General features: G+C 40.5%; 2 protein-coding genes across 3 annotated transcripts; one reads left to right on the forward strand and one right to left on the reverse strand.

The window, feature by feature from the left end:
* Window positions 1–20,989: 20,989 nt before the first annotated feature.
* LOC147891957 (peroxidase P7-like) lies at window positions 20,990–23,587 on the reverse strand. The gene is made up of 5 exons (XM_087388957.1): window positions 23,501–23,587; window positions 22,714–23,209; window positions 22,282–22,476; window positions 21,990–22,155; window positions 20,990–21,898 (listed from the first exon to the last, which is right to left on the reverse strand). The coding sequence occupies exons 2-5, from the start codon at window positions 23,062–23,064 to the stop codon at window positions 21,483–21,485; spliced, it is 1,128 nt and encodes a 375-aa protein (XP_087245083.1). The 5' UTR covers window positions 23,065–23,209; window positions 23,501–23,587; the 3' UTR covers window positions 20,990–21,482.
* Window positions 23,588–45,075: 21,488 nt separating this feature from the next.
* Window positions 45,076–57,563, forward strand: LOC147891958 (calcium-dependent protein kinase 13-like). Of its 2 annotated transcripts, XM_087388973.1 has the most exons (8): window positions 45,076–45,751; window positions 45,882–46,005; window positions 46,141–46,284; window positions 46,426–46,578; window positions 46,863–46,978; window positions 47,090–47,257; window positions 56,066–56,296; window positions 56,471–57,563. In XM_087388973.1, exons 1-8 carry the CDS (start codon window positions 45,242–45,244, stop codon window positions 56,630–56,632), a joined length of 1,608 nt encoding a protein of 535 aa, XP_087245099.1. In that variant the 5' UTR covers window positions 45,076–45,241; the 3' UTR covers window positions 56,633–57,563. The 2 variants fall into 2 exon arrangements, with proteins under 2 accessions (XP_087245099.1, XP_087245098.1); XM_087388972.1 differs by having other exon boundaries at window positions 46,141–46,578.
* The last annotated feature ends 14,526 nt before the right edge of the window (window positions 57,564–72,089 follow it).

Consider the following 72,089-nt stretch of genomic DNA (forward strand, 5'->3'; position numbering starts at 1 on the left):
CCCTATTAACTCCCTCACTCATTTCACTCCCTTATTATCCTACTCCCCTATTATCTTCCCCTCTCCCATTCCATTCTTCCCTCCCCACTCTCACTTCAACTTCCCATTACTCACTTGCCATTTGAAAACTATTAATATATTATTATACTATTTTTTATACTTATTATCATACACCCTTATTACTTCCCTCTCCCATTCCACTCCTCCCTCCTCATTCCCACTTCCACTTCCCATTACTCACTTGCTATACACATTTGCAAACTATTAATATATTATTATATGATTTTTTATACTATTTGCAAACTTACATATGGGCAAAATCACAGGTGTCAAAGCGATCCTATTGTGGTCATACAACAACTGTGCTTTTATTCAAGGGCGATCCTATTGTGGTCATACAACAACTGTGCTTTTATTCAAGGGCATATTTATCCTCATCAACAAGCTTATTTACTCAAGGTATGAAGTGCATAATTTGTGCACTAGGTGTTTACTTTGTATGAAAATTGTTTGCCACACACACACACATATACACATACAGAGAATTTTCTAATATTATCGCATCTACATTTCTCCGATGGGCACAAAACTTTGTACACGCCTCAACCTAGGTCTTATTGACTTGCATACAAAGTGGTGCACCCATCTCATAAGTACTTGTTCGGATAACACACCTCCAAACGTATTTTATGATGATTGTGCATAACACTAGGAACAAAATGGTGTATCATGTGAGATCGACTATGCAAAGCATATCCAATGGACACAAGACTTTACACGTTCCTCAACCTAGGCAGTATTGACTTGTGTGCAAAGTGGCATCCCCATCCGATAAGTACTTGTTTGAAAAATACACCTATGATCGTGTTTTTTTAATGTTGTACATGACACCAAGGCCAAAAACGGTATTTAATACTCAATCTACCATGTAAAGCATATTCGATGGGCACAATACTTTGCACGTGCCTCAAAAGCGGTGGTATGGTATTCCATGCAAAGTGGAATGCCCATTCAATAAGTACTTTTTAGAATATCACACCTAGGACCATGTTTTTATTGGTTGTTCTTCATGATACTAAGGCAAAAACGCTGATTTATGCTTAATCGACAATGCAACGCATATGCGATCATCACACTAGTTTGTACACATCTCAACCTAGGTATTATTGACTTACATGCAAAGTGGCGTGCCCATCCCATAAGTACATAGTTGAATAACACATCTAGGACTGCATTTTTTGACGATTGTGCATGACACTAAGGCAAAAACGGTGTTTTATGCTTGATCGACAATGCAAAGCATATCCGATGGGCACAATACTTTGCACACACCTTCAACTAGGTAGAATCGACTTACATGCAAAGTGGCACGCCCATCCCATAAGTGCATGCTCGGATAGCATACCTAACAGCTTGTTTTTTGACGGATGTGCATGACACTAGAGCAAAAATAGTATTTAATGCTCGATCGACCATGCAAAGGATATCCGATGGGCACAAAACTTTTCGTACGCCTCAACCTAGGTAGTATTGAAATGTTCTCAATGAGGCACACCCATCCGATAAGTACTTGGTCAGAGCGTGTTTTTTTGCGGATGTGCGTATCATTAGGGTAAAAATGGTGTATAATGCGTGATCGACCATGCAAATCATATCCGATGGTGACAATACTTTGCACGCACCTCAACGTAGTTTAAACGGACTTGCGTGCAAAGTGGTGCTCCCGTCTGATAAGTACTTATTTGAATAACACACCTATGGCCGTGTTTTTATATGGTTGTGCATGACACTAAGGCAAACACGGTGTGTTATGCTTGATCGACAATGCAAAGCATATCCGATGGGCACAATACTTTGCACACACCTTCAACTAGGTGGAATTGACTTACATGCAAAGTGGCACGCCCATCGCATAAGTGCTTGATCAGATAACACACCTAGCAGCGTGTTTTTTTACGGATGTGCATGGTAGTAAGGCAAAAATGGTATTTAATGCTCGATCGACCATGCAAAGCATATCCGATGGGCACGATACTTTGCACACACCTTCAACTAGGTGGAAATGACTTACATGCAAAGTGGCATTCCCATCGCATAAGTGCTTGATCGGATAACACACCTAGCAGCGTGTTTTTTTACGGATGTGCATGGCACTAAGGCAAAAATGGTATTTAATGCTCGATCGACCATGCAAAACATATCCGATGGGCATAATACTTTTTATATACCTCACCCTAGGTGGTATTAAAATGTTGTCAAAGAGGCACGCCCATCCGATAAGTACTTAGTTAGATAACATACCTAAGGGCGTGTTTTTTTGCGGATGTGCATACCACTAGGGAAAAAATGGTGTATAATGTGTGATCGACCATGCAAATCATATCCGATGGTGACAATACTTTCCACACACCTCAAGCTAGTTGAAATGGACTTGTGTGCAAACTGGAGCCCCCATCCGATAAGTACTAGTTTGAATAACACACCTAGGACCGTGTTTTTTCATGGTTGTGCATGACACTAAGGCAAAAACGGTGTTTTATGCTTGATCGACAATGCAAAGCATATCCAATGGGCACAATACTTTGCACACACCTTCAACTAGGTGGAATCAACTTACGTGCAAAGTGGCACGCCCATCCCATAAGTGCTTGATCGGATTACATACCTAGCAGCGTGTTTTTGTACGGATGTGCATGACACTAGAGCAAAAATAGTATTTAATGCTCGATCGACCATGCAAAGGATATCCGATGGGCACAAAACTTTTCATACGCCTCAACCTAGGTGGTATTAAAATGTTCGCAATGAGGCACGCCCATCCAATAAGTACTTGGTCAGATAACACACCTAATGGCGAGTTTTTTTGTGGATGTGCATATCATTAGGGAAAAAATGGTGTATAATGCGTGATCAACCATGCAAATCATATCCGATGGTGACAATACTTTGCATGCACCTCAACTTAGTTGAAACAGAATTGCATACAAAGTGGAGCCCCCATCTGATAAGTACTTATTTGAATAACACACCTATGGCCGTGTTTTTATATCGTTGTGCATGACACTAAGGCAAAAACGATTGTTATGCTTGATCGACAATGCAAAGCATATCCGATGGGCACAATACTTTGCACACACCCTCAAATAGGTGGAATTGAATTACATGAAAAGTGGCACGGCCATCGCATAAGTGCTTGATCAGATAACACATCTAGGAGCGTGTTTTCTTACGAATGTGCATGGCACTAAGGCAAAAATTGTATTTAATGCTCGATCGACCATGCAAAGCATATCCGATTGGCATAATACTTTTCGTATACCTCAACCTAGGTGGTATTAAAATGTTGTCAAAGAGGCACACCCATCCGATAAGTACTTGGTCAGATAACATACCTAAGGGTGTGTTTTTTTGCGGATGTGCATACCACTAGGGAAAAAACGGTGTATAATGCGTGATCGACCATGCAAATCATATCCGATGGTGACAATACTTTGCACACACCTCAACCTAGTTGAAATGGACTTGCGTGCAAACTGGAGCCCCCATTCGATAAGTACTAGTTTGAATAACACACCTAGGACCATGTTTTTTCATGGTTGTGCATGACACCAAGGCAAAAACGGTGTTTTATGCTTGATCGACAATGCAAAGCATATCCGATGGGCACAATACTTTGCATACACCTTCAACTAGGTGGAATTGACTTACATGCAAAGTGGCATGCCCATCCGATAAGTGCTTGATCAGATAAGATACCTAGCAGCGTGTTTTTTTACGGATGTGCATGACACTGGAGCAAAAATAGTATTTAATGCTCGATCGACCATGCAAAGGATATCTGATGGGCACAAAAGTTTTCGTATGCCTCAACCTAGGTGGTATTGAAATGTTCTCAATGAGGCACACCCATCCGATAAGTACTTGATCAGATAACACACCTAATGGCGTGTTTTTTTGCGGATGTGGATATCATTAGGGATAAAATGGTGTATAATGTGTGATCGACCATGCAAATCATATCCGATGGTGACAATACTTTGCACACACCTCAACCTAGTTGAAACAGACTTGTGTGCAAAGTGGAGCCCCCATCTGATAAGTACTTATTTGAATAACACACCTATGGCCGTGTTTTTATATGGTTGTGCATGACACTAAGGCAAAAACGGTGTGTTATGCTTGATCGACAATGCAAAGCATATCCGATGGGCACAACACTTTGCACACACCTTCAACTAGGTGGAATTGACTTACATGCAAAGTGGCATGCCCATCTCATAAGTGCTTGATCAGATAACACATCTAGCAACATGTTTTTTAACGGATGTGCATGACACTAAAGTAAAAATAGTATTTAATGCTCGATCGACCATGCAAAGCATATCCGATGGGCACAATACTTTTCGTACACCTCAACCTAGGTGTTATTGAAATGTTCTCAAAGAGGCACACCCATCTGATAAGCACTTGGTCAGATAACATACCTAAGGGCGTGTTTTTTTGCTCATGTGCATACCACTAGGGAAAAAACGGTGTATAATGTGTGATTGACCATGCAAAGCATATCCAATGGGCACAACACTTTTTGTACGTGTCAACCTAGGTTGTATTGAGATGTTCTCAATGAGGCACACCCATCCAATAATTACTTGGTCAGATAACACACCTAATGGCGTGTTTTCTTCGGATGTCCATATCACGAGGGAAAAATGGTGTATAATGCGTGATCGACCATGCAAAGCATATCCGATGATGATAATACTTTGCACGCACCTCAACGTAGTTGAAACGGACTTGCGTGCAAAGTGGATCCCCCATCCGATAAGTACTTATTTGAATAACACAGCTACGGCCGTGTTTTTATATGCTTGTGCATGACACAAACGCAAAAACGGTGTTCTATGCTTGATTGACAATGCAAAGCATATCCGATGGGCACAATACTTTGCACACATCTTCAACTAGGTGGAATTGACTTACATGCAAAGTGCCATTCCCATCGTATAAGTACTTGATTGGATGTGCATGCCACTAGGGAAAAAAGGGTGTATAATGCGTGATCGACCATGCAAATCATATCCGATGGTGACAATACTTTGCACACACCTCAACCTAGTTGAAACGGACTTGCTTGCAAACTGGAGCCCCCATCCGATAAGTACTAGTTTGAATAACACACCTAGGACCGTGTTTTTTCATGGTTGTGCATGACACTAAGGCAAAAATAGTATTTTATGCTTGATCGACAATGCAAAGCATATCCGATGGGCACGATACTTTGCACACACCTTCAAATAAGTTGAATTGACTTACATGCAAAGTGGCATTCCCATCGCATAAGTGCTTGATCGGATAACACACCTAGCAGCGTGTTTTTTTACGGATGTGCATGACACTAAGGCAAAAATGGTATTTAATGCTCGATCGACCATGCAAAGCTATCCGATGGGCACAACACTTTTTGTACACCTCAACCTAGGTGGTATTGAAATGTTCTCAAAGAGGCACACCCATCCGATAAGTACTTGGTCAGATAACATACCTAAGGGCGTGTTTTTTTGCAGATGTGCATACCACTAGGGAAAAAACGGTGTATAATGCGTGATCGACCATGCAAATCATATCCGATGGTGACAATACTTTTCACACACCTCAACCTAGTTGAAATGGACTTGCGTGCAAACTGGAGCCCCCATCCGATAAGTACTAGTTTAAATAACACACCTGGAACCGTGTTTTTTCCTGGTTGTGCATGACACTAAGGCAAAAACGGTGTTTTATGCTTGATCGACAATGCAAAGCATATCCGATGGGCACAATACTTTGCACACACTTTCAACCAGGTGGAATTGACTTACATGCAAAGTGGCATTCCCATCGCATAAGTACTTGATCGGATAACACACCTAGCAGCGTGTTTTTTTTACGAATGTGCATGACACGAGCAAAAATAGTATTTAATGCTTGATCGACCATGCAAAGCATATCTGATGGGCACAACACTTTTTGTACACCTCAACCTAGGTGGTATTGAAATGTTCTCAAAGAGGCACACCCATCCGATAAGTACTTGGTCAGATAACACACCTAAGGGCGTGTTTTTTTGCGGATGTGCATATCACTAGGGAAAAAATGGTGTATAATGGGTGATCGACCATGCAAAGCATATCTGATGGTGACAATACTTTGCACGCATCTCAACCTAGTTGAAACGAACTTGCGTGAAAAGTGGAGCCCCCATCCAATAAGTACTTGTTTGATTAACACACTTAGGACCGTGTTTTTTCATGGTTGTGCATGACACTAAGGTAGTCTCGGTGTTTTATGCTTGATCGACAATGCAAAGCATATCTGATGGGCACAATACTTTGCACACACCCTCAACTAGGTGGAATTGACTTACATGCAAAGTGGCACACGCATCCCATTAGTGCTTGATTGGATAACAGACCTAGCAGGCTCATGTTTTTTTACGGATGTGCATGACACTAGAGCTAAAATAGTATTTAATGCTCGATCGACCATGCAAAGGATAACTTGGCATGTCCATCTGATGAGAACTTGATCAGATAACTTCTCCCACCAATAAATTAAGTACTAATTAAAAATTATAATAAATGAGTAGATTATTAAAAAGAGACTAATATTTATGTAATTGTTGCTACTGCACCTTGCTTGTGAAGGACTCTCACAAAGGAGATGGCTATAGATTTTGTTCTAGGGATGGATGTGATTTTATGTAGCAAAAGAGAAGTAGTTGCATTTGCTACAATCCATGATAGTGATCCCAATTCAGTTTGCCATTTTCGAAGACTTGGCGAAGATAAGGTGGCAGTTACTGTATCAAAGATTCTTAGCGCACATGTTGAGCTAAAGTATAAATGTGGAGATATGGAAACACTTGGAGATGTTATGCCCTACGATACATCCACCAAATCATTTATAGCATGGGACAAAGATGAGACTTATGCAATAGACATTATCAAGAATACAAAGTGCACCACCTTGGATTTTACTATAGGGGACATTTTACAAATGAGATCATTTGCAAATAAGACTGTAGCAGAAGGTGAAGTCTTGGGATTTGAACAAGTGGAGCAATGGTCATTTGCACAGATGAGGATTCTAAAAGTCACTGATTATGGTATGGTTGATAACATAACATCCTTATGTGATCCCTACTATGAGGTAGGCAAGAATATGAGATGGAGCATGCAATTTTTAAACATGAGAAAGAGGCACGTGGTTTTCAATGATAAAGACAACGTATACTACAATATCAAAGGACCTAAAAAGCGTGCCCATGTGCCAGGCTCTATCACTTCAAATGTGGATGATTTCAATATACTCAATTATAGAAGTGACATCTTATCTGGAGTGGATGAGTTCATTGGTTCCGAGAAACAAAATGATTTTAGAAGCGAAGCCTTATCTGGAGTGGATGAATTCTTGCACAGTGAGAAGGGCAAAGGTTTCAATAGCGATGTCTTGTCAAGTGTGGATGAGTTCATGCATATTAACAAACCTGGTGTCAATCAAGCTTGTGGATTTGTGAAAGCCATGCAAGATGTCCCAATGAGTGATGTTCTCTCAGGAGTGGAAGAGTTTCAAGGTTCTCAATACTCTCATAGAATATTGAATTCATTGAATGGTCCTAAGAGTATGTTAAAAACGAGGATGAGATCAATAGAGGATTATTCAATATTTAACTTTGATTGTGATATGGACAAGGATGCAATGACCAATCATGGATGCTTGGTTACAAACCAATATGAGGAGAAGAAGTGCATAAATACAGATAACAACGTGCACGAGGAACGAAAACAGTCATACATATGCATGAAGAGAAAGCGAATCCAGGCAGATCCACAAAAGCAACCAAAGAGGAAGAGAGTAATGAAGGAGGAGAACATGTTAAATGCATTAGGATATCTATGTTGCAAGCGAAGATGTATGCGCTTCATTGATCTTGCAAACATCAGGGAATGTAGAGGACACGTGTGGCAAAGAAGAGGAAGCGAAAGAAATGAATACCTTCTCACAAGTCTCTCTTGCTTTCTTCAGAATGGTAATAAAAGGCTAAGTTCAAGACAAAAGGTAAAACCTCTCGTAAATGGAAAAAGGATTTGCAATAAGGCATATCGCAATATTACTGGATTATCCCATGGTACATATTGGGATTTAGTCACCAAGGCAAAGGGCGGCAACAAATTTAGCATTCACGGTAACAGAGGAAGGTCCAAATCAAGAATCTCAACTGTCAGGGCAGCAGCAATTTTGCAACACTTCATACATGAAAATGCTTTACCTCAACCCCATATATCTACCAAACTCCCTAACGGTGACGCGATCACTGAAATGCACCTTCCAATGGGCTTGACAAAGCTCGAAGTATTTGACTCTATTGCAAAAAAGCAAAGGCAAAGAGGGGATGCCGTAGCTTCTTCTCATACTTTGTATACTCTTTGGAAGAAGAACTTTGGATATGTTAAAATCCCAAGGAGGCAAAAAATGTCAAAGTGCAATGTTTGTGATGATTTAAAGCGAGCGATTGAGAGTGCAACATGTCCAAATCAAAGGGAATTATACAAAAAAAACCAAAAATCTCATCATGACCTTATTCGACATTCCAAACAAAAATATGCATTTTGGAAGGAGCAAGCTATTTCGCATCCTGATGACTACATGTGCCTTATTGTAGATGGCATGGATCACAATACAACAACATTGCCTCGTTTTGTTGCCACTCCACCTAAATTACAAGGAAAGCACTTTCTAAAGGCACATCTATGTGGAGTGTTAGTGCATGGAATTAAGTTCTTTGCAGATATATGGATTGATTCCTTGCATCTACATGATAGCAATCAAGTTGTAACATCTATTATGAAGGCAATTCGCAATGTACATGCAGAAAAAGGTCGCTTGCCACCGACTTTGAGAATACAAGCTGATAATTGCTGGCGAGAAAATAAGAATGTACTCATGTTTGCATTCTGCTCCATGCTAGTTGCTCATCGAATCTTCAATGAGGTCGAATGTGGATTTTTGTATGTTGGGCATACACATGAGGATATCGATCATGTTTTTAGCACAGTCTCAAGGGAGCTTAAATGCAAGGATGTGGAGACAATAGATGACTTGGTAAGAAGATGTGGCAGGCAAGTTGGTGGTCGTAAGGAAAGTACAGTATGTGAGAGGCTCGAAAGAATGTATGATTGGAAGAGCTTCATTCTACCTTTCATACAAACGGGTGGTGATGCATTGACAGGTCATACCAATCCACACTACTTTCGTTTTTTTTTTAAAGATGAAAAACCCGTAATGCAATGGCAACAGTATTCTCATGATACAAAATGGGAACCTGAAGAACCTTACAGTCTCTTAACTTCAATTCCCAGCAAGGAAAGGTATCCAACATGACCTCCTATACAAGAATTTAATGAGAGGTCTAATTGTGAATTAGAAGGATTAAAAGCATTTATTACATACAAAGAGGAAATGCTCCGGAGATATCCTAATTCGAAGCCTACTTGGAGAGAACACACTACCACTGTAATTAACAAGACACGAAATTTAATAAAGGACCTTGAGAGAATGCGAGGCTCAAAGGATGTCAAGGAAGAATGCAATATGTTTTGGCCAAATGTTCATAACGATTTGCGCCCAGCTCCAGTCTTTGAAAATGAATTTGTATCATTACTCCCACATCCATATTGTGGACCAAAGAAGAGAGAGTTTATGCCACAAGTAGATATAGAGGTCGATTGTTTTGTTGTGGTTCGGCCATCGGATGATGAATATGAGAATGTGAAGTTTTGGGTTGCAAAAGTAGTTGATGTGCAAAGAGATGACCAAGGGAGAGCTACAACATTTACAGTGGTATGGTATGAGCCAAAGGGCAGGAAGGAGAATATGGATAACAAAACATTATATACGAATTGTATAATGAAGGAGTGGGTCCCAAATGATGAAGCGGTCTCTCAAGTTTCGACGGAGACAATCATAGTGTCTTGGCATTCAAGGGCAAAGAAATCAAAGAAGCACATGGGATATGAGGTAGAAGGAAAAATAAAAATACCACAACAAACTATTTTGCATATACACGAATTTTTAAGGATGCTCGCCGTGGAGGAATTAGAAGGAGACAACGCAAATGAAGAATGTCCATGATTAAAGCTTTGTATTGAAGTCCATTGAGGGATTTTATTTGGGTACTAGGCAAGGAGCCAATCCAAGACAATTATAATCAGAGTCATCACCTCCTATGTTAAATGAGAGTCAAAATATGCACTGGATGTCACCCAAGGGTCAAGGCTTGCCAAGATAATAGGGAGTTAATGCAGATGACACCTGGCAAGGGACTATCACATTGAGCAATAAGACAATGGGGAGTCAATGCACCCAAGGGGCAAGGCTTGGCAAGATAACTTGTGGGAATTAATGCAGATGGCACGTGTATTTTGCACTGGATGTCACCCAAGGGTCAAGGCTTGGCAAGACAATAGGGAGTTAATGCAGATGGCACCTGGCAAGGGACTATCGCATTGAGCAATAAGACAATGGGGAGTCAATGCACCCAAGGGGCAAGGCTTGGCAAGACAAGTGGGAGTCAAATTATGCAGATGGCACCTGGCAAGAGACTGTCTTGACATTGAGCAATAAGACAATGGGGAGTCAAATTATGCAGATGGCACGAATTGAGGCTCTTTAAGAGCAACAATTTAAATTGTAAACATATGTTCAATCTATATCATTTTGGATATAAAGACTCTAGCTGAGAGCAACGTCTCTCAATGTAATCATATAGTAATAGCTATAATTGCTATTATACCTCTTTGGTTCAATACAAAACTTGGGTCTTATGGCATCATGTCTTCTTTCTATTTATTAAAAGTTTTGCTAAATTTTGTGCATATTCCCGAGTGACAATGTTATTTTCATGAAATATTTAAGTCTCCTTTCATGGATGTATAAATTTATCACGTCAACAAAAAATGTCAAGGAAAAATATTAAAAATAATTAAATTAACAAATAACTTAGATATAGCTAGAATTTCTAATATAGGATTATTTCAAATTCTTACATGTTGGTGCAAAAGTATAGATTGAAAAAACAATATTTTTATGTGAATATGATAGTGCCACAAAGTGAACTTTTGATTTGGGAAGGAAAAATGTCAAGGAAAAATATTAAAAATAATTAAATTAACAAATAACTTAGATATAGCTAGAATTTCTAATATAGGATTATTTCAAATTCTTGCATGTTGGTGCAAAAGTATAGATTGAAAAAACAATATTTTTATGTGAATATGATAGTGCCACAAAGTGAACTTTTGATTTGGGAAGAATATTTGGGAAGGATATTTTCACAAAGTAAAGTTTTCATTTGGGAAGGATTTTTGGGCTTCGTCCAAAAACAACACAAAAAGTCCAAAATTAATGAAATAGGTGTTTATGGCCCTTGCCCCTAAAGGGATCCCTCAAGGGCCATATCATCAATTGCATTTTCCTTGGTTACACAAGGAAATACATTTTTCTTAGTACACAAATATATAACTCCAAGAACCAGCGCGGTGGTTGTCATAGATTTCCTTCTGTTCGCCAACATGGTGGTCATCATAGATCTCCTCATGTAATACATAAAAATATGTAAAGGAGCCATAACTCCAAGAACCAGTGTGGTGGTTACTCCAAGCCAACCTTGAATTATGGGCGATGACAGATGGTCAAGCTAGAGACTGCGTGTCATGACACGATTTTGTAGTCCAGAATGTATTAGGCTAGCATGATCAAATGTAATAATTAGAAGGTAGGCTAGGTAGGTTTAAATGGCTAAATGCCATATGGATAATGTATTGGATATGTTAATTGATTAATATAAATGGTGCACTAACACATGTAGGTCCTAGGATAGGAATGGGTAGGAATGCATGGGTGCATTAATAAATGGTAGGCATAAAGTGTCATACGCTAAGGATAGAATAATGGGGTATGCCCAAGAGATGGATCCCAAGAGGCATGAGAGGTTGTGACCTCTCATATGCATGGAATGTGTGCATGAGGCATTATGCATTCATATGTGGTTTGTGGATTGCATGAGCATTGTAGAGTTGTCAATAGCAAAAGTACACTCACATGGGCACTCCTTCCATCCCGTTTGGAGGGCCAATGCTTCTCAATTTCTGCATCATTCTCCCACACATGTGCATCCTCCAACCGGTATGTGACAAGTGGTACCAGCGCAGTGATTCTCTGACTGTGTGGACCTGCTATGTGGAAGCTATCACAAATGTTGACATCAGCGTGACATCGTCAAGGACACAAAAAGACAACAAGATTACCAGGGGGCTCCTTGTTATTTTATTGTCTTTAAATTCATTTTAGATTTTAATAAGAGAGGGACGAACCATACAGAAGAGATAAAAGGAGAGAGAAAAGACAGGACAATCAAAATTCGAATAAGAGGGGGCGGCTAGATCCTTTTCATTTTTATTTTTCCCACCCTTGAATTTGTGCAATCAGTCAGTCTATCCTCCCCTCTTAAATTAGGGGAGGCCTTTAAAACATGCAGCTTTCTTCCCCCATCACCCTGTTCCCGAATCCCCACCGTACACTACCACGTGGTGCATCGAGATACGCATCGGAGTGTCCAATTGCCAATTTGTCTCCCCTCTTTAATTTGGGGGGGGGGGGGCAAGGACTTTTGAGTATGTAATAAAGGGGGAGCCTTGTAATGTGGCCCCCAAACTCCCTATAGGCCGCTGCCTCTGTGACGGGGTGTGCGTTTGCAAGTCGCATCGAAAAATGCATCGCTGCAACCTCAGCCACTGTCTGCCAGCCTGCCACTCCCTTGTAGCTTTGCCACATGTCAGCGTAGTCGCCCTATGCCATGTAGAGAGTCTGGCCACCGCCTGCAAACCTGCCAGTGCCAGTCTCTGGCCCCTCTGCCCTGTTCAGCCGCCGTCGGCATTTAAGTCCATTTTTTTCCCTCCCCTTCACCCAAAATTCATGTGCAATGCTTTACCCTCCCCTAAGTCCCCTTCACTGAAGAGTCGTGTAGAGCTTTATTATCTCCCCCTCGTATCTCAAAAATCACCCTCCTTCCTCTCCTTAGTTCCCTCTCCCTACTTCCTCTCTTTAGTTCCCTCTCCCTAGTTCATCTCCATAGTTCTCTCACCTCCCCTCTCCTTAGTTAGTCCCCTCTCCTCTAAGTCCCTCTAGTTCCTCAATTTTCCCCTTTCTTTCCCCTTAGTTCCCTCTAATTCCCTTACTTTGCAATTTTATTTATTTTTTAAAAAAAAGAGATAAAGATAAAAGATTTTAAAAAACGGAGAAATAAGAGAAAAAAAAGAAGAAATAAAAAGAAGTTTTAAAAAATATAGCTTCAAAGAAAAAGGAAAAAATTAAAAGAATATAAAGAATAGAAGCTAAGCTATACAGGAAATAATTTAGAATAGAGATTAGATAATACTTAAAGAAAAGGTTAGAAAAAAAAAGGAGGGGTCAGAAAATAAAATAAAAGACAACGTTTTTTAAAAAAAGAAAAAAGGAGATTATTAAGAAAATAAAGGGATTGTGAAAAAAAAAAAAGGGAAGATAATAGAGAGAAGGGCATGGTAGTTAAAAATTTAGAAATTGAAGCATTTTGAATAAAGCATAATTGCTTCACAAATAGCAAGGAGGGGAATACTACAAATCAAAACTTTTGGTGATAGCATAGTTAGGAGGACAATTATGGTCGAAGACAAAGTTTGAATGGTGACAAGGATCAAAGGATTAATCTACTTAAACTCAAGATGAGCATTTAGGACAAAGAGTGAATTAATAATGCATTTGCATGTAGGATAATGAAGTAGTAAATGCATTTGCATGTAGGATAATGAAGTAGTAGATGCAACTGCATGTAGGATCATATATTAGAAATGGGAAAAACTCAAGAATTGAGCATGTGCACAATTATTACCTTGGAAATGTACATAATGGTATTGTACAGAGACGTTGGGCAACTTGGGCTTTGGAAGGCACCCATGGTGCCCAGAGTCTTGAAGTTGGAGTTCTAGGGATGGCTAAGTCATTCTCTTAGGTTGGGTTGATGAGATAAGGTAGTACTTGGGTTCTTCCCAAGCATTAGGGTGCTATACATGGCCATAGGTGTTGGACTAGGTGGTGGATATGTAGGCACTTAGTAAGGTCTGGTGACCTTAGAGAGATCTCAAGTAATTGGTAAGTCATGGATGCATGGCTATGGGTGGATCCACAATTAGACCCGGTGGTCTAGAATGAGTACTCAAGCAAGATCTGGTGATCTTGATCTTGTAAGTTTTGGATCTGATCAACCTAAAACTAATGGTTCCAAACTGGTCATTTGGAACTTGGACCAATGCATGCATATGAGAGAGATAGATTAGGAAATGGTATCTTATTAGAAAGGAAAAGTAGAACAAATCTAGATTACTACTAACCTAAATGGATAGAATCAAATTAGTCTTTGTAGGAATGTCCAAAGCAAAGAAGTACATGGACAACACAAAATGAAAGATAAGTACTACATCTTTCTTATTGATTTTTGAAATTTAAATTAAAGGAACATACTAATGCTGGACTTGTTTGGCAGGAGTACTAGACATGAAGATGAAACATTGAAGATGTTGTATGGAAGTTTATTCAAGAACCTAATGAGTGCTAAAGATGATGAAGACAAAGAGGAATACCTAGTAGATGAGGACATCTATGTCCCAAGCAAGAGGGCATGTCACGACATGATTTTGTAGTCTAGAATGTATTAGGCTAGCATGATCAAATGTAATAATTAGAAGGTAGGCTAGGTAGGTTTAAATGGCTAAATGCCATATGGATAATGTATTGGATATGTTGATTGATTAATATAAATGGTGCACTCACACATGTAGGTCCTAGGATAGGAATGGGTAGGAATGCATGGGTGCATTAATAAATGGTAGGCATAAAGTGTCATAGGCTAAGGGTAGAATAATGGGGTATGCCCAAGGGATGGATCCCAAGAGGCATGAGAGGTTGTGACCTCTCATATGCATGGAATGTGTGCATGAGGCATTATGCATTCATATGTGGTTTGTGGATTGCATGAGCATTGTAGAGTTGTCAATAGCAAAAGTACACTCACGTGGGCACTCCTTCCATCCCATTTGGAGGGCCAATGCTTCTCAATTTATGCATCATTCTCCCACACATGTGCATCCTCCAACCGGTATAAGACAAGTGGTACCAAAGCAGTGATTCTCTGAGTGTGTGGACCTGTTATGTGGAAGCTGTCACAAATGTTGACATCAGCGTGACATCGTCGAGGACACAAAAAGACAACAAGATTACCAGGGGGCTCCTTGTTATTTCATTGTTTTTAAATTCATTTTAGACTTTAATAAGAGAGGGACGAACCATAGAGAAGAGATAAAAGGAGAGAGAAAAGACAGGACAATCAAAATTCGAATAAGAGGGGGCGGCTAGATCCTTTTTATTTTTATTTTTCCCACCCTTGAATTTGCACGATCAGTCAGTCTATCCTCCCCTCTTAAATTAGAAGAGGCCTCTAAAAGCATGGAGTTTTCTTCCCCCATCACCCAGTTCCCGAATCCCCACTGTACACTGCCACGTGGCACATCGAGATACGCATCGGAGTGTCCAATCGCTAATTTGTCTCCCCTCTTTAATTTGGGGGGGGGGGGAAGGACTTTTGAGTATGTAATAAAGGGGGAGCCTTGTAATGTGGCCCCCAAACTCCCTGCAGGCCGCTGCCTTTGTGACAGGTCACACATTACAAGTCGCATTGAAAAATGCACCGCTGTAGCCTCATCCACTGTCCGCCAGCCTGCCACTCCCTTGCAGCTTTGCCACATGTGAGTGCAGTCGCCCTATGCCATGTAGAGTCTAGCCACCACCTGCAAACCCACCAGCGCCAGTCTCTGGCCCCTTTGCCCCGTTCAACCGTTGTTGGCATTTAAGTCCATTGTTTTCCCTCCCCTTCACCCAAAATTTGTGTGCAATGCTTTACCCTCCCCTAAGTCCCCTTCATCGAAGAGTCATGTAGAGCTTTATTATCTCCCCCTCGTATCTTAAAAATCATCCTCCTTCTTCTCCTTAGTTCCCTCTCCCTACTTTCTCTCTTTAGTTCCCTCTCCCTAGTTCGTCTCCTTAGTTCCCTCACCTCCCCTCTCCTTAGTTAGTCCCCTCTCCTCTAAGTCCCTCTAGTTCCTCAATTTTCCCCTTTCTTTTCCCTTAGTTCCCTCTAATTCCCTTACTTTGCAATTTTATTTATTTAAAAAAAAAAAGAGATAAGTCCAAAGCAAAGAAGTACATGGACAACACAATGTGAAAGATAAGTACTACATCTTTCTTATTGATTTTTGAAATTTAAATTAAAGGAACATACTAAGGCTAGACTTGTTTGGCAGGAGTTCTAGACATGAAGATGAAACATTGAAGATGTTGTATGGAAGTTTATTCAGGATTCTAATGAGTGCTAAAGATCATGAAGACAAAGAGGAATACCTAGTAGATGAGGACATCTATGTCCCAAGCAAGAGGGCATCTCACGACACGATTTTGTAGTCTAGAATGTATTAGGCTAGCATGATCAAATGTAATAATTAGAAGGTAGGCTAGGTAGGTTTAAATGGCTAAATGCCATATGGATAATGTATTGGATATGTTAATTGATTAATATAAATGGTGCACTCACACATGTAGGTCCTAGGATAGGAATGGGTAGGAATGCATGGGTGCATTAATAAATGGTAGGCATAAAGTGTCATAGGCTAAGGGTAGAATAATGGGGTATACCCAAGGAATGGATCCCAAGAGGCATGAGAGGTTGTGACCTCTCATATGCATGGAATGTGTGCATGAGGCATTATGCATTCATATGTGGTTTGTGGATTGGATGAGCATTGTAGAGTTGTCAATAGCAAAAGTACACTCATGTGGGCACTCCTTCCATCCCATTTGGAGAGCCAATGCTTCTCAATTTATGCATCATTCTCCCACACATGTGCATTCTTCAATCGGTACATGACACTGCGTTGCGTCGATGTTCAAAATGATAGATTGCGTCTCATTATTACACCAAGAACTAGCACGGTGGTCTCTAATCCAGCTTGAATTTTTGTGATCAGCATGGGTGTGCTGCCCAGTAATAGGTGGCAAAAGGTTGCGTGATGACAGGTGATCAAGCCAAAGATTGCAGTGTGATGGTGTTCAGAATGATGGATTGCATCTCATTATTATGCCAAGAATCAACACGGTGGTCTATCCAAGGCAACCTTGAATTTTCATGATCTGCATGGGAGCACTGCCCAACATCACGTGGCAAAGTTGCAGCAAAAGGCTGTGTGATGATAGGTGGTTTGGCTAGAGACTGCACTATGTGAAGCAGAGATGCATGATATAGCACTGAACTATTGTGTGTTGAGCTTTGCAGTGTTCAGAATAAATAGATTGTGTCTCATTATTATGCCAGTGCAGCATCATGACATTGGGAAAATTTTCGACGAGAGCGCGAGTCCACGCAAAATTCAAGATCTCACCCAAGAGCACGTTGTAGGCCCCGAAAATAGTTCCACGATTGGCTACACTCAAGCAAACATTGACCCAAAGACATAAAGTGGCTTATAGCATTTGAGACTCCGAAAGAGTGCCATGAGACATTGAAGTGGATTCTAGATAAAACCTCGATAAAACAAGAATCCCATCAACTATTCAAAGACAAGAGGAAGGCTCGCAAACATTGACAATAGATGGCCATGGAACATTTTAAGTTGAATGGCATCTTGCTGGTGATTTAATAACCCTCAAGTGCTTGCATGGTTGTGATATAGGGGAAAATGCATTGTTCACATGCCTTTATTGCATGTGTTCTCAATGGAAGCAAAAGGATGGATTACAATGGGACAATGGCATTCTCTCTAAAAGCCAAACGTAAGTCCCCAATCACAATAGGGAGGTCGATCCAAAGTGGGATCCCATCTTGCCCATCCCACTAGAGAGAGTACACGTATGTATTTTACATGTAGAACTGCACATGTTCTATTTGCATCTTGTTTATGCTTGGAATTTGATTCCACAAGAAGTATCCGCATGGTGCATTGCAGAAGCTAAGAAGTTGTTGTCAGAGATGGGATTCCCATGGAGGACATGTTAAGCTTAGGAGGACAAGAAAATGTTTGGGGCAACACTGAATCTTCCTGTCAAAGTGTCCATGGGTGGAGCGAAGGCAAGGAGATTCTTATCCAACAATAATCTTGGCAAAGACAAACATGCATTGTCTCAAAGTACCTTGGGTTAGGAATACTGGAAAGCATTATGTGAATGCACGACCAATAAGGCTTCACATCCTCAAGTAGCGACTTTGAGAGCTAAAGTATGGACAAAGATAAATGCATTGATAAAATTGCTTCGCAAGGGTTAAATCGATGAGATGTATTATTAAAGGTTCAGGATGGCTGTGAAAGAGTTTATGTAATTAATGGTGAAAAATGGGGGGAGACATACATTACGCATACATGGTAATCTTATTACCATCATAATATTTAGCACTTGCTTTATTAAATTGTTTGTTGGCTAAATGATGTTTAATCATGTTTGCAGCATATTCTCTATGCGCATGGACCATGGTTTGTAAAAAATTGGGGCCCTTTGTCCATTTGGAATACACAAGGTGACATGAAGAAGTCACACTATAGAGCCACTTGAGACAGCCTACTTCAAGAACGCAAGGCATGGCTGTGGTGTCACTCGTAGCAATGCATTGCATGTGATGTTCGACTATTTTTTTAGATGTCTACTAGGTAGGACTTTGAGGTCGAAAAAGGCAAAGGCATCAGAACTAGCAAAAGCTATTCAAATTGTATCAAAGAATAGAAGGCATAGTGCTTGGAAATCATCCATAGGGAGTCAAGGAGTTGCATGTTGGTTGCAAGGTAGAGTTATACAAAGGAGAAAATGGATCCAACGAGAAACAAAAGCTATGGTGTAGTTGTATATAGTTATGAAATGAATAAAATGCATGTTTTGACCACAATATGTGTACTTACTCTTGGAGTCCGGGGTCTATGTGAGGGGTGGTGGGGTAGCCTTGGGATCGGGGTGGGGAGGTGGTGTGGGGGGTAGGGAGGTTGTGGGGGGGGGGGGGGTAGGGAGGTTGGGGAAAGGGGGACTAGAACCCTAAACATAATACAATGAGCCCTCCCCTAATCACCATGATAAAGCTCAGCTCTCTCAACCCCATGACTAGCAGCAGTTATAACTTTGCCACAAAATAAGTCACGCAAATGTTTTTAAAAGATTTAGCACATATAAGAAGTTTAATTACAACAATGGTGAGTTATAAGGTGTCATATTGGCAAGTTATAAAGTGTCACAACAAAAGTACCAACTTTAATTAATCTTCTTTCACTCAAGGAAGAGTGGATAATGGACCTCTTTACAGGTATGGGCGGAGTGTAGCCAACTACAAGTCAAGTTCATTGAGCAAAGAGGGATACCCTAAAGGAATTGCCAAATGAAATAGGTTGGGATTAGAAGCCTACAGTCTATGCCGCCTCAATTTCTTAATGCATTAGGAGAGCCCTAACCTTCCATTGGTAACCAAGATGTTGGAGACATTGTTGATCTTGTGGACTATGATCCTAATGCTAGAGAGACTGAATAAAGAGTCGTAAGCACTCCTCCCATGGAAAGTCAATGAGGAAAATTATGAAGAGGAGGAGATTGAGCCAGAATATGACCCTTTCATTCCATAGAGTTCTAGATAATTATTTTGTTGTGCATAGAAAATATAAAAATGGTTGAAAATAGACTATAGTACATGTAGGTTTTGCTTCCCTTTTTTTAATATTTTTTGTTACAATGAGTAATTTTTTCACAACATGTGAAACTTGTACATATTGAATTTTGGCTTGCTATGGTTGATACATTAAGGTCTATGGTTCTAAGAAGATTGCATGTTTTTAAGTTGTGTACAAATTTCATTTACAGATTAACACCTTGATTGGTTTTCTTGTGTACTTAAAAAGTAATTGTCTTTATGTTTCTCTATATTGCCACACGTACTATTAAATATTGCCTTTTTCTTGATTTTATTTACATAGAAACTTGTGAAATTTCCTATGTTTTCAAAATGTACACTTAAACTAAAAATATAGAGAGTTGATTGTACTTCTATGTGTACACGTTCCAAAAACTAGCCACTTCTCAAAACCTTAAGCAAATAAGGATGACCTTTTGCAAATATGCACTCATGACTCCTGCACATTTTTTATGACTTGCTGTTAGAGGGGGTTCAAATATGTGTGATGCGAAATAGAGATAGAGTATTGAGTCCTCTTACGTAGTATTCTAAGATGATAATATTCAACTATTCTTAGTGAAATTAATCTCTTAAATCAAAGGAGTGGATATCTTCCATTTAAGCCACAGTTAATTGGCTACATTAGAAATTTGGTTGTTTCTTTGAAAGCCTGGTTGATTGCATCCAACATATGAGCACATATGAGGCTAAAGATTCAACTAGCTCTTAGGCCATTACATGAATGTGAGATTTATACCCTAAGACATCCAAAATACTCACAAGGATACACTCTAGACTTGAGACCTTTGGTCCAACTTGGAATATAAGTGAGGGGAATAGATTTCCTTTGCGTCGTGACTCGTGACCTCCACTTATCCAACTTTTGTGATGGAAGTTGGTAACGTAGTGTAAAACTCAAACTAGTTAGAGGTAATCCCCTCTCATTCGTGATGGAAAAATATATAGCTAATAAAACCTCATTAATAAGTTTAGAGACTTGCCATTTGTGATGGGAAAATGTCTAAACACTAATTAGCAGGTTTACAACTAGATGAGGAAGCTGAAACCCCCTTTTCATACGTAATGGGCGATGTAAGACAATGTAAAAGTGCAAAAGGGATGAAAACACCTAAAGTTGCCCACTTCTGTTTTGAATGGCCTCTGTTACATTGATATCTTTGTCGCCATCTTTTGATCCGTGGGAGGCAACGCTTTTGATTTACATGCATGATTCTGGCTAGAAGTGAAAATTCCATACTACAGTACATTTGGCTATGTACTGATGATCAGCATAATAGAAACACTCACTCGTTTAGACCATGTCCTCAGTGGACTGCAGCGCACAATCATGAGAGCCTTAGCTTTCATGATGTTTCAAGTATAAGTAGTAGCTTGGGGATTCAGTAATTAGGAGCATGGCACAGCGAGCCGGAATGGAGCTGCAAAATCAGACAGACTGCTGGAAAGGGCAATGCGAGTTTGAATTCCTGGATTGCCAAAATAAAAGTCTCTGCTACATTGATCTTGCACAGATACACTGATGAATTCTTCTGAATGGTTCGAACTCAACTTTCTTCTCTATCGGCTTAAAAATTTGTATTGCCTACAAATGAAGGTGCCTTACTGCAATTATCCCGCGCTGGGCATCTGTTAATTTCGCTTATTTATGGTTGGCGATTGAACAGTTCTTGCGAACCTCACCTTCAGTTCCAGTAAGTACCGCAAGATTGCTCAGTTTCACCATGGCACGCGCGAAATCTTGGAAGAATTGTTGTTCATTAGCAGCATAATTACGCACTAAGGAGGCAGTAAAAGGGTCGTCCATGAGCGCTTGATCAACGGCTAGCAATCCCCTGCTCGTCAAGAGATTCTTGTAGTAGCTGTTATCGAAAACTTGACTGCTATTAGGATCCAATGGAAGGCGAGGGTAGTTTACGGCGGGAACCGAGCGGGGGCAAGCTTTAGCGAGATCGAAGAAGAGACTAATATTGAGACGAGAATCAGGCATTCCCTCCTTAAAATTGTAAATCCTCTTCGTCAGGAAGGAGCAATTGGCTAGACCAAGCGTGTGAGACCCTGCAGGAGAGGTGCCAGGAAGATGGGGAGTCAATTCGTTAGCGTTTGAACAGAGTGGCTTCGCAGCGTAGATGCGAACGTTAATCCTTACCCAACAGACTGACAAGATCAGTGTCGTTGAGGCTTCTGTTCCGGAAGGACGTCATCATTTGGGAGATGCTGAAGACCGGGTTTGGAAGTTGCTCTTTGGCTGCAGTCATGTTAGAATTACGACTATCTCTTCTGCCTGTGGCCAGACTATAGAAAGGTCCGCCAACCTGATATCGCAGGATCTTCATCAGAAAGATTGACACGAAACGCAGAGGTTTCGAAAAGAAAAACTTAACACGGAGTCGCAAAGGTCGCTGCTGCGCTGCAGTTTCATCGCAGCTGGTTTCCTTTACCTGAGACACGGCTTCTCTGGCGGCCAGAACCACAATGTCTGCGCATGAAACCGTGTTTGGACACGATGCCTCGAGCTTGGACTTGATGTCATCGATCACCTCGAAACCTCTGAGAGAATTAATATTCGGCACCGCATCCCGTTCGGGAGGACCGCCATCAATGTCCGAAAGCAGAAGCACCGAGCCATCACAACCCTGCAAAGCTTCCGAGGTTTGCGCATCGTTCAGTGAAGGTTGCATTGTTGAAATCTGACATTTACCAATTAACGGAACAAATCCCTCTCCCTCAGACTAAACAAAGCGGTTCGCAGAGCGCATCGTAAACAGTTTTGGCACCACCCGCACAATCGAATTAATAAACTTTGTTCCTCCTCAGATGTTTTTCAAGCTCCCACGCTTTCCCACAAGAAAGTGAAACCAGAAGCGACATACCTGAACGAAACAGTCATGAAAAGCCATTCGCAGGAGTCCAGCTGACAAAGTGCGGTCTCGCAAGAGATTCGCGCTCACCGTTGTGAAAATAATGGCCTCTACTTGAGGGCACGAGAAGGCGTAGAAGTTGTCCCGCAGGCCTTTAGAAGAGTCCGATAGGACGGAAGCTTTCAGGGCCACCGATGAGACTGCATCCGATTCAGACGCAGTCGAAGTGCTGCCATAGCTCTTTATTGCCGTCGAAAGCTCAGGACTACCGGCCCAAAAGGACATGACCAGTGAAAATAAGAGCAATCCAGCGCTGCTTAAGACATAACTGCGGGAAAAGTTGAAGCGCAATCCTGGAGCCATGGCGAAGAATTCCGCAGCTCGTTTTCTGATCAAAGCAAGTTCCCGAGGGAATATCGGGTCGCAGATTGTCGAAGCAAGGATGCCTGCATGGTTGAACGGAAGGAAGGCCGGAATATCGGGTGGCAGATTGTCGAAGCAAGGATGCCTGCATGGCTGAATGGAATGAGATTTGTGCAACAAAATCGTTGCAGGATTGAATGCAGATGCAAAAGGCGGGATGAAATGCATCGATTACTGCAGGATTGGAGCAAAAAACGAAGAACGGTGACGGAAACGCACTGAAAGATGGATTGATTGGGCGGAAATCAAACGTACGATGGATGGAGGAGAGGATTGAGCGATATCTGAAAGAAATGAGCAAGAAAAGTACCGAAAGATGGATCGATTGGCCGGAAATGAAATCGAAAATGGAAAGAGGAAAGGATTGAGGGAATACCTGCGAGAAATCAACAGAAGCAAATTGTGAAACAGCTTCAAGAAAGTCGCAGATACAAGATTTTCCGGAGGACGATCGATCGCAAAGCTATTTTCAAAATGTGCGTAAGCAAATGTTTGAGCGTATGCACTTCCTCGTTTTATATACCACGCCAACTCCTCACCCCAAAGCAAACCCTAGAATGTGTCACACACCCTTCCCCGCTCTTATGGCTCAAACACTCTCACCCTAGGCACCATGACGCTCTTGTGAAGGGGTTTTGACTCTCATTGCCTACCTAGCATAGAATCCCGTCACGGGCCGAAGTCGGAACCTCGAAACCGTGCCTCACGGATGCAAGGCAGGTGCACCAATAGGCAAGGCTAGAAATGAGCAGCCAATGAGGTGCCTCTGCTTGCTTCCTCCGTTCTATTGGCCTCCTACTGCTACTGGATCATGTGCCCTGAATTTCGTTTGCAGTCCAGCCGAATTCACCGAATTCTAATAAACATGTGCCCCTATTTCAAATAGTCTTCTATAGGCAGGTTTCTTATCGGATGGCTATCTTAGGTGGGCATGTGCCCAAGCTATCTGACGGCGATAGGCGGCATCCCAAAGCCTTCGCTCTGACCTATGTGGCCTTCCGAAACGTCAAGTCAAGGTTCGCATAGAGGACATCCCCATGTCAATGCTATTTTGCAAAAGGAGTTTACACCTAGAAAATCTCAAGACGACAAGGGAATAAGAGAGTGTTCGCTCCTTTCCTTTGCTCACGCTGCTCTTCAGCGACTCTCACGCTAATCTCAAGCTCCCTTGAACTTTACCATTCACTCAAAACTCTCTGAATTCTTCGCTTCACCTAGATTTGTATGCTTAACATCAAGGGTTTTTACGATATTGGTAGGGAGAAATTGCAGCCCGTAGAACTAGGCGAATAATTTGCTAACAACCTATTTTCTTCCTTCTCACTAATTTTGGCTATGGAAATCTCTTTCATGGGAATGCTCTCTTAGCACCAAGGGAGGGCATTCCAGCTAGTAGTGATGGTGAACTTTGGACCGATTCACGTGGTTTTGCAGGTTGTCACCTTGAGCGGCGACCTTGCCATTTTACCTGAGTTGCCCCTATGTCTATCTATCTTGCTCCACGATCAGTGTGCCACAAAAGCACTCTCTACACCTTTTCACTGTTGCCGCTGATGAGATGATGACTGACCGGCAACGATCGCCACCTCGTGCACAAATGTGGCACTCAGCACCCCCCACTTCCGCCCTTTCCATGGGCCCCACATGTTCCAATGTCAAAGGGCCCTTGCTAGCATCTCTACATTGCAAGCCTAACTCAAGGGGCTACCAATCAGTGTGCCACAAAGCCTCTCTACACCTATTTTCTACTATTGCTACCCGACTAGCAATGATTGCCACCTCCTACACACATGTGGCACACTTAGCACCCCCTCCCCCACGCCCTTTCGATGGGCCCCACACATTCCAATGTCAATGGGCACTTGCTAGCATCTCTACATTGCAAGCCTGACTCAAGATATGGCATGCTTGTTGAGATATGGTGGCATGTGCACATAGATTAAAGGCAAAGGTATGATATAGGAAAGAATTAAAGTAGCCACCCTAGGATGTGGACGACATGATGTGGAGATGTGGATCAAGGATATCCACAAGGAGAGATGTGGATGAGAGGGTCCCACAGGTGTTGACTATTCAAAGGTCTCTCTCTATAAGAAGCCTATCTCTTGTATTGCAAAAGCATAGATTTGAAATAGATTGATTCGTAGTTGCTCATCATCTCTTTCATGGAGTTTATTCTATGCTTTGAGCCTCTGTAGTCCTTATGCTCATCTAGTTGCACTAGGCTCAACATGATCTTACATTCTTTGACATGGTATCAAAGCATAGGTTTAGCTCTCCTAGTTTAGCTCATTAGTAGTTCACTAGGATTGCTCCCATTCCTAGATTAGTTTTAGATCTCGAGAGTTCTCTTGAGGTTTCATTGACATTCCTTCTTAGAGAGAGAGAGAGAGAATCTATCTAGACGAAGCCTGACTGCCTTAGCATCACTGATTCCATCATGATTAATGCCGCCTCTGTTATGTTGTGAGGATGTACATGTAGAATTGTTACCAATTTCTTCACCTCCCTCTTTCTCAATCAGCATATTGCTTAGCCATAGTGAAAGCACGAATTGAATCACAAAAGAGAAGTTCTCCACGAACCCATGGCTCCAAATGCCTTTTAATTCTAGCTTTTCTATCTTAGTCAGTTGTTGATGCCTGCTTGACATTTATTCTTTTGGTCACATGAAGAGGAATAGCTCTTAAACACCGTCTGTAAATACTTGCTCACCATTGTAGAACTTCTTTAGTAGTACCACTCTTTGAAATCCTTTCCAAACTAGATAATGCTGTTCTTTTGGAAAAGCTGAACTTACTGTCTCCATGGTAAAAGTCATGATCGTTGAGATCTAGCTAATGATGTTCGAGTACATTACCTCTTAGTTTTGGAAAAAGAGGCAGATGCCCTCTTCTTGCTCCAATTGGCTTGCTTTGTAGGAAAGATGACCGACCAGCCTCTCCCAGTCCATTCACCAAAACAATCGCACTTTGGGTTTTTTTTGGAAAATGTCTTTAATCCGACCTTGATTGTACCAGCCATCTATCGTCAATAGCGAGTCCTTGGAAATCTTATGCACTGCTAATCCGTTTAGGAATCTCCTTGGTGAGAGTGTTTGATGTAAGATTGAACGTGCTCAATTCTGTGAGCATTACGATGCTATTTGACAGAGTTCCGATCAAGTTCATCATCGCTCCAAGGCTGAGACACGACCAATAGCTGTACAAGATATCCACTTCCAATTGCACGAGCTGTCTATAGCATTTCAACCCTTCACCAGCCAATTGGCTCACTGCAAGATGCTCCTAAATTGTAGTAAAAATGTCCAGTCTTCCGAGAGAGAACGAATAGCATACACCAACAACAAGATTGCAAACCACAGACCTGTAGATCTATCAATCAGAGCTGCACACATCCTTGCGACCTCAACTTCTACATTCCAATGCCAATGGGCTGCTCACGAGCATCTCCTATGACAAAGCAGATGCGACGGCTCCAGACCTCTCCATCAATCCATAGACTATGCCCAAGCTCCTGTAAGCACTAGATAGAACTCAAGCTCCTGTAACTAGTAGATAGAATCTAAGCCTCCACCTTGCTAGTCCTTCTATGACAGCACAGATTGCAACACGCTCTTTGATTGCAGACAGGATGACTCCCAACGTAGGTCTATCACCGACCTTATCCTTCACTCTCTCCTAAGGTTCCCCACAATTGACACATTGTAGTTATAACCAGGGTTAGTTAGAAGTACCCTTGGTTTGTCTCTGGCCTTACTAAGGTTAGTTTAACCTTACCTTGGTCAATGGTCAAGTAACTCACAATAACCATGGTTAGGGGTAGGATTAGTTAAGTGCCACCTAAGCACATAGCCCCTGCCAAGCACAGTTTGTAAGCAGCATGTGAATCCATATGCCACATCATCAATGGCCCCTTTTTATCAAAAATTTCGACAAGCTGTAACTTGCAATCCAAGAAGAATTTGGACACACTCTAAAAAAGAAAAGTGATCGTCTTTTCGAACTCTACATGCCCGTCAAGTCAGAATCATTATATGCAATTAGATACTACCATTGAAGCAAAACGAAGCTCATGGTAAGACCTTTCCGACAAATGCTAAAGCAACCCATGAACGCAAAAAGCATGCCAGAAGCACAAGTGTATGAGATGACCATAGCACAAAACATGGTATCCACACATAAAGAATTAAAATAACATGAAGAACAAAGCATCATGCATCAAGCTACATCAAGCAAAGAAGAGAACACCATCGACAACATGTATTGAGAAGCAAAAGCCTTTCCACCTTTAGCCCACATGTTTGTAAAACAAACCTGACCACCTGCAAGTAGCAAGCACCTTGGGGAGGTATTGACATGTAAAAGCCACACTTGACCACCTTAAGTAGCAATGCATGCACTAAGGGGAGGTGATGGAATGTAAACTCACATCTGACCACCTTGTAGTAGCCAATGGATCATGGCACCAAGGGGAGGTGTTGAGGTATGGTTCCATGTGCACATAAATTAAAGGCAAAGGTATGGTATAGGAAAGAATTAAAGTAGCCACCCTAGGATGTGGACTACATGATGTGGAGATGTGGATCAAGGATATTCACAAGGAGAGACATTGATGAGAGGATCCCATAGGTGTTGACTATTCAAAGGGCTCTCTCTCTATAAGAAGCCTATCTCTTGTATTGCAAAAGCATAGATTTGAAATAGATTGATTCATAGTTGCTCATCATCTCTTTCATGGATTTTATTCTATGCTTTGAGCCTTCATAGTTCATATGCTCATCTAGTTGCACTAGGCTCAGCACGATCTTACATTCTTTGACAATGTTAGGGGTGCTCGATGGTAGAAATTCTTCTACATGCTTACTTTATTCTCTCATGGAAAGTTTCCTCTTGTAGCTTGCAAGGTCCTTGATAAGTTGCTAGCCAGTGGCCATACAAATATTGCAATGCACAAACAATGATACATGTATCAATAAGGCCAATTGGCAAGGTTGCGGTGCTATGTTATTCTAGTGCTCTCTTCCCAAAATCTTGTAATGCTCAATAAAAAATTGAGAGAAAAATCTCCGATTTTCTAAGTAATGGGGGTAGCAATGCTTATTGTGATGCTCGATGGAAAATTCTCCTAGTTTCTCGTAATTTCTAACTAATGGATAGCCACACTAGTACCAAAAGTTATTAAAGACTACAGAAGTGAAAATGACAACAAACTAGTGAACGGGGGTACCCAGAGGGAGATCACACAAAGTGTACTTTACAAACTATAATACACATTCTACCTTATTCTATCCATTTAATGTGTGGACATTATATACAAGAACACATAAGTAATCTCTCATTATAGCTAACTTGTGCACACACTTAGCATGGAGTATACACATATATGCATAGCCCATATTAAGCAGCGCATATTTCACACATATACACAGGTCATAAGCATTGCATATTTAGCACTCCTCGTTAATGCTTACTTGGATTAGAACCAACCGTAGCTCTGCTTTGCCAATAAGCATTGCATATTTAACACTCCTCAATGCCTAATTGGATTGGATTCAACCTTAGATCAGCTTTGAAGTATGAAACTTGTCTCTTTATGAAGCAGTGGGTCTAATTCTCCACAGTTCCCCACATCTAAGCCGCCATATGAGGAGGACAAGGTGTCAAGTGATGGAGCTGCACTACTACACCTTCATCCTTTTTTTATGCTTACCCCTCACTGTTTAGCACACGCAGGCATGAAAACCATCAGGATAACCTGCGGATGGGTTTTATGTTGGTATATGTGTCAGTACATACCAACACTCTTTAGTGTTGGTATACACCGACACTAACACACTATCGATATATACCAACACTATGGGACTTATAATGATACCTTGGACATTTTTCCCATGATGCATGGCATAATGATCTAAGGGATTTTGAGAGATGGATAGAACGAAAATGTCACATCAATAGTAGAGGAATGTCACCATCGATGGTTCTCAAGGGTATGTAGGGGACATAGCACCACCTTTGTCAGATGGGTGCCATACTTTGCACATGCTTTAATCTTATTTACTTAAAGTCTCATGCAAATTATCATGCCCATCGGAAACCATTGCATGGGCATGCTTATTTTCTTATTTTCCACCGCATCTTATATACCTAAGTTTCAAAAAATATGCATATGCTTGCTCCCATTGCACGTGCCTTTGTCCGATGGGTACTATACTTTGCATACTCCTTAATCTTATTCACATTAAGGCCCGTGCAAAGTTTCATACCCATTGGACACTGTTTGCATAGCTGGGCATGCTTTTTATAATTTTCCACCGAGTCTCATACCTGAGTATCACAAAATATGCATCTGCTTGCTCCCCTCGTATGTGCCTTTTCCACACCGCGTCTCATATACCTGAGTATCAAAAAATGTGCATCTGCTTTCTCCCATCGTACGTGCCTTTGTACGATGGGTACTATACTTTTCACACGCCTTAATATTATTTACTTTAAGGCCCATGCAAAGTTTCATACTTATCGGACACCACTTGCATGGGTGAACATGCTTACTTTCTTGTTTTCCACCTCGTCTCATATACCTGAGTATAAATGCTTGCTCCCATTGTATGTGCCTTTGTAAAATGGGTAGTCGACTTTACATATGCCTTAATATTATTTATTTTAATGCTCATGCAAAGTTTCATACCCATTAGACACCATTTGCATGGTTAGGCGGGTGGTTGCAAACTAAGGGTGTCCACCTTTTGGCCACTACCCGAACTTTTCAGGGGTGAAAAACATACCATTTTGCATGATAAATGGGTAATCTCACCTAGTTCCCTAAGGATTCACTCTTTCAAGTCCTATAACACAACATCACACATGTATTTTTGCACACAATGACATGGTTCGATTGAAAATCGGAGATATATAACTCTGCTTTTCCATTGATGTCATTGTAGGTCATAAGGTTGCTCACACTTTTTAGCAAATACACAATGTGACATTAAACCATTAGTATCTTACTCATTCTACATGAAATGGTGCTACAAATTAATATGAAGGCACATCACATATTATAGATCTTAACTTGATTTTTTGAGATTTTTTTGAAAGCTTTATCTAATTAAAATAGATTTTTTATGTTTAATAATTAAGAGGAAAATGTATTTTTTGGTGTACCATAGCTTTTTTGGCCAAGTTTGAATTATTTTTAACATTTAATGTGATAGGTGGTTAACGAAAACATAAGGGTATGTGGAGCAAGTGGTAAATCTAAAATCCAATGGTTTTTTTTAATGGGATTTACTTTTGAAATTTCTTCAACTTGTTAGAGGATTGGTAAAGGAAATTGGAAAAAATATAATAATTTGTAGAAGTTTTGTAATACACCCAAAATCACAAGTATATTAGCTTTGACTTGATGAAGCTATTAAAAAAATTTTGGTGAAATTTGCATAAGGGAAGGGTCAATTTTGCCTTCCCCAAGTGAAAACCCCTTCATGTATGTAAAAAGGGTCACACTAGCCAAATACCAAGGCTAGACACGATTGGTGTTAGGCATGGAAGTGTAGGTTTGGGGAGTTACCAAGCCTAGTGGCAACATTTTTGTTGGGGTATCTTGTACTCAAACAACTCTCAACCATCCTAACTTTCTTTGATCTTGGCCTTGTCTTTGAGCCAATGATACCCATCAAAATCCAAGACTATAAAATAAAACACTAGATTCAAGGCCTATCTAGAAAAAACAAATTTGGGCTTGCTAGAAAATTCAAATCTTTGCCTATTTGGAAGCATCAAATTGGGGAAATATCTAAAAATATCAAATCCAAGGCCTACCTAGAGATTTTGGATTGGGTCCTGCCTGGAAGGATCAAGTCTTGCATGTAAACATCAGTATCCTTGTATGGAATAGTACCCTTGTTTAGAGCATCAATCTTCATGCATTCAAACATCCAATCCGAGCAATATTTGGAAACATGGGACTAGAACTTGCTTAGAAAAGCTAGGTCCATGCCTTTAAAAATTAAATTAGGGCCTATCTAGAAGAACCAAGTTCAGTGTTACGTGGGAAACATTAGATCCAGACCTATCTACAAGCACCCGATTCGAGGCCTATATAAATAACACTATTGTGTATAAATTGGGTAACATTGAACACAAACAAGAACTCAATGGAATGTTCCTTTCAAAATCAAAAATTTGATACTTTGTTTATCATAATTAAAATTAGTATTACATAGTATCACTATGTGAAAAAAATATACAAAAAAATGTCCTAAATTTAAGAGTATTTAAATTCTTATCAATTTTTTTTGTTTTGTCAAAATTTACACAAGTTTAAAAAGCACAATGCATAGTCCCTATAGTTTACTAACTTTATCAAAGGAATTGAGAAGTTGGGCAATTTCTTGATACAATGATACTCAAAAAAAGATGAACATTAGGAGGTTCCCACATAACCAAAAACCATCTCACTCTACAAGTCCATCCTCTTCTGTATCCACACCTATAGCTTCATCATCATCAAGGCCATTGTCATGATTTGATGATGATCCAAAAGTGGATGATCCAACCTCCTCCACATTATCAATAAGAACATTCTCTTCATCCCTGTGAAGACCTAGTGTTGCTTCCATTTGGAACCATGTGCGTCTAGAGGAGGAGGATCCACAACTAGATGTCACATAAGATGAAACTTTCTCAAAGAGGATATCTATTTTCTTCTTCCATCATTTGTAAGTTGAAAATCATAAACAAGTATGTCTACTTCTCCAAGGTCAAGAACATCCAATCGTGGCTGGTTTTTGGTACCCCTTCTTGCCCTTTTCTTTTTTGGATATGCAACTATTTCTGGAGCATATTTTCCTTTCAATGGATTAGCATGTGTAGTCCTAAACCATTGTACAAAAATGGAAGCTACCTTCCTTTGCATAGACTTTTGAATTTCTATCACTTTTGCAATCTAGAATGGATGCCCAAGAGGGTCCTCTTGAGTAAGAGTTGCAATCATGGATCCAACCTTCAAATCTTGTATAGAATCTGCCCACATTTTAGTGAACTCTTCTCGTAGAATCTGAGGTTGTACAACTTGTTCTGAAGGAGGACAAGGTGTTGGCCATACCAAATCATTGCACAAAGTAGTAGTGTTCCTCTTGAACCTTTCAAGGATGAGGGCTTGTTCCTCAACGAAAGTATTCCACCACACTCCACTGTTTGCACTTCTAGAGTATGCTTTTGCTTTCTCTATTTAACCTCTCTTCTTAGACCTGTACCTTTCATAGTCAACATCCCTTCCTTGAGCTTGTGCCTGCGTTACCTCACTCTCAATCACTAGAGGTTCTTGCATTGAAGCATGAATTTCACGGACTTGAACGAAAGATAGAAATTGCAAGCCATCCAGGGTACCCAATCTAGAGAAGAGGCATATTGCTTACCATATAGATATGTTCTTTGATTTGCTTTTTCCTTTGTGAGAAGTTGATGCTGAAAGCTCAAGTCATTCAATCTCTTGATGCAATATTCATCACCTAGTCCACCTCGAATAAATCTCATGAAATCATAGATCTCTTTCAAGTGACAAACTTGAGGCCATGGCGAATAAGATTCTTTCACAAGATCCATCATCTCTTCCAAAGTGAATGCATTATTTCTTCCAAATTCTTGGAGAATGTACTAAACATTTGATCTATTTGATTATGAGTATGATCAACCAAGAGAAATCCAACTTTGATCTTATGAACAACTCCCTTATCCACAAGCATGCACAAGGACATAAGAAATGTTAGGTTTTTGTTCTCTTGCTATATTATCAAGCTGAATATATAGGGTTCTTGTAAGGGGGCCTTCCCATGATGTGATGAGTTCTTGTGATTGACAGATTTGCATCATTATGCATATTTGGATAGGTGAAAAACACCTTAGCTTGGAGCCTTTTGTGATACACAAGACATTCCACGAGATGCATTTGCACAAATGTCTCTTCCTTCACATCTTTTGGAACTCTCATAAATTGAGGCAAAAAGGTCTTCTTTTGATCCATACCATCCATAAAGAGACCAAAATACTTTTTTGGATTCTTCAAGCACTTTCTTATATGCTTTGCCAACTTTGATCGTTCTTGGGCATGTTGCTCTCTATGGTGCCTAAGAGCACTATTTATTTGATCTGCATGTCAAAACATTCAAATATTATTAATAATAGATACCCTAAATGTTTTAGAAAATCAAAATATACATATAAAATACCCTAGTACCTCGTTCACTTGAGGTCGTGAGAGTGCGCTCAATGGAAGCAGAGTGGAAGAGGGTGAGAGAGAGGGAGAGCCTGAAGAGAGCCACACAAGTTTTTGGTGGGTGCAAACCACCCTAATCTTCTATGTCATCCATATATATATGTGTCTGAGTATTGTACATAATCGGGGTTAAGGTACAATGGCCTTTAACCCACACAACCTCCCACTTAAAAGCCAATGTGCCTTTAAGGGAGAACAACTAGTGGACATACTATCCAATGCCCATCAATACATGACAATACTCAAACCGCTGACTAGGTAGACTCTTTGCCACCATATCTGTAGGGTTATCATCTATATGAACCTTGACAAGCTCTATGCACTTGTCCTCAAGTACCTCCCTAATGAAATGTTACCTAACCTCAATGTGTTTGGTCTTTGCATCAAAGATTGGATTCCATGCTAGCTGAATAGCACTCATGGAATCACTATGCAATGTTGGTACAACCTATATGAATCCCCAAATCTCCCTCTAGCCAATCAACCCATATATCCTCGTTGCAACCCTTTGTGGCTACAACATATTCAGCCACACACTTCTATGCATGAGACATTGACAACTCTGCACCACCTGCAAATGTGAACACACAACTAGAAGTGGTTCTCCTGGTATCCGCATGCCCTGTATAGTCTGAATCTGTGAACCCAAGTGCACGCATCTCTCCTTTGCCAAAGCAGATACATGTCTCCTTGGTACCCTTCATGTACCTCATACTACCTCCCAATGCCTCTTAAGTTTCTTGGATTAGCCATATATCGGCTAACAACTCCCACTACAAATGCAATGTCTGGTCTAGTAGAGCTATCATAGCATACATAAGACTCCCAACCACTAATGCATAAGGAACCTTGGACATCATGGCCCTCTCCTCATCTAATTTGGGACTATCTTCTTGACTCAATTTCACATATGGAGGCAATGGAGTACTTACTGCCTTCCCCCCCTCCATATTGAAATGCTACAATACTTTTGTAACATACTTCTTCTGTGAAAGCCAAAGGAGTTCCTACTCCAGTCACATGTGATGCACATACCAAGAATATGACCTGCAATGACAAAAAAATGGCCAATAAGAGCCAAATGCCTCAATCATAAACACCATTCATGGGCATAAGCATCAATAATGTCTCATCCAAGAGAGCATAGCACTATGAGTGCATCAACTACAATGTGTCAAAGTTGTCCCTCATCATAGAATATCATATGTGTGCTAAACATCCATCAATAAAGCATCCCAAAGGCAATCTGGGCCTATCAATGCACCCAACAAGGATCACAATGCATCCAAAAGGCTTATAAAGCATCCATTGCACCAATGCAAACCACAAAGCAACGCTTGAAAAGGAGAGGCGAGAAGGGCTGGTCCTTCTGGAGAAGGACAAGAGTATGAAGAGCTTCAGCCCTCGCTCTTGCCCATTGAAAGTTAATCACTACAATGTTTTTTGTTGTGAAATGAAAGGTTTTGCTGCTAATATTCCTAGATTTGGGTACAAGTTAGCCATTGCAGACATTCCCTATGGGTTCAAGCTAAAGGGAAATGTAAATGATATTGCTTTGGGACATAAGCAAATTGAGTACAGACAATGGTTGTTCCAATCCCTACAAAGAAATCACAAACCCAATCATCCTGGATAGTGAACAAATCTAGAAGCTCGTTGATCAAACGTTGAGGCTTCTAGTATGGGCTGATGATGGCTTTATTACCATCACAGTACCTAAGTTTTCTAGCCACAACAGGAAAATGAAACACATTATTTGCATGGACAATGTAAAATTATTTTGGTCTTCTCAAATGAAGAGAAGTAGCCAATTTCAAAAGAATGGATCATCTTGTTCCAAGAACATGCTAGTCTTCACCCTATTGATCAAATCAATGAAGGGAAACATTATAATATGTTCAAATGTGTCAAAATAAATCTCTATATGAATAAAAAACTATTGAGAAAAGTTATAAAGAACTTACCACATCATGTTCTCCCAATAATGGTAGTGATTCATGAGTGCTTTTTGAAATAACATTGCATACGTCAATGGTGGGAAGTCACTATGAAGTAAAGAAGTGGAGCTTGAGCAAATCAAGGTGTGAAACAAGGAGACATCAAATACCAAGGTATTATTTTGGCATCAAATTGTTTAAGGTTATCTTTTCATGCATCCATTGTTTTCCCACTACATTTTGCATGTATTTTAATAGGGAAGGATGATAGTTCTAGAATCCATTGCTAAGAGGAGGTGGGAGCCAAGATGACCAAATGGCTAGGTATTGTGAATCCAAAGCTAGGTGATGATTGGTTCCACCTAATTACTAGCAATAACTTGAAAGGGATTGGATATAAAGTTGGATTAAAGAAGTTGGAGATGATTAGAAATGCATGCATTCCAAATGACATCAACGTGCAATCCTCAGAGATAAATACTCTCGCATGTGGAGCATGATTTGGAGGGAGAAGCGAACCACGTGCTGATCATGGCCTAGAACCTTTGCATGACTATCTTGAGAGATTATGTCAACAAGATAGCCATCAGTATTTTATGGATTGTTAGTCATGCATCCAGTCAAATCCAAAAGTGGGAGAGAAGAAATATGAGATTACTAAATTTGCAAAGAGACTTGTCTATAGGTGTCCAAATGTGTCTTCACTATCTGTCATCTTAATTTCTATGTCTATTGCATTCGTAGTTTGTTCTCATTGATTGTGGTTATGTATAAGGTAGGTCAACATGCTGATGGAGAATAATTTCCTCTCAAAGAGACAAAAATTGATGGCAACATGGAGAATAATTGCCGATGAAAAAATAATGTATGCTTCACAAGGTAGTAGTGTGCACTACTTTATTTATGGGAAAGTGGGGCAGGTCATAAAATGTTTGGTTTGTTTAGGGAGCCTAGATAAACCACGTGGCCTATCTGAATGGGAGATTGAAAATTATCCATGGTGGATAGATTATGAGCCAGGAAACTATCTTGAAAATGAGAAAGAGAATTCCTTTAGGCATAGAGAGGACATAATGATAGTCAGCAGTGGAGTGCCAATGCATCAAATTGAAAAGGGCCTAGTGGGTTGCAACAAGGAAAATTTGAGGATTTGGGAAGAGAAAAAGAGGTTGTGAGGCATGGGCAGTATGGCTCAAGAGGCAACATACAAAGTTGGGTAGCTTCAATACAGGTGATTTTTGTTTTGATGACACAGTGCAGATGCATCAAATTGAAAAGGGGCTAGTGGGTTCGACCAAGGAAAATTTGATGATTTGGGTAGAGACAAAAAGAGGTTGCGAGGCATGGACGATATGGCTCAAGAGTCAACATACAAAGTTGGGTAGCTTCATTACATGCCATTTTTGTTTTGATGAGATTGTGCAGATTCAAAATTGTCATAACTCAAGGAAAAAAAACTATTGTCTAGCCAACATTTCATGGTTTTTTAAAGATGATTTGGGGAATCCATCCCCAACCTTGTTTTGAAAATTAGATGGAAAATGTGATAATTGTACATGGGGATGTGCAAGAGGTTAGAAAAGATTTCCAAAACAAGATTATCAATTCTACTTTCGAGAGCATTAAAGAGTAATTTCATGCAACAAGAGCAACATTGAAGAGTAGAACTTTCCTTTCCATGCAACAAACGTTGTAAAGGGATAATGAAAGCCAAGAGCATGGGTTACCTTGGACTTGTGTCGATTGGCTAGCAAGTGCCAAGACACCAATATGGAATAGGGTCCACCCAAGGTTGTAAATGTTGCCTTCATTGTGGTTGATCTTGCCACTTATGATAGTGTCCTTGTTTTTGTATTCCAACTAGAGATGATGGAGAGGTAGTGCATGCAGTGATAGTCATAAGGGGCCATGAGCTGGCAGGTATGCATGTGTATATGTACTACAATGAGTCTCTTAGTAGGATCCATGTCTGGCAAGGAGCATGTTTTTTGTCCTTCAAGATATGTTTTTGAGTGCTAGTCATTCCATTTTGATGATGAGATTTTCATGAATTGTTATACGTATATATGGTTCATATCTCTGTTTATCATTACAATGGTTATATATCATCTGTAATCAAGCATAAGATGGATGCCATCAATTTATGGATTTAGCACATGATTTCATTAGACCCTCCTTACCAATAATGAAATTTACTTGATTTTAAGATGATGGAATGCCATCGAGTGGTAAGTGACAAATGAATTATTCTTGAAATGAGAGAGATATTATAAATACTATTGATAGTAACAAGCTTGATCAATAGGTGGACTTGGAAAGAATTCCTTCTTCATGATGGCAGCTTGGCGAGGTGATGATACCAACATCCATTTATTGTGCTAGACTTGATGTGTGTTGTGATGCAACATTGGATCATGCACTTCATGTGAATGAAGAGTATTGGGCACGGCCAATGACAAAACCTAGTTTCGTTTGTTCAGGTGATGCTAGGTCCTTATGAGGATGTAACGTAAATTGCAAATGCCAAAATTCTCATTAGCTTAAAAATACAAATACACTAAAATACATGAAAGAGAAGAACGTAAAACCATGAAATGGAAGAGGACACAAGGCAGAATAGGGTATAATCTCCCCCCTCAAGGTGCGTTCTCGTGATCCCACACCTTGAGTATTTATAATATTTTAAATTTAAAGTAATGCATGAGCCAAAATACAAGGATACTTGATCCTCTCATTGCCAAGGCATGTCCTTGCCTTTAGCCATCCTTTTCTCTTGTACATCCTTTAATGCATACTTTTCTCTTCTTCACTCCTTTACTCATGATTGAGTGTATTACATCCAAAATACATGCCTAAAAATAATGGGAAGGCTTTAGAGCACTCTCACTTATTACATTTTGAAATAGGCCCTTGGCCATTATTGCAAAAGCCTTTGCATGGCATAAAACATTAATCCACAATGATTTGACACCATTCTTCCAAGATCATAATCCATAAATGTAAAAGGCATTCAAGCCCTTTATCAATAGCAATCAACAATTGCGCCAAGGTCATTAATTCGTATGACCAAATATACCAAGGCGAGGCACACAGCCTTATACTTCAAATATTTGCCAATAATTGCCAACGCTTGCCAATGTTGCTTTGAGCCTTAATATTTATAATCTTCCTTAGCATCACCTAAACTCATGAAACCCAAGCATATTAGTAAATAATTGCATCGCACATTAAATACTAATAGCTTCAACACTTAGCATCCCAATGGCATACACCAAAATACTCATGACTACTCGTCATAGTACCAACATGCTCAGAAATGGTCATCACATGCATCTACCAAATAATTCAAGTATTTCATAATGGCATCACCCACAATACTTTATTAAATGGCACTTGTTTAGCCAGGCGTCCCTCAACTAAACCACATAAGAATGTCGATAGAACCCCCGCCACATTTGGTGCGATTCTTTCCTATTCGCAAAATACTTTGCTTAATTTCAAGATAAGAATTGAGAAATAGTTTCTCATAATAGAGGATGAGAGGACGCTACAATTGGTTGGAAGAAAATTAGAGGGGAAGAGTCTTGAAGGCATGGAACCTTTAAATATCTTGACGATGACTAGTGCGATATCTTCTTACTTTGGTTTTTAAAATAATAGTGGTGTTTAGTTGTGGGATCAAGGGGGATTATCTTGTATTCATGCACGCCTTGCTTTGGAGTATGGCATATTGCTGATTTATTTAGATGAGCAAGCATTTTGCTTCCATATTCCAAGGGGATTGCAACCCCCCTAGAAAGAGGCTAACTTGTATTTTCTAGGATGTTATGGTAAAGGAGTAAACAAGTACTTGAGGATTATTCCCTTTTCATACTAAATTTGACATTGCTCTCTCAAAAACTCACAAATTTTGCAAAGAATTTGCCTCTAGAATGCCAAAATCCCTATTTTTTAGCCAAGGGATAAACCTATTGTAATGTGAGTGCTTGTGGGATGGCATGAGTTACCAGAATGGGCTCACAAATCAACTTTAAATGGGTTCAACCTAAATATATAATAAGGTATCTTGGATGCCCAATCGAGTTGGGTGTCTCATTAAAGGATAAATTTGGCTGGTGCATTGCTAAGCTGGAAGCAAAGTTTGACAAGTTTGAAGCAAAGTTTGACAAGTGGAAGAGTAGCAAATTGTCTTTTGCAAGCAGAATTCAAGTTGCAAAAGGCATTTCATCAAAGAATGTGCTTAAGAGGATCAATTGTTTAATAAGGGAATTTCTATGCAAGGAACATTGGCATGCATTTCCATGGGAGTTAGTTGTGGAGCACAAGAAGAATGGGGGATTAGGATTAAAGGGAATGAATGTAAAATGCAATGCTTTATGCACTAAATGCCTTCTAAAACTAGGATGTTGTCAACCTTGGACTAAACTAGCAAGATATTGGATATATGAAAATGGTTCATGCAATATCAACTCTCCCTGGAAGAATGTGCTTTTAAGCGACTGTCACTTGAAGATTCCTCAATCAGAGTTGTTATCCATAATGGTTCATATCTGGAAGTTAAAGACTGCAAATACTTATTGGGTAGGGTGCAAATCTTTGTATGGTGATGGGTATCATTAGGAAGATCATTAGGGCTCTCAAATTGGGTTCTTAAGGATGAACTTCCTCCTTTTAAGACATCCCCAAGGGTTGTCCAAAAATGTATAGCAAAGGCATACTGATTTTTTATGATATGCGAGACCTTGGTGGTAACAATTGGTTGCAAATGCAGGATCTTTAAGAAAGATTTGTATTGACAAGTAGGGAAAGATGTTTTATGAAGGAATTTAAGAATAGGATTAAGGATAACTGGCCTACTAGTGCCACTTTCAGAGACACCAATTATTTCAAAGGTTTTATGCATTGCTTCGGTGAATTGCTTAAAAAATGCAATTTCAAAGATTTCTTAGGTGGAATTGCCTACATGGCACGTAGGTAGTGGCTTATTAATGCACCATTTGATAGGGTTGCAACGTGGAGACATAGATTGGGAAGGGTGTGGAATGCCACACCATCTTTCAAACCGAATGTGCTTTTGTAAATAGTGTTAGTCGAAAAGATGCCGGTCAGAAACATATTGGCGACGTGGAACCCGAGAGTTTTCCATTATGTTTATTTTGCAAGATTAGGCAAGAAACTCATTACCATGTTTTGTGGGATTGCTATTCCATATGGGGTATATGGAAGAAAGTTTGCAAATGGCTCATGAATGCTTCCATTTACGTTACACCAACTTGGAAATAAGTGCTATTAGGTGATAGAGGAAGTGCTCTGTATGAGATTTGGCAGCTTGTCAGAGCTATGTCATTCAAAGGATCTAGAAATATCCTACAAATGTGCTTTTAAGAGCCATCATAGAAGTGAGCATTTACTTCAGGAAATTTTGGATGATTTGAGAATCTATTTTAGAGTTTTTGGAAAAAGAAATAGCTTTCTTTGCCAAGCCTATGAAGTTCTTGAAAAGATGCCTACTTAGGGATTTGCTATGTAATTGCCTACCTTCATTGGAGGCTGGAATTTTCCTTTTTGTCTTTAATACAATTTTGGTTCCTTTTTGCAAAAAAACAAAAACAAAACAAAACATAGGGTTTTTTAGAGATTCCTGAAGAATTGGGGCCTTTACATGTAAGGGCGATACACTCATCAACATCCCTATAAAGTGCATCCCTATTCCCATGCTAGACCATCTACCACAATAAAGTGCATCCCTTATTCCCATCTTAGACCATCTACCACAATGCTTTAAATGGCACATTTTGCACCTAAATGTATGTGCACAAATGCCAACTTGGATGGACAATGTGACATTACATTAGGATAAATATTCAATTCAACTTTTATAGGATTTGTTAGCACTACCTTCCACACAATGCTCTACTTACACTTTCATTAAAAAAGTGTCCCACACAACCTTTGGCGTGTGGAGTAGCCCATCTCTCTCTCTCTCTCTCTCTCTCTCTCTCTCTCTCTCTCTCTCTCTCTCTCTCTCTCTCTCTCTCTCTCTCCTTTCCCTCCCCCTCCCCCCTCCCTCCCGAGTAGTAAAGGCACTCCTTCTCTGCCTCCCTCCCTCCCGTAGTAAAGGCAGTGCTCATGAGTACTTGTATCGCTTGTCAGATTATACCTTGGACACTTAACCAAGTTATTTCATCCTCAAATAAGATGTATTTTAAGCGTTTTTAAAATTAGGGAAAATTTAGGGCTTAGCATAATATGGCATATTTAAGGCTATAATCAGGATTTCAATCGCAATTGGTCAATGACCCTTATTGTATTCTTTAGCTTTCACCCCCAGAATGAGTGTTTATACAAAATTATAGCACATTACTTTGCACATTTGTACTTGTACGAATGCTATTGTATACTCTATAACTTTCCATACTCGAATGCACTTTGGCTTCTTTGGATGTCATTTGCTACCTTTAGGCTACAATCTCTCCCCAACTTTTTGCACCTTCTTTTGTCAAATCTAAGTTCACTTCCCTCTTTCACCTCCTTTTTCCCAACTTGTGAGACAAAACATCAAAGTTTCCCTCTTTTAGAGTAGTTAAAACATCCTAACCCAAAAGTGTGCTTATTATCATGTTTTTAAAATCCTTTGCTCATGCTAGTGTTTCCCTATTTCCGATTTACAAAACTACAACTATTATCCATGATCTTAAATTGCAATTTTACAAACTAAGAGAAATGTACGACAATTTGACTTTCCCACAATACAAGACTTGCCTATCAAATGGATAAGTTCTCTATGTAAACAAGATCCAATCTTGAAGGTTCATGTATCCATCCATAGAGAAGGGGTGTGAAAGAATAATACAACTCAAACAATGTGTAAGAACCCATGATTCTGGGAAAAGGGTCATGCACTTGATGGAGAAAGAAGGTACTAATACACCCATAAAGCTAGGGCCAAAGTAGATGACATGATAGCATTGCTATATTTTTAAAGAGTCATGTATCAAGCCTAAGAGAATAGTACGTTGCTTTCTTCAACATAACGCCCCATTTGAGAGCTTGTCTAAAAGCATGTAAAGGATGAGTGATCCTAAAGAATGCCCAAGTCTTTGTCCATGAACTGTTTGTCTTCTTCCACACAAAAAAAAAAGAGATCTTTCCCCAACAAGTAAGGACACTACTCTCTGACACCTTACAATGATAATTCAATACAAAATTGCATAGTGTGACTTTGATGTAGAAATTTCCCCATTGGGGTAGTCTTTGTAGATGTGGATATGCCCTTCAATTCATACTAAAAATTATGTATTTTTGTAGGCTTAATATATGTGATGTTTATTCAATGCCACATGCACTCCCTTTACAAAGATTATGCTCCACGTCAAGAATGAGGCCATTATTGATGTGTACTTCATGGAGTGTTTTCATTACAACAAAAAATCAAAGTATGACCAACTAAACATTTCATATGCCAAACAATTAATGTGCTCCTCTTGAGGGATAAAGGACTCACTCTAATACATGCTTTAGTACATGATATGGGTAAGCATCATTTAAAAAGTGGTAGATCATGAAATTTGAGTTTCAATATCGCATTTCCATTGACCTCTCTTCTAGACTAGCAAAGGTTGAAAATGCTATATAATCATAATGCTATATTTAATTTCCAAATATCGAAAATCATAGAGTATGAAAGCCATCTAGCATAGTGCTTACCCCTCCATCCTTAATATTCAAACTGCATTAGAGATTTATTAATAATAAAATTCCCATTCGTTTAGAGATTTGGGGTATCCGTGCCTATTTGGTTAAAGTAATGACTAGGTACTCAAGTCTTGTAGAGTTAGCAAAAATCATCAATTATTTTATGGTAATACATTCTCATTTCAAAGATGAAGGTGTGACGTGAAGAAGAACATGAAGTCAATATAATGTAAATGGAGAGAGGAGTGACCATTTGAGCAAACTCTTAAAAGGTCTTTCCAAATAAAGTGAGATTTGTTCTTCACGAGTGCTTGGATCTTGTTAGTATCAATTGTGGTATGGTGGGTGAGTTAAACAAAAAAAACCGATATGAATATACATGAAGTCATGGTATGCTTTTACATAAAGGACCTTTAAAAAATTGTTGGGATGCCCAATGGAAAATTTGAAAGGAGTCGAACTTCGAACTTGAGACTAGTATAAATAGTTAGAAGTTACATAACTATTTCACTAATCTTGTAGTTCTAAACAGATTTATGTTACTAGTTAAGATGCAATATTAGTTGATAGATTCAACTAACTACAATGAATGAGAAGCCTTGCATAGTTTTTCTATGGTATATATTATCTACTTAGAGTGCAAAGAAGATAAGAAACCTAAAAATTGAGGGAAAACTACATGTTTTTTCTCCCCCTAAAGGGACATCATATTTCAAGGCAAAAATAGACCACGAAGGAGCCACTAAGTTTAAACTAAAACTTAGGGACACAAATGAATAATTTCCAAATCATAGGCTTTTTCTCCCTCATCTATTAGACACATGACTTTGAATTACTCTATACCTAGACATTTTTGTCAACGAACATGAGTAATAAGTTGCACCTACCACCTTTTTCTAAGCTCTTGTTAGTTTTCAAATTGTTAGCTTTTAGAGTGGGTCACATACTATACATGTAGGTACTCAATAGGCAAAGGACTTCCTCCTCCCCCACCAAACCTTCTTCTTGTGGCGCTTCCCTTCATTCTTACTTCTGATTCGAATCCATGTATTGTTTTATGATTGGTGGGGTTTTAGTATTGGCTTTGTGGTCCAAGTTGCTACCATTTCTTTTCGTTGTCATCAATTCGCACCACTCGCAGTGGATGCAAGCTTCTGGAAGGACAAGTTCATATCATTTGAGCAGAGCATGCATGAAGGGAGGATGGACCTTTTTTTGCCTTTTGCTTTGACCCCTCGTCGAGCAAAACCAAGTGTGCCTATTGATGCAACAATGGCAATCCTTACATGTGCATGCATGATTATGAGGAAACCTCACTTGGGGAAATAAGGAGTCCACAGAGGGGCATTATGGTAAGTTTGCTTGTGGGGGAAATGTGCCGATGGGAAGTTGGATGTATCGAGGAGGTGGAGTGAACTCTTTGGGATTTTGTTTGTGTGCACCATCAGTAGATGCAAGATAGCACAAAGATTGCGATTCCACCACCTTGTGTTTGCCATGTCATACACCTCTCAGGCTACATTGACAGCGGCAAGGAGTGCCTATTGAAGCCATGGGAGCAGATCATGTGTGGGGCATGGGAGACTCGAGCATTCCAAACAAATCCGAGTTGTGAGAGGTGTGAGAAGAAATTTCTGTTTCATGGGTTACCGGATGTGTTTACGTTGCCCAATGGCGGAAGAAGAACGAAGCTTCGAAAAGAGCACAGTTTTGATGAGGTGGAGTTTTCACTTGTGATGGTGAGGTTTGACTGGTGAGAGGGGGGTCTCTTTTAACCTGGCGTGCAAGGCTTGAACTGAAAGAGGCGAAAAATACTAGTAAAGAATAATGGAAAAACTTTTTCGATAAAAGGAAAAAGGGCAAATATAAAGAAATTCGAAAAAGGTGTGGGGGGGGGGGACTGGCGGTAGGCTGTGGGGGGAAGGGGAAGGGGACAAGTGGAGGGGGGCAGGGGGCGGGAGACCGGGAGGAGACCGGGAGTGGCCGGTAACAAGTTTGACTATGGTAGCAAAAGTTGTCTTTCTTCTTTCTTCTTCGTTTTTGGTTTGGACAGAAAGATTTTACACAGAAACAGAGCTTGCTGTCCGCCATAGCCAAACCCTTCTTCAAGCTCTGTTTTTCTTCCTCCCTTTTCCCTCCTTCCTCCTCCTCCCTCCTCCCTCCTCCATGATCCCTTGTTAGAGCTTCCTGAATGCCTCCCCCTTACCATGGGGAATTGCTGTGCTTCTCCCTCCCCTAAAGTCAAGAAAGAACGTCGCCCTAACCCCTTCGCTCACGATGCTTTCCACCCCCCCCCTTCCGCTTCCAAAAGTCTTGTGCTCAAGAATTTGCCCGGTGACGTCGCTGTCCAGGTCGGGCAGAACATCACGGAGCTGTATACCCTAGGTCGAGAGCTCGGACGGGGCGAATTCGGTATCACTTACCTGTGCACGCACAAGGAGACGCACGAGATGCTGGCTTGCAAATCCATCTCCAAGCGCAAGCTCAGGACCGCCGTGGACATCGATGACGTGCGGCGGGAGGTTGTCATCATGCATCATTTGCCGTCGCACCCTCACATTGTGACCCTCAAGACTGTTTTTGAAGACGACGAGGCCGTTCATCTCGTGATGGAGCTTTGCGAAGGGGGAGAGCTCTTTGATCGGATCGTCGCTCGTGGGCACTACCACGAACGAGCTGCCGCAGGGGTCACGCGTACAATAGTAGAAGTTGTGCAGGTGCTCCTCTCGTTTCACTTTGTAGATTTTTTGAATCTGCAAAAAGTGGTCAAGAAATTTGCGCTGTAAAGATGTTCTCCCAGTAGACGCATATTTTGCTTTCGTAGCTGACTCGAGAGGTGTTGTGCAGGCTTGCCATAGGCAAGGGGTAATGCACCGGGATTTGAAGCCAGAGAATTTTTTATTTGCAAACAAGCGGGAGAATTCACCTCTGAAGGCCATCGATTTTGGCCTCTCTGTTTTCTTCAAGCCGGGTACCTTTTTATTCTGATGCTGACTGGATCTGCCTTTCCCTCTTTTTTTCTTGGGCAAAATGTCACCATTCCGATCGCAGTTGCGTGAAGCCTCTCCACTTGTTGCCAGCTCAAGTTCTCTCTTTTCTGCTTCAGGACAGACATTCGATGAGATTGTTGGGAGTCCATATTACATGGCTCCAGAGGTGTTGAAACGTAACTATGGACCTGAGGTTGATGTATGGAGTGCAGGCGTCATATTGTACATTCTACTGTGTGGTGTACCTCCATTTTGGGCAGGTTCGTCTCCATGCATATCATCCAAAGCGCAGGCACCCCTCCGTGTAGCTGGGATGTGTCCTCTGTTTAAAAGTTCTTCATGTTCCATCTTGATTATGTCGGAATATTCATTACTGTTTTTAAACCATTCGAGTATTGCAGAGACGGAGCAGGGGGTTGCACAGGCCATCCTTCGTGGTGTTATAGATTTCAAAAGGGATCCATGGCCAAAGGTGTCTGAGAAGGCAAAGTCTTTGGTTCAACAGATGCTGGAACCTGACCCTAAGCGCAGGCTCTCAGCTCAGCAAGTTCTTGGTACTGCATTTGCATATATATAGCTTAAATTTTGTCTCGTTTGGTGGATACATAGATTTTCTTGTGCAGGTTAATGCTGAGTTGAATAAGATTTTGATTTGATCAGAACATGAGCTTTTCGATTAATGTGTTGGATTCATTTTGAAACAAAACGGTCCTCTAAAATGCACAGTTGAAGGCTGATGCTGATTTGGGAAACGTTTGATTTGATCACAGCAGGCTTTTTTTTTTGGTTGATGTCTTGGATGTATGTGACATTAGTTCCTTTCTTGAAAAATTGGCAGACCATCCATGGTTGCAAAATGCCAAACAGGCTCCGGAGATTCCCCTTGGTGATGCAGTGCGCTCAAGGTTGAAGCAATTCTCAGCAATGAATAAGCTCAAGAAAAAGGCTTTACGAGTATGCTACACGTCACCTCAGGACTATCCGTAGAGGGCTGGTTTTTGAAAACTTGCATGCTTAGTCTATGTTAATGTGAACAGAGCATTTAATTACATAGGGGTTTTACAGGTTATTGCAGAGCTTTTATCGGGTGAAGAAGTTGATGGGCTCAGGAACACGTTCAAGATGATGGACACCAACAACAATGGGCAAATAAGTTTTGAAGATTTCAAGGTGGGCCTGCACAAGCTTGGCTCCCAGCTTGCTGAAAATGAAATCCAACAATTGATGGAGGCTGTAAGTGTCACTTTCATATCTATTCATCTTTCTTGTTTCCCAAATGGCTGCCACACAAGTGCTCTTTTTTAAACTCAGTCAAGCAACTGAGATCCAGCTTGTAGTGATGCCAATGTGTGTAGTTTCATTTTTTTGTTCCGGTTTAATATCGTAGGTTAGCACAGTTTTATACTGGAGGTTCTGGAATCTTTTGAAGGGTACATTGCTTACTGGTTTCTCTTCTTTTGCGATCTGATATTGTTTTTCCTTGAAGTACCTTCTCCGTCTGTGATGCCCTTCTCTCCGCCTCCAATTTAAGTTGCTCTATTTTTGTTACCCCACAATGTAGATGAACATAGTTATCATAGTAACTCATGACTTCTTATGACCAGCACTTAAAATCAAGCTTATTTTTTCAGCTCAAGTCTGTCTTCCTTTTGTTTTTCAAAAAAGTTTTTGTTACCTCTTTTTTATTCTCTTTCATTTTCTCTTTTATTTTCTTTTTACATTTTTGGACTTTATAACAACAAAAAATTTAAATTTGTATGATTGGACATATTCTAGCCTTACAAAGGTGTATTTTTTCAGCTCAAGAGGATAAATTTCCTGGAAAGCCAGCAGAAAAATGGAACAAATATTTTATTACATTGAATACTTTGTGAGGATCTCATAATAGAAAATTAGCAATCCCTAATCTAAGTTTCCTCAACCACAATTAGTTGACAACTGAGCTCAGGCTCAGATATCCGACTGTTTGTATGTCTCACTCTGAATTTGCAAATTATAGCTCAAAACAAACAGGGCATAATCTCCATTTCTCTGTAGGCACACCCTTGACATGATAATTAACCTTTTTCAAAAGACGAGAACTTACATGATACTGGAGGAGTTCTTATCTATTGGATTGATGTCTCTTTGAGTGCTCATATGTGTGCACGTGTGTATAAAATGGAAAAGCATTTGAGGAAGGGGGCAAAAGATTTTCCAACATTTCTTTCCTGCTGTCCAATTAGAGCTTAGAAGTTAGCATCACAAATGACAGAATTTGGAAAGGAAAACTGTGAAGGAAATTTTGGGCTGAATGGAAAGAGCCCAATTGTTCATGCCCTCTCTCTCTCTCTCTCTCTCTCTCTCTCTGTTTTTTTCCCCGTTTATCAAAACTTGTAACCTGTAAGATTGGAAATTCCTTAGTCTTATAATGGTATTTATTCTATTTAAAATGTCTTAAAGAGTGAAATTTAATTCACTGACATGTGGAAAACATTACATCAAAGATGTGAAAAGCCATAATTTCTTTTCTTCTCATGGTTGCCAAGTGCCAAGCAGGAATGCTCTTTTGAAAAACAGGAGAGCACAATAGGTAGGGTTTGAAATATTCACACACCTGCCTGAATATTTGGGCACACCTGCTCATGTGTGTGATGTGTGGATATATGTATATGTGTGAGAGCATATGTTTATACTATGTCTACACCCACCGTTGGGTGCTGAACATGTCGGTGGGATGCCAGGCCCAGGTAAGAGGCTCACACCTCTTTGTACCACCCCAATCAGCCCAATTACTTAAGGTGCACTCTAATACCTAGGTTTAACATTTGGTGACTTACTGTGCGGAAGCTAACTGTATGTGCGTGCATAGATGGAAGTAAATAGAGACCTCAAGCATGGACACAAAGGATCTTCCTAACTACTGTACACTGCTTTATTCATGATGTATAAATGCTGGCAAAAATGCCCTAGCTACTGACTCCCCTACCTGAGGCAGAAATTGCTACTTGGGAGAAACGAGCTATGCTCCTGAAACAGAACTGGAACCACCTTGAACTGCTGCTATCCAGATCGTGCCCTTGCTGCGTGGATATGCTACCCTGGTTGCAGGGTATATGGAGGATGGCAGGTGGCTGGTACTGTGCGTCTGGATGGCTGGATCAGCAGACTGAGAGGCAAATAGCCCCTTAAATAGGGCTGTAAAAAACAGCCGTCTGGCTGGCAGTTTGACCGACCATACTAGTGGGTTGACCGCCCTGCAGGGTCGGTTGACCTATGTGCTTGGTTGGTCATTTTGACCTGACCTGGTCAGCCCTTTGGGCCATACCGTGGGCGACCCAGCTGCCGTGCTTGGATAGCCCCAAATTCCCTGAATGCTTGCAGCGAATTGATGACTGTGCAGCTAGGTGTCACTGCCACCCGTGCCTTGCACAGGTGCACATGACATTCCCCTCTACTGAACTTGTTGCTAGGTGGATACCTTGCAAGGCTTTACCCTGGTGATCCGAATTGCTCTGCTGTTGGCCTGGGAATCGACCCACGTAGCTTGTGCCTAACTCGTCCCTGAACTAAGAATGGGGCAACAGCATACGACAAAATATCTTAGGTCTGAATGTGTCGCAATGCACCCTAATGCAGGGGCACTTGTGACACTAGGTGTCTAATGCATGACTCTCTTTATTTCATCAATAAAATAAGTATTACATATCCAAATTTGGTGCCATCTAGAATCTAGAGCAGTAGCTCCATTTTGATGGGCCCTATCTACTCATCGGTGCATATTGCGATAATGTTCTAGGGAGAATCCTTTGTTTAAATTATATTGTGTATTTTTTGAATTTTGTTGTGTGTAGGAGTTGTTTTGATTCCTCTTTGAGGGTCACGAGTCGAGCCGGTTGAGATCCTTGATTTGAAAAAGTTCTTCCCATGAAAAAGCAAGAGGCTAGACATATTCTGCTGATAGGCTAGACAACAGGATTGTCTCTTATATTTTTGAACAAGTATGCATTCAAGTGCATTGGCAGATTGCTTCCTTCAGTCATCCTCATCTCAAACAATCCCTGATTCAACATTACTTTTGAAATCTTCATCTTTGCTCGAAATAGCTTTTCCAATCAGCTATTCCCTAGGTGATAGTAATAATCATTTCCCAAAGCTCTTTCAAGGATACCTTCATTCTTCATCCCCACAACTGTAAATTTCTGTGCCTAGCATGCTGAAAATAAAAATGATTTCAATGAGCTATCATTTTTTACAGAGTGTTTATAAGTATATAAAACACATAAGAGTGACAAAAATTTATTAAAAAGTCATTTTGGCAAGATTGATTTAGCAATTAGCAAGAGTGGTTAGCCTAGCGGGTTGCATTGTAAGTCACATTTCATAAAGAAGCATTGTTATATACTACACATAATAGCCACAATGTGTCATACCTTAACTATAACAATATTATATCACAAGGAAAGTCACCACATCACAGTAAAGGCTAAAACTGCAATAGATTATGTGGAGTCTTAATCTCAACTAGTAAAATAGGTTCCATGTTAAACCTCGCTTTTATATTTTGAATTATCTCGCATATAAGTGTTATGCATATAACTTTTTTAAATTGGTATCACTCATTCATGATTAGAGGAACCCTATAAGTATAATTTAAAATCTTGAACGTTCCTGTGATACCCTTTAACCCTTGTATCTTGAATTTAGCATGAATTACAGCATAATGAACAATCAAAATACGGTTTGAATTTGGTGTTCTACATGATATTAGGTCCCCTTAAAACTCACGCTACTCCATAATTTCCTATTCAAGACATATACAAAGTATGGTTGAGTTTAGAACTTGTTATACGTGTCAAAGTATTTGCAAAAGATTAAATTTTGCCTCGTTGTCAGCATTCCCTCAAATTACGGTTGAGGCCATAAATCATAATAAGCATGATTATGTAGCTCCAAAGCAATCTAAACATATGTGTTATAGTTATCCTTAGACTCTAAAACTTACAGAATCTAAAAAAACTCATTCTAATGAAGAAGCATGGCCATTTTATCTAAAACTTGAGAAAACAGCTTGAGATTTTGGTGTTAGGTTGACCTTAAAACTTTCAATAAAACTCAAAGTAATATGTGCAAGTTCCAATCCATAATAATTTCAAGTTTTTTTCAGCATATAAGCTATTGTGGCAAATAATAAAAACCCCAAAATAGCTTATGCATGCTTTTGAATAATTCTAGAAGTGGCTAAGCTAATAGGACATAAAAGTATCCTAGGAAATTTGTATGTCGTTCTACCAAACTAGTATTAAAGCTGGTAGTTTTTTCTTTAAAAATAAATAAATAATAGAGAAGAGCCATCTACCCTTGAAAGGGTGTGTCCTAAAGGGTATGTGTGCATGAAGAGGTGTGTATTGTTAGGTTCTCTTCATGCCTCGGTGGCATGAAAGTGGCTTTCAGTTGCTCCACGAACTTAGCCCATTCATGAATAGGCTCTTTTCTTGTTTGTGACAAGGACCACCACATTAGAGCATCCTTCTGCAAATGCAATGTAGCAAGAGCAAGTTTCTCTTGTTCGGTCTTGTCTTGATGGGCAAAGTATAGCTCAAAATGACGAATCCAATTGAGGATTTTGTCAGCCTCCCTTGCCCCATCATATTTGGGAAACTCAATTCTCTCTCGCGGTTGGAATTCGGACCTCTTAGAAGGGTTACTTAACTCTTCATCCCTAAAGTTTAAAGTCCTCTTAGTCCCTAATCTTGTCATAATGGACTGCTCAATCATATTGCTAAGTTGGAAAATCAGCTTATCAACAAGAGTCTCCTCTCTTCCTCTTGCACTTGGATTATAATCCATGTGTACTGGGCTTTGAATTGAAAGCGTGAACTCATCACTTTGTTCTTGGCTGGTCTCATTTCTTCTTTCATTACGAAAGGAGAACTCCCTATCAAGAGGTTCTTGAAGGAGAGACTGCTGTAAATCTATTTGTGGGTTATCATACTCAAGATGTGTATAACTCTCACCTAATCCATCCTCTTCAAGAGGGGGTGAAGGTGTTCTTTCTCTCTCTCCTTGGGGTAATGGAGGAAAAGGAATAAGTTCATTGTCATATGTCCCTTCCCCTTCCATTCTTTCCTTTTAGTAATACAAGAGAGAAAATGTCTTGCTGTAATTTCAAAAAAAAGAGGTTTATTTTACAGCAAAAGTCAAGTGTTGTAGAGTTGGTGGTACTTATCCGACTCTCGCTTCGTTTGTGTTGAGAAGACACTTAAAATGACCTCCTTTCCCTTCTCTTTCAAGCTTTTCTTCTTGTATTTCTGCTGTAAACTGGTACGCTCCGTTTGGGCTACTTGTTTTGAGCGGATTGGAGCTCTAGATACCGTTATAGGGGGTACTTGATGGGTGGATCACCCCCAAGAAATTTTATTCCGATCCGGCTTTCCGTTGGGGAGAACGGGGGATCCCGTTTCCTCACGGCGTAAGGATGTTAAGGGTACATGCACATGGGGGGGGGCCATTCACCTGGTGCGGGCACGAACGGCGTAAGGATGTTAAGGGTACATGCACACGGGGGGGGGGGGGGGGGGCAATTCACCTCGTGCGGACACTCCGTGCACCGTTCAAGACCAGAAATTTTCAGAAAAATCCCTTGTCTCAGAACCTCGGAGATCGGTCGGTCGTGATCCTCTTCCGCAACTTCTCTTGCGACTTCTGTCGTCCACAACTGTCACCCTCTTCTCGTCCCGTTCGTGGATCGTCACCGCTCTGATACCTAATGTGAAAAATCCACACTTTTCGAGAATGCAAATGTGTGCAATGCATGCAGAATTTGAATGCCGATTGGTCCTCCAATGGGGAAGAGTGCCCTCGTGAGAGTACTTGTTTCTTTTTTTCGACCTACATGCAAGGTGGAAGAGATGATGGATGAATGCAATGTGGTAGAGAGAATGCAATGTGAGATTCACAATGAAAGGGTGATACCCTTTCATTAATGTCCCTTGAGATCACTCAAGTTTCATATTCCCATTTACACCTACCCTTAGCCTATGACCCATGCATCTACCATTCAATGCACCTTAATGCACCCTTTTCTTCCTATTGTCCCGAGGACCTAGACACGTGTGTGCACATTTTTATTAATAGAATAAGTATCACATGTCCAAATTCGATGCCGTCTGAAGCAGTGGCTCCAGCTCAACTAGCCCTATCTACTCAGATGATCCACCGCCATAACAAATCGGTCGGTGTCCATCATAAATACAAATACATGTTACACCATTGGTGTATAACATAATAATAATGTTTTAATGTCTACTAATCACAGATTAGTGATTTCTCTTGTCATGACATCCATGGACATGTATATAGATTAACATGAAGGGTTTATGTTGTCTTGATAATACTCCAGCTTTGTCCTCTTTTCATTTGTCAACCGGTGGGTCTGCAAAGTGCTTAGTAGGGACATTGAAATTCTTGCATGGTGACCTTTTCAGGCGGCATGGTCAAGTATGCGTCTACTTTCCATCGGCTGAATCATTTCCTTATGTCTGTTGCCCACCCTGTACAAATTATCTTACTTTTGTGATTCTTTCGAAGCTTTGTGCTGGCAGTGCATGCTCTATAAGGTAGTCTATCTGGTGGCATTTACTGCACCTCTAGCAAATATTGCATAACTTTGATCAATGCATGAAATTCGATCGGCCTCCTACTTGTTTCCAAAAGAAGCATTGAGTATGGGGTAGTGGGTTTGACACCAAGGTGCCTGCATAGAAATGCTTTCTGCATTTTTTCAATCTCATTCCATGTAGATGCTGAAATACTACCTCCCCATACTTCCACTCCATATAACACTGTCTGCACTACATATGCATCAAACAATACATTTCGAATTTTCGATTCCTGGTGTCAGTGTGCCTGCAATCATTCTCAAACTGGTAGTATTTGCCCCAACCAGTATCCATCCTTCTGTGTATGCATTGCCACCATTTGTGATCCGCCAGGATGTTAATCCCCAAATACTTGAAGGCACTGACATATTCAATAATCTGTCCATCAAAAGTGATCTCAGGAGGATGCTCAGGCTGATTGGTACATACTGCCATCATCTTTGTTTTTCCTACATTCACTTGCAGCCCACTTTCACTGCAAAAAGTCTTGAGCACCTTTAGTAGTTTGTGCATAGAGTCCAGGTCGTATGCAAAGAGAACCACATCATCTGCGTATAGTAACAGTAGCACTGTCCATAATCCCAGTTGCGGTCCTTGCAACCCTTCTTCTGCTACAAACTCATTGATGAGTTCTTCCAGTTGATTAATGCATATGCCAAACAGGGTGGGTGAGAGAGAGAGAGAGAGAGAGAGAGAGAGAGAGAGAGAGAGATGATATGATATGACTGTATTAAAGGCTGCATGAGACCCTTCAGGATCTATGTGACTGGTGACCACTATGAATTAATAGGGGTAATATAAATTTCGTACAAAATTGTAATGTATTTAGTACTTCTTGTGCTAGCTTGTGTGCTAGCCCAAGGCCCGAGTGCCTTGTTGCGGTGTTCCAAAACTTCTTTTAAGCAGCTTCCTAGCTTTTTGGCTGGCTACACCCACCCTTGGGCGCTAGTGATGTCATAGTAGCTAGTAGGTGCTGGTCAGCCCACCTCAGCCTATAACAGGCCTCCAAGGGGCAGATCACTTGCTCTACAAGTGGCCACACATGCCCCCTCACCTGGCCACAATGAAGCGCCTCATCAGTGTGCAGATCTGCCCAGGTGGGGCCTAGATCTGACCTCAGCCCTACCCTCTCAGGGGGGCGGGCACACCCACAACATGACCCTCACTCATGACCTACCCTAACCTCTCACAGGGTGTGCACATCCACAAGCAAGGCCCTCACTCTCTACCATGTGACATCAAGAGATGCTGACCTCCAACAAATTAGTAGGGCATAGCCTGCAATCCGGCCACGCTCCTTGCTGTGTATTCTCATCCACTCTTCCAAATCAGAGAGAAAGAGAGAGAGAGAGAGAGAGAGAGAGAGATAGAGAGAGCACCATGTTTCCTCTAAATTTGGTCAACGTGTTCCTGTTGAATACGCATCCTGTATGATGCGTTTTGCCTTCAAAGGAGTAGTGCACCTGCACTTGACTGCTGCAGCAATTGGACTGGTTGAGCTGTTTAACAACGAAATTGTTCCATTGCTCCAAGAAACTCACATGTGACTGGCCCAATAACAGTCCATTGCTCTTATTTACTGGTTTTACTTGAAATACAAAACTTGTCAATGATCCAAGGTGTATGTACATAAGAACAGTGAGAGAGCTGAGATAACAAATACAATCCCTGGTTGCCAATTGTACTTGCATTGTCTTTGATCTCTTAAGTTTGCTCATCATTATCAATCCTTACTTCGTATCCACCAGTTTTCTGCACAAAACTGATCGATCCTTACTTCCTTTCCACCAGTTGTCTGCAAACAAAACTGATCATTCTCTTGAAAGAAAGTGTACTTGTTAAAGCTGAAGGGTTGACAAGGATGAACATCACATGTCTGTAGATTTTCTTCCAAACAGCTCGTACGTCTATTCCTAATCCAATCGAAATGCAAAGCTGGCAGCTCTGAAACTTCCAAATAGAATGGAGGGTTTGTTCCATATTGTGGATAGGCTTCTGCCATAGACAAGACCATCAGTTTTGGAAATATTTGTATACAAATTAAGGAAAATAGAGATGAAGCAGGATTCACAAAAGATTGCTATGGATTGACATGAGATGAAGTAGAGTCACACCACAGTATTCCATATACAAAGAGAAGCACCGAGGTCAGATATCTAGAATAGTGCTATGTTGTAGTCTCAGTCAGTGTGCTCCAAAATCTAGCATTTAATCCAAATGGCATTATCCAAAGTGCAAAGTGGTTTTATATTGTTGACCAGGAAGCCTTTTATGAAGAGCTTTTGCACTACATTTTTCTTCTTGCATATTTTGTTGTAAGAAAAGCTCAATTCCAATTTTAGAGGTGATGCAAGTATTATTGGCGATACTGAGGTGGTTTTTGTTGCTTTGTTTTGTACAGGCAGATGTTGATAAAAATGGGACTCTGGATTACGGTAAATTTGCTGCATTGACTGTTCAGCTTCAAAGGATGGATAATGATGAGCATCTGCAGAAGGCCTTTTCTCATTTTGATCTTGATGGAAATGGATTCATCGACAATGATGAACTGAAACATGCCTTGAAAGATGACCTGGGCCCGGAGGACACAGAAATGATTAATGACATAATGAGTGAAGTGGACACGGACAAGGTGGGGCATATAATCTGCTAAAGATAGTCTGTTTTTGCCCTGCCTGGGTACTCAGTTTTCTTTTATTTGTACAGCCATTTTCAGCATTCACATTATTAGTTTTCTATAATTTAAAGCAGGTTCCTGCTACTTGCTAACCACAAACTTGCAATCCGGGGGTGGTGATTTCCTCAGGATGGTCGAATCAGCTATGAAGAATTTGCTAGCATGATGCGCACAGGCACAGACTGGAGAAAGGCATCTCGGAATTACTCACGAGAAAGGTTCAATAGTCTGAGCAGTAGGTTAATCAAGGATGGCTCCCTTCAAAGGCATGAAATTAACAAGGAAAAATGACAAAGCAGCAAGGTGAATCAAACATAGAAGCAGAGCAAATTTGCTGATCATTCTAAAAGAATCAGGTGAAATTCAGTTGTGGTTAGATTGTGCTTCATACTGGGCAGCAAGTAAAGGCTGCTGCCACTCCATGTATGCTGGGCCCAAGTCTCTGTCAAGCCAATCTAAGTTCAGACAAATTGTTTGGCACGGGAAGTGCTGCTCTGACTAGCCCATGCTATTGCCCATGGGTTGGGGGGTTGTATTATCTATACATTTGAAGATAAGACGTCAAATACCCAGATATTTTAGCACTTAGTGAGGGGGATTTTGAAGAAGTGAAGAAAGCAGTTGAAACATAGTTTCTGATCGTAGCAACTTCTGTATTCTACCCAAAATTTGTATCACCTCGAAGCACACGGGTTTGTACATTCCAGTTTTAAAAAATCATGATTTGAGGTTGGTTGAATTATTTAGGGAAAGCCTTACCCACGTTTCTGACAGCATACATACAGTAATAAAAAGTTTCTTACTAACACCATTTCAATAATTGGGTTTGTAAGGTGAGGCTAGGGACTCCCAGCTCTCATTTACTGCATATGTGCTGTTACTGTTTATTTAGACAGTGTGGCAGGTTGCTCCTCAGCAAATTAGCCAGCAGACGATGGGATGGAGATCTCAATTGGAAGCAGTTAGCTTCCTTTAGGGTTCTGCTGTTGACCTGGTTCCTTGTAACTCTGGTTGTAGTCATGTATAGATCTTTGTATCTTTTTGGATGGATAGTTTTGCTAGTCCATGTTTTATTTCAGGCAAACTTTCCCTTTTGAAGGAATGAGTACTGCTTTGAAGGGGACAAGGTGTTGTAAAGGCTCAAAGCTCTGCTAACAGAATTCCAGCACTGGTGTAATAGGAATGGCTTGACCCGCCAAATACAAGAATGATTCATATAGAGACACAAAATTTGGGTGTTAATTTTGCTCGATTCATAAGCAATCTATATCTCATTTTCTTGATAAATTACAAAATTGTATATCAAGCTGTGAGTTTGAAGCACCTTGAAAATTACAAAATTGTAATTCGACCCAGCTCCTGTAATCTCATTGCGTTTTAGATAGATCTTAAGCCAGGCATAGTTAATTTATGATTAAGTAATTCTTTCATCATTCATGGTTCCCATGTAGAAGCAGTCATTTGTTATCATTCACTATACAAGTTCCATGTAGGAAGTCTCTTATGGTAAACATATAGCATAAAAAATGCTTGTGATGGTCTTATGCTCTGTAAAGGATTTGTATGCAAGAGATCACGTGGACCTCGTGGGACCACAAAGCTATTTATGGGAGCAAGAGTCTGCTGCTAACCATTTGCATTGTAGCTCATGCTGTAAAAGTGGCTAGAAATCCAATAAAACACACCAACACTCAAACGGACATCCATTTGGTGAACCTAGAGGTGCCAAATCTTGTCAGTCAAGTACGAATCCAAATATGGTGAAAAATTATTGATCAGCATCACAGGAGAGCTTGTTTGTCCCCAAAGTGTATTCTGAACTTTACACCAGACATCCTATTGGATTAACTGCAACAGCTAAGCTTAAGCTGTGAAGCAAGTGCAGCGATAGGAAGAATCAAAATTGTTTTTTGCTTTTTGCTACGTATATGTAGGATGTAAACATGCATTATGGAGGGTCTTGTACTTGATTCGATTTTGTGGGTGGTGGTTGATGGTGGCACAATTAGTGCCATTCTCTCTCTCCCCCCCGCCCCCATATATAGATATATATATAGCACTTGCTCGAGAAGGTTATGATATTTGTTATTTTGGTCACAACACATCAATTAAGTAATCTTTCATACAGACCCTCATTCTTTACTTTTTAAGAAACTGAAAAAAGGAAGAAAGAATACCTATTGTAAATAAATAATGTCGAGGAACATTTAAAAGTTAGTAGTTTTATACTCCCCTCGATTGTAACTAGTGCTTGGTGGGTGGGGGGGGGGGTGTGTGTAGCACTTGCTTGAGAAGGTTATGATATTGGTTAGACTAGGTAGTCATCTTTCATACTAACCTGCGTTCTTCACTAAATAAATATTGTTGAGGAAAGGTAAAATTTGAGTAGATTGTAAACTCTTCTCGAAATTGTAACTAGTGCTGGGTATATACCTTACCTCAAGTAGAAGATGTGCATGCAAAAGCATGTTGTCTTTGCACATTCAATGCTAATGAGAGCTCTTCATTAACTTTAACACCTACATTGAAGCTCCCCTAAAAAACTAAAACCAATAGTGTGTGAAAGAGATCTTTAAGCTCTAACCTTGTATAAATGTGGTTTTATTTATTGAAGAGAAGATGCATGGTTGTTGAAAGCCTTGCCCTTTTTCAAAAAGTTATGTTAGAAAGGTAGCTATATTGAAAGCTACGAACAAATTGTGTTGAGAAAAGAAAAACATGCATTAGGAACACAAAAGTAATCATGTGACTTCCCAAAGGTGATGAAATTGTGTTGTTAGAAGCTTGGTGTTTTATTAGGTGTATGTGTAATAAAATCACTTTTCAAGCACCTTTTAAGCGGTTTTTACTTTCAAGATCTAGCATGTCGAGGTAGATAAAGTCAAGATGTTTGTTGCCTAGTGATGATATTTCGGAGTTGTTTGAGAGAACTTGGTTAAATGAAGTTGACCATGTCCCCTTCTTCATTTACATCCTTTCACTTAGTACTTCATTCATGGTTCCAAGCAAGCCTCACAATAGACATGTGAAAGACATTCAATATAAAGCTATTGTTAAAACACTAACATTATCTTGTTTCTAACCATACGTAAAAATAGAATACTTTCAGATTGATTCACAATGCCACCTTCAATCTTGTTTCTTAGGGGTTTCTAGGTTTAGAGGTGATGACTAATTATCTTTGTTATGAAAGTGTTTTCTACATTTGAGGCCTTTTGGATTTAGCTATAGGAGACAGGAGACAATGGACTGCATGTGACAACTGATTTGTTGACTATTACAACAAACTTTGATGCTTCTCCTCTAGTTTTGTGGAGAGGATACAATTGTCATAAAGATGGCTCCTACTAAGCTTGATGAATTGCAACTAAGCATGAACATGAGGGAATATAAAAGAGCACCTCAATCGTGCATTTTTAATACTTTTAAAAGTGGTAATGATGTTGAATGGGTGATGCGGAACTTTGAAGGCTAAACCATTGTTATTATACTTTTAGAAGATTCGCAAGTCGAAGTCTCGCTTGTGCAATCTCTCTAGGGACATACAGTTCAATATCTACAAGTCTAAGTCTCACTTACACAATGTCTCTAGGGATGTGCTCTTGCTCCAACTGATACCTAGGATTGTAGTACACACATTTCAATGTATCCTTGTAAAGGTTTTTGAGGACTTGATTTTCGTTTCTTCCTCCAAAGTCTAACAATTTCTTTTCCATGGAGATCCAAGCAATAGCAAAAAACACAATTAAAATGAAATTATACATCAATATGAACATAACTAATAACCCTCTAAAGGGTCCTCCATCCTTACCTTAAAGAGCTAGTACTTCATCAATTTATGTGTACTTCTCCCTCTCACATCGATTGATGTGCTTTGTTCCTACCTCTTAGAAGTGATTGCATGTCTCTTTGTCTAAGATGTTCGTACCATAATTAGATGTAACCTTCAATGTGGAGAGTTAATCTCCAATTTCGTCAATGACATCCTTGAGTGGAAGCCATGAGAACTCGTAAGAGAATGATTTGCAGGTCAAAATGGATATAATATAAAATAGGGATTCGAGTTTGAGAGAAAAGTTAGAGATATAGGAATGGTGAGAGGGTTCCTTGAAATGGGATGTAGGAACTTCTAAATTTATGGGAGGAGAGAGATGCTCAAAAACTCTTTTAGGGGGTGGTTGGACACTCCTTGAGGGTATTGAGGTGAGGGGTGCATTTGTTTGGGGGTGGGTTGGGGGGCGCATGTGCACCTTTTAGGGTAGCTTGAAATGGGATGGTATTGATTTGGGAACTTTTAAATTTATGGGAGTAGAGATATGCTCAAAACTCTTTAGGGGGTGGTGGGACACTCCTTGAGGGCGTAGAGGGTGAGGGGTGCATTTAATTGGGGGATAAGGGGGTGGGTTGAGGGGGAGCATGTGCACCTTTTAGGGATGGGTGGACCCTCCCTAGGCTTCCCTCAATGAAGCTTTATAATTTTCTCTTTATGAGGCCTTTTGAGTCCAAATATACCCAAATTGATTATTGACACCACAAAGATAGAGGTTTACCTTATGTTTGTGAAACTCACAAAAGATTTTTATGCATATTAGAACATATGTTTCCCATGCCGGATGTTGAGAAAAGGGGCCATTATATGACCTTTGTTACAACAAAAGACGTGAACATGGGTTGAATCCACATAGAGGAAAATGGGTTGTAGCCATTGTGTTGACGCTTGATTCCACTCGCCTCTTAAGTTACCCAATTCCCAGTACTTGGTGACCAGTGTGTGCATGGTATCTAGTGGGAAGATGCTCTCTCTTGCACTCCATAGGTAGCAACACATTTCTTCTAGGAAACAAAATAAACCGAGAGGGAGAGAGAATAGAGATTGCTACTTCCACACAATATTTTTGCAATATTTCACAAGAACTTCACGATAGAAACTTGAGAGCACAAACTAAATCTGAAAATTAGAATTACAACACTTATCTCAAAGATTCTTCACGATAGAACAGAGGGAGAGAAGAAGGAGACACGACACGCGCAACAATAGGGCCCCGAAATAAGGGATGGACCCCCTCGAAGGCATGGGGCTGGGTTAGGATAATCACATGCACTACAAGATAACCTAGCTTATTGCAATGACATTCATTGATGTGCATTGTGTCAAGCATGTGGATAATGTGCTCATGCAGATGCCCTTATTATTTGGAGAAACTCTCATGTTGTTCTGCTAGAGCAATGTCACTTCAAAGGACCTTGACTTTTCTGCTTGTTTAGTTTTCTACCATGGATTTGGATTATCTGAATCTATCAAAGACTTAAGAATTTGTTTTGAAAAAATAGACCCAACAATATCTACTATAGTAATCAATGAATGTTACATAATAGAGTGAAGCATTTATACTTTTTGTTTGTACATGACCTCATAAATTGCCCTGTATCAATTCTCTCTAGTTGTGCTTCTATCAATGAAGGGGGGGGGGGGGAGGGGGCCCATGGTTTGTAAAGAGAAGAGTGAATAATGAGGACTTCTCTCTAGTTATGAGGGGAGGGGACCCCTCTTCTCTTGTTTATGAGATCCATTTAATTTTTTTTTCACAACATTGCATGTAGCCTGTGGAAAGACCCGATGAGTAATATAGGGGATGTCTAAGTTTGAATCTCCTCTTTGCATGAAAAATTTAAGATATTCCTTCGAGCCGATGTTTTTTTCCTACATTATGGGTAGGCTATAGGAACGTTTTGCTTCCTTTGCGAAAGGGAAAATTAGGAATTGTTTTATTTTCATTTGAATTAGCTATTATTAGCCAACATTTTTTCCCTTGAGCCTCTCTTATTGGTAGAGGGTATAGAGCAAGGTATATTCTTGTAGAAAGTATTTGGATATGTTGTATTTGTGTCACTTAAAGTGATATTTACCTCTTCATGGGAGGATTTTTGAGATTTGATCTATTCCCTATTTTTGAGAGGTAAAATATTCTCCCACTTAATCCTACCAATGATGCCAACTAAAAATTATGGTAATCACCAAATATACCTTCCAAACCCCCCCCAAAACATATTAACGTGACATATAGCCAATCATTATGACATTCTGCCGTATTTCCATAGGGTAACTTGCACAAAAGGAAATTACAAAGAGATGTACCCATTAACAAAGAAGAAGGATAACAAATATTAAAAATTTATCGTGAAATCTAACTTCAATTATTAAAAAAAACTTGATAAACTCTGCCTTTAAAGGATTTTGGCTATATCCTCATATTCAATTGTTACAATTTTTCAATCCCATTATAAAATGACAAACAAAAAAAAGCACAAACACTTATCTATTACATCAAGATCATGATCATCTATCTACTACTTTTTTGTGCTAGAGTTTACATGGGAAAAGTAAGAAACACAAAACTGGGATTGCCATAGCGTACTATCTGTTGATTTCATTGAAGCATTAAACCCACCTTTGAACACGGTTCCCTATTTTCTTTCATCTCTACCAACCCATTTGTGATTAAAATAATACATCACTAGAACAGAGACTAATAGCATAACCTTTAAAAAAGATGAAAGGATTCACATGAAGTTATACAACATACAAGACAAAAGCACAAAACACAAATAAAATAAAACAATAACAAAAATAGATACTCTGTGCAGAAGTACATGCAATGGCCTTATCTTTACTCCCAAGAGCATCTATGACACCAATGGTTCATGTAGAACTATAATCAGTGTCCATGTCTTCACTTGTTGTTGAAAGTCCACTAGATATAGCCTTTCCTTCAAAACATTGAATGTCAACACAATAAAACTTATAACACTCAACACCATTGGAGTAAGTAAGAATACTACCATCAAAGATATCATAAACCTCTTGATCTTGCCTTTCCCATCATAAAGTTCGCTTAGAATAGATGAGCTACCGCCATCTTCAAATATGAATTTTTGCTTACAATAGATGAGCTACCACCATTTTCAGATTTGAAGCTGCATCAAAGGCTTTTAATATCTACTTACACAACTAGGCTGAGAGAGCTTCATTTTAACATCGACAGCATTGGCCAAACTAAGATGACTCATCAAAGCCTATCATTAGGGGAGAATTGGGGTCTCAAAAGGGCCTCATAAGGAATGGATTAGGGAATGCATAGTGGGCTAATGTAAGGGGCTTGGAGGGTCCCAAAGAGGCCTAACCAGCCTAAGCTAGGTGGGTTAAGCCCACATTTGAGCCCACCTCTCCCCCCATCAATGAGGGGAGGGGGCCACTTTTTGAAATTTGAATTTCAAATTTCGAATCTCCCTCCCTCCCTCCCTCTCTCTCTCCCTCCCTCCCTCCATCCCTCTCCCTCCCTCCCCCTCCCTCCTCCTCTCCCCTCCTCCGTCTTGCTCCTCCTCCTCCTCTCCCCTCCTCCGTCTTGCTCCTCCTCCTCCCTCCTCCCTCTCCCCTTCTCCTCCTCCCTCCTTCCTCTCCCCTCCTTCTCCAGCTGCCCAGGATCCCTCTCCTCTATTCCTCCCTCCTGCAGAATCTCTCCCCTCCTCCTCCCTCCTGTAGCATCTCTCCCCTCCTCCTCCCTTCTACAACAGCTCCTTCCCTCCCTTCTACACCTATCGCCCTACTCTCCTCCTCCTCTTCCTCTTGCCCTCATCTGCTTCTCCTCCTCCCTCTTCGTTGCTACTCTCTCCCTCTCATTGCTCCATCTTTGCCAGCTCTTCCCTACATTTTAGCCTGCATCATTGATACCTCTCTTTGAGTACTCATGGCACCATTCAAGGACATATCCAACAAGTACCATGTGAACCTACAACTGGAGGTAGAATATGCAAGCACACACTCTTTGGGATATAGTGGAACTCCTCAAAGTGTGCTCCAGTCTTCGATTGCAAGGGAAGAAGCATCTTGACCTTTGGGTGGATGGAAACTTGTATCCTTTAGACCCTGCCACCCAAAAGAGTCCTTTTCATATTGTGCATGATGTTATTCGGTTTGTTGGCAAGGGACATGCTGGATTGCTCGATTATTGCAATCGATTGAACCATTTTTAGACATTGGCTATGCAAGCAAGCGAGGTGCAAAGAGCCCAAGCAGAAGAACTTGCACATTTGGGAAATATTACTATTGTGGCAATGCATAATAGTATGCAGGATCTCCAATTGCAAAACAAAGAACTCAGTGACAAAGCACATGCACTGAACTTGGAGCGACATGAATTGGAAGAATCAATCCAGAAGCTTGCTGAAAGCAAACAAAATTTAGAATATGGCCAAATTCAATGTGCTATGGAGAAGTAACGAGAGAAGTTGATAGAACGAGTACAAAAGTTGAAGGGAACACCTTTGGGACTGAAGGAGAGGAAAAGACAATTGCAATCTATGGATGCATTGTCAACCAATAGTGGTGCCTGAAAGAGGAGAATACAGGCCGCAAGGTTAGTTCCCCAAATTTTCAATAAAATTTCTTACTCCAAAATATTTGTGGTGTTGCATTCTTTCCACTAAGACTCATTTGTACTCTACTTTAGGAATTTCATGGAGGATGTGATGGGAACAATGGAAATGGATGATAGTGATCCTTCATATGTTCTAAGAAGTTTAATAAAGCCAAGTGATGTCACTTCCTTAGAGGACCGTAGACAAAAGGGGCTACGTAAACAAGTTGCTAGAGAGGTAATGAAGGATTTCAAGGGCCTCGTCCAAGCAAAGGAGGTGCTTGGAGCTTGTGATGCTGCTGGCGTAAGTCATGAAGCTTACAACTCTGTTTTTAAAATTTTCAAGTCTGCTATGGAGGAAAAGTATAAGATATCTACAATACCATTGCCAACATCGTGGTCTGTAAGGCTTGCACGTCAAGAAACAAACCAATGTGCTAGAGAAAAAGCTTGGAGGAAACCATTGTGTAAGTGGCACAATGACTTGGAAGAGTAAGAAGAAATCTGGCATCCAAATGTTTGAGATGAATGCTTTCAATAATGTTTACGTGGATGTAGAAAATTTGCAGAGAGCCATGGTCAAATTCTATGGGATGAGAGAAGAAGGTAAGAGAAATTCCCTCTTCACATTCAACTTTATTTCTTCTAATTTCTATATCCTTACTAAATTTCTCTTTCATTGTACAGATGGCAAGCTAGTATTTGTTATAAAAATGGATGAAGCTCAATTGGTAAAAGAGCACAAGCTAGAGAGGGTGAGCATTTGTATTATGAACGACACCTTGCGTTTTGCTCAAGGGGATGAGGAAGTTGAGCAGGGTTTCTTAGTCCAATCTGAGAAGGACATATGGTGGCTTGCAGCCTTTGAGATCCCAAAGGAGTACCACGAGATATTGAAGTGGGTTTTGGAGAGAACCGGCATCCGGTCGATTATTCGAAGACAAGAGGTAGGGCAAACATTAATTGTGGATGGGCATGGAACGTTTCAAGTTGAATGGCATCTAGCTGGTGATTTGAAGACCCTCAAGTGCTTGTATGGTTGTGATACAGGTGCAGATGCAAAATGGACATGCTTGTATTGCACCCACTCTCAGAAGATACAAAAGGGAAGCCTACAGTGGGAAAATGACATCCTTTCTTGCAACCAAAGTGCAACCCCTGATCATCACAAAAAGGATCCTAAGTGGGACCCCATTCTACCAATTCCATTAGAGCGGGTACACGTGTGTACTTTGCATGCTAAGCTGCATGTAGTTGATAAGTTACTCTATCTCCATCTAGTTTATGCTTGGAATTTGAGGCCACAGCAAGTATCTGCACAATGCATTGCAAAAGCTGAAGAACTACTCTCGCTAATGGGACTTCACGGAGGCAATGTGAAGCTTAAGCAGGACAAGAAACAATGAGGAAAGACACAAAATCTTCTTGCTAAAGTGTCCATGGGTGGAGGAAAGGCAAGGAGGTTCTTGTCCAACCACAATGTTGATAAAGAAAAACATACATTGGCTCAAAGCACCCTAGGTTGGGAGTACTGGAAAGATTTGTGTGAGTGCACCACAAATCAAGCTTCACATCTATGAATTGCTACTTTGAGAGCAAAACTGTGGACAAAGCTTGATGCATTTATAAAGTTGCTTAGACAAGGTCAAACAGATGATACAATTGGCTCTACGTAAAGCCGAACGCGATGGAGAGACAATAAACGAGCTTGAGTGAGAGTTATCATCTGGATGTATGATGCATGTAAGTTTCTTACCTCTTGACGTAATTAAGTAATTATTTGTGACAATATACGCTATAAAATAGATGCATCTTCATTGTTTTAATGATGCTCTTTTACAATACAAAAAGTACAGTGCATTATGGTCATATGGATGACATTTTTGCATGGAAAGCATCGATTCAAAGAGAGTCACGTATGATTGTGGAGTCATGGCTAACTTCACATAAGATAGCCGAGCAAGTGCTTCGTATACCAATCACTCTCAAGCGCGATAAGGTAGAGGTCTCAAGTCTCGCAAAAGCGGTTCATGTCAAGAAGACAAGGACATGTGCTGCTTGGAAGTCCTCAATAGGGAGCCAAGGGGTTGCACTTTGGTTGCAACATAGAGTTAGACAGGGGAGGCGTTAGGTCCTAAGAGAGCCCCAAATATAAAATGTTTGATGAATAAATTAACACTATTTTGAGTCAATTATAGATTCTAAAATTCACAAATTTGTTTGGAAATTACAGAATTGCATGTGCAACATGGCAGGGTGGAGGGGTGAGTGGGTTGGGCGGGAGGGTGGTGAAGATTAAGTATTACCGAATTGGCGACAAAAGACTGGGGGTTGAGGAGGTGCACTCAAAAAACCCTAATCTAAAAGAAAAACCTTAAAGTGCTTTAAAAAAGACTATATAAAGCATTTCAAAACCCTAAAATTTCTCATTTCTATGGCACGAGTTAAACAAACTGCTAGACCCATTGGATGCCGTTTAAACGCTACCCGTTGTCCTCCTCACAACGCTTTGGCCTCCGAAGACACTGCAAGCCCTAGTGGCCAAGAGGGCAATGATCAGCAGGGATCTAAAGGTGGTTCTCATCATCAGGAGTCCAAGCAATGTGAGTCCCCACCATCCGACTCTTATGGGGGATCCCAGGGATCTCAGCACCATGAGGAATCCCAACACGATGAAGGATCCAAGCACGATCAGGTGTCCTCTCAGTCCTTCCACACAACTAACCGTGGAAGTAGAGAGGTTTCCCAAGAGGGCCAAAATAGTCCAGTCAGTCCTAATCAACTGCCCCTCCCCCCTTCATGGGGTCCTGGCGTGGAGCATCTAAACCAACAAGGGGAGCAAGAAAGGCAAAGAGAGGAGATGGAGAGATTACAAGGTCCACAACAAGAGGAAGTATTTGGCGGGCTCGCAGATATAATGAACCTTGGCCCCAATCCTCCAACCAAGTAGACCACACGGAAGGGCACCATCAACCCTCTGTGCCTCGATATTATCAGATATGAGGAGCCTCTAGTACGAGCTGAGTAAGAGCCTCAACCTGCTGTCTCACAGCCTCATGAAACGAAAAAGAGACCAAGGACAAAGCAGACCCCTAGGCATGACAAGCCACCTCGACAGACGTAAATCTCCAAGTTGAGGCACTTGATCTCTCCAATTGACCGATCGATGGATTTGATCCTGTCAACATCGTCTATGATTTATCCTCCTTGAAAAGACTCAAGGAGCTGGATCTTTCCTCCAACACCTTAGCATCTGTCATCTCAATTGCCAATTTGAGTATGCTCACTCGTCGTGATCTTTCACAAGCCTCTTTTCAATTAACCCTACTAGCCACCATATTTACCAAGCTCACGAAGCTGCGGTCCTTATCCATTGACAACTTCATCCTCGACTCGATCCCCAGCCTCAATGGATTGATGAAATTGTAGTTCGTCGATCTTTTTGGCAACCTATTCTCTAGCCTCATTCCTCCTCTGTCCGACTTAACCAACCTCATCACCTTAGACCTCTCCAATAATCAACTTAGTGGCTCCATTCCCAGTCTACACGGTCTCACCTTCCTGGACCACATCAACATTCAAAACAATCGCCTTACAGGGTTTGCTGATGCTAAAATTCCCACCTTGGAGAGTCTCAAGCTCTTGCACATCGCAAACAATCAATTGGAGGGATGGATACCTACCCTGCTTGGCCACTTGCCCAATTTAGAAACGCTAAATCTCTCATCCAACCATTTGGTGGGCAACGTCCCTCCGAGGATTTGGCCAATACCTACAACAGCTAGCTCTTTTTTAGTGGATATGTCTAAAAATTGGCTCAATAGAAGTCTTCCTCCGAACTTTCTATATGGAGTATCTCATTCTCCATTACAGGGGCAAGTTATGAATCTTTCGCACAATTTGGTAGTCGGAAAGCTACCGAAATCCACCTTCAACAGCTCTATCGTTGACATCCTTGACTTGAGCCACAAACAACTAGATGGCCCCCTGCTAGCAGCTATTTCTAGAGTGCCTACAATTCTGGGCCTTCACTACAACCATCTCTCTGGTGACATTCAGAATCTGATGGACAAATTCTTTGGAAATGCACTTGTAGTTGGACTCCAAAGCAATATGCTCACGGTTGACATTACGGGAATCCTCGATGGAGCATGTTTTCCATATTCTCTGGACCTTAGGTACAACCATCTCAACATGAGAGGGACATCCAAACACCCCAATCCAAACACCCCAATCCTTTAGAAGAATTTCTAAATGTGACATCATTGCAACTTCTGTTGGTGGGCAACAATCTCGCGGGCACCATTCTGCCTCCTAGCCTCCTCTATTCCAACTCCAGACTTGGGCTAAATGTGACTGTCCTAAGCCAGCCCCATGGTTGGAACATCATGCCACTTTAGGCTAGTCCAGATCAATCACTAGTTATGTGATTGTCTTGAACCAGTGTGGTTGAACATACATTAGTTGTTGACCAACCCGGTGGCATGGTTGAGCAGAACTTAACAGCAATATATTTCGCATCAGGAAAGAACAATATTGTTATTTTACTAAACCAGCCTAGTAGTTGGGACATCATGCAACCATGGTTGGCTGCTTTAGCTCAATCACCAGTTATGTGATTGTCCTGAACTAGCGCAGTTGAACAAGCATTAGTTGTTGATGGTCCCAGTGGTTGAAATTACTATGTTTCTTAGTACTTAAATTAGTTAAATTTAATTTCTTGCTATTCGGGTCATATACCACTTAATTTCTAATGGGGATGGCTTGGACTTAATTTGATTGTCCTAAACCAATTCGGTGCTAGTTCAAGACAAACATCAGTTATTTTACTGATTAAAATTGTGATTCAGATTGTGAAATTTAGAAATGAAAAACAATATATTGTTATTTTCTAACTATGAAATGTTATTTTCTAATTTGTGAAATTCAAAAATAAAAAATACACTTGTTATTGTCTAATATGTGAAGTTGAGACCGAGGCTAAACCAACCCGGTGGTTGAAATTATGACCGTCGTCGCGTAAACCAACCCCATAGTTGAAATTGTGGTTGTCCTAAATGTGTCTTAACCAGCCCGGTGGTTGACTATCCTAAATGTGTCCTAAACCAGCTCAATGATTGAAATTATGATTGTCCTAAACCAACCCGGTAGTTGAAATTGTGGTTGTCCTAAACCAGCATGGTGTTTGAAAATTGTTTTGCTTCATTATATACTTTAATTAGACCGCGTTTTTGCACGTACTATGTTTTGTCTTATTTTAGAGTACTGTTGTTTGATTTAAAAGAGGGCTCACTATTTTGTTGTTCCCACATGTTGGGTCAGCAACAAACAGAGTTGTATCCCAAGTTTATGGATCAGAATATGACATTCCGATTGGGCAGAGGAGCTTTAAGCATTGTAAGCCCTGGTACGTGAGGAACCTGAAAGACAGGAATGTTTGTTGTTTCAAAACACACATAGGCTTGGACTTGGCCTAGCAAGCTCTGAATGACTTGAGATCTAGTCATATTGGAGCATTGCTCCATGGGGATCGATGCCCATGTCTCCTTGATGAATGCACAGTCTGTAGGCCACTTGGATCCTCATCATGTGTTGCAAGGGACAGCAAGTTTTGTAGTCTAAGGTCTCTGTGGGAGCTAGTGGTTTGTCCAAAGGGAGACCGTGAGTGGCACCGCATTGAATGCATTTGTGGCACATGAAAGCATTGCAGTCTAAAGTTGAAGAAGACATTTCATGTCTGGCCAAATGAAATGAGGGAAGATAACCATGTTGCTCTAAAATGGAGGAGATTTGGAAATGTCAATGTTGAAGGATATCATAAAAAGAGATGGCTACTATCATATAAGAGGACTCAGACAAGGGAGCTTATAGGTCACATGGTTCAATCCATCCCAAAATATGTGCTTCACAATTTCACGGCCAGCCTGGTAGGATAAGCAGTTCAAGATGTGCCTTGCCAATTTTCCCCATGACACTATTGTCTCTATCATAGATTTTGCTGAAAATTATTCATTTCAAGAACAAGATGAGATACAAAGTGCTCACTAGTACAACAAGCAGATAACAATTCTTGTGCATATCATGTACAATCATTTGCTTCATTCTTCTACGACTGATGCCAATCTGCTTGTTGACTCACAGGAGTCCAGGTCAGTGCAACGCACATACCATTTCTACATTTTAGATGATAGGGAACATGACACCTTACTTGTGCAGCATGCTTTTCTACTACATTGGGAATGGATGAAAAAGGAAAATCCCCATGCAAAACATATAAAACAATATTGGGTGTGGTCAGATGGTTGCTCTCAGTTGAAATTAGCCCGTGGATTCTACTTTGGCTCAAGGTTTTGGGGTCAAGGTTCAAATCCTTGACAAGTCTAGACATGATGTGGAATTTGTTTGGGTCTACCCATGGCAAGGGTGAACATGATGGATGTGGTGTTGTTATTAAGTAACCTTTGTTTAAACAACAATTAACATTCCCTCAAGCAAAACTCAATGATGCCCATGATGCTGCAACATGGCTTATAGCCAACCTCTCCACATGCATGCATCCAACATACAGTAAAACAAAGCTAGTACGTAGAGTGTTCCATGAAGTGAAAGTGTATGAAGTGCCAAGGAGAAGCCGGCACGATTGTGAGAAAATTAAAGGAGTTTGTGGTCTGCACAACATATGGGGCTTTTCAAACAACCAACTAATTCAAACAAGAAAGCTCTCTTGTTTTTGTAGTGCGTGCATCATTAGGGATCATGACAATTGTGAGAACATTGTAACAGTAAAGAAATGGGTGCGAGTTCAAGTTTTTCCTCTACGTTCAGATGGAGTGACAAACAATGGAGAGACACACAATGACTCGCCACAGTTTGGGGAGAGTTTTGATAAGAGGGGGATAACTTTTCAATTGTCGCTGCCTCAAGGGAGAACGCGAAAGATGAGCCATACTTTTTGGTACAGTGTACAAAACCTAAGCACAAGGTTGAGGAAGCATTTAAGGATAATTGGGAAACAACCTATGAGAAGTGGGATGTAGTAGTCAGAGCTTCTTGGTACAAAGCTTCTCCACCCTCCCTGAGAATTTTCTCAAGTTGCACTGCCTTTGCTGCATCGATGGCTTTCTCTTATAGAATAAGCACCTTTTGAGACATCTTCTTATTGTATTGCTCAAAAATCCCTTTGAGGGTAGATGTCATCAGGTGCATTGCAACTCCAATGGACTTAGATGACAATTGGGATTCGTCATCCATGCAATTCTTTAGGTTGGTTATTACACTCTTAGAGATCACCCTTGACAAAGATACATCATGTCCTTTCAATTACTCTACTACTG

This window comes from Dipteris shenzhenensis, chromosome 17 (genome assembly GCF_047967505.1).
Source record: "Dipteris shenzhenensis isolate YYH24624 ecotype China chromosome 17, Dip_SZ_1.0, whole genome shotgun sequence".
NCBI classification, from domain to species: Eukaryota; Viridiplantae; Streptophyta; class Polypodiopsida; order Gleicheniales; family Dipteridaceae; genus Dipteris; species Dipteris shenzhenensis.

Coding starts and splice junctions, on each gene's coding strand:
- LOC147891957 (XM_087388957.1), bottom strand. CDS start 23,064: ATGGCTCCAGGATTGCGCTTCAACTTTTCCCGCAGTTATGTCTTAAGC. Junction 22,477..22,713: donor TTCATGACTGTTTCGTTCAG/GTATGTCGCTTC, acceptor GAAGCTTTGCAG/GGTTGTGATGGCTCGGTGCT. Junction 21,899..21,989: donor TGATCTTGTCAGTCTGTTGG/GTAAGGATTAAC, acceptor CCTCTCCTGCAG/GGTCTCACACGCTTGGTCTA.
- LOC147891958 (XM_087388972.1), top strand. CDS start 45,242: ATGGGGAATTGCTGTGCTTCTCCCTCCCCTAAAGTCAAGAAAGAACGT. Junction 46,579..46,862: donor CTCAGCTCAGCAAGTTCTTG/GTACTGCATTTG, acceptor AAAAATTGGCAG/ACCATCCATGGTTGCAAAAT. Junction 46,979..47,089: donor TCAAGAAAAAGGCTTTACGA/GTATGCTACACG, acceptor GGGGTTTTACAG/GTTATTGCAGAGCTTTTATC.